This window comes from Protomyctophum bolini, assembly GCF_963924005.1.
Source record: "Protomyctophum bolini genome assembly, chromosome: 21".
In the NCBI taxonomy this organism is placed as follows: domain Eukaryota; kingdom Metazoa; phylum Chordata; class Actinopteri; order Myctophiformes; family Myctophidae; genus Protomyctophum; species Protomyctophum bolini.
In genome coordinates, this window is record NC_137882.1 from 35,025,508 (window position 1) to 35,097,596 (window position 72,089).

Sequence of the window (72,089 nt, forward strand, 5' to 3'; positions counted from 1 at the left end):
AGAAAACCGTATGGCCCACAGGCTGATCTCACTGGGGGAAAAACTGTATCAGTTCATTTGTTTAAGAAGTAACAAGTAACAGTCAATGTTAAAATACATTCTGGATGTGACACTTGCAAGCCGAAATAGCTCAGTTGGGAGAGGTTTAGACTGAAGATCTAAATGTCCCTGGTTCGATCCCGGGTTTCGGCAGGTGAAATGAGGTACAGAAAACCGTATGACTCCAAGGCTCATCTCACTAGGGGAAAAGCTGTACGGGTTTATTTGTTTAATAAGTAACAATAAATGTTAAAATACATTCTGGATGCGACTCTTGCACGCCGAAATAGCTCAGTTGGGAGAGCGTTAGACTGAAGATCTAAATGTCCCTGGTTCGATCCCGGGTTTCGGCAGGTGGACTGAGGTACAGCAAACCGTATGGCTCACAGGCTGATCTCACTGGGGGGAAAACTGTATCAGTTAATTTGTTTAAGAAGTAACAAGTAACAGTCAATGTTAAAATACATTCTGGATGCGACTCTTGCACGCCGAAATAGCTCAGTTGGGAGAGCGTTAGACTGAAGATCTAAATGTCCCTGGTTCGATCCCGGGTTTCGGCAGGTGGACTGAGGTACAGCAAACCGTATGGCTCACAGGCTGATCTCACTGGGGGAAAAACTGTATCAGTTAATTTGTTTAAGAAGTAACAAGTAACAGTCAATGTTAAAATACATTCTGGATGTGACACTTGCAAGCCGAAATAGCTCAGTTGGGAGAGCGTTAGACTGAAGATGAAAATGTCCCTGGTTCGATCCCGGGTTTCGGCAGGTTAACTGAGGTACAGAAAACCGTATGGCTCACAGGCTGATCTCACTGGGGGAAAAACTGTATCAGTTCTTTTGTTTAAGATTTAAGAAGTAACAAGTAGCAGTCAATGTTAAAATACATTCTGAATGTGACACTTGCAAGCCGAAAGAGCTCAGTTCGGAGAGCGTTAGACTGAAGATCTAAATGTCCCTGGTTCGATCCTGGGTTTAGGCAAGTGAGCTGAGGTACAGAAAACCGTATGACTACAAGGCTGATCTCACTGGGGGAAAAGCAGTATGAGTTTATTCGTTTAACAAGTAACAGTCAATGTTAAAATACATTCTGGATGTGTCACTTGCAAGCCGAAATAGCTCAGTTCGGAGAGCGTTAGACTGAAGATCTAAATGTCCCTGGTTCGATCCCGGGTTTCGGCAGGTGAAATGAGGTACAGAAAACCATATGACTCCAAGGCTGATCTCACTGGGGGAAAAGCTTTATGAGTTTATTTGTTTAACAAGTAACAATCAATGTTAAAATACATTCTGGATGTGACACTTGGAAGCCGAAATAGCTCAGTTGGGAGAGCGTTAGACTGAAGATCTAAATGTCCCTGTTTCGATCCCGGGTTTCGGCAGGTGAACTGAGGTACAGAAAACCATATGGCTCACAGGCTGATCTCACTGGGGGATAAGCTGTATGAGTTTATTTGTTTAACAAGTAACAGTCAATGTAAAAATACATTCTGGATGTGACACTTGAAAGCCGAAATAGCTCAGTTGGGAGAGCGTTACTCTCTCTCTCTCTCTCTCTCTCTCTCTCTCTCTCTCTCTCCACCCCCCTCTCCCCTCCAGATGTTGAAAAGGAGAGCCAGCATTCCAGAGGAGTGTCAGTCTCTCTACACACTCCTCCATAGAGTAGTGTACTCTGCAGTATCTCTCTCTGTGTCTTTAGTCTCTCTACACACTCCTCCATAGAGTAGTGGACTCTGCAGTATCTCACTCTGTGTCTTCAGGACCATTAGCGCCTTTCAATGGGAAGACACTCCATTCTCCTGCTGCTGTGCTTCTGTAATGGTCTCAATGCCTCCGAGGACCGAACCATCAACGGGGAGGTAAAGTATCAACACTGTGCCGTCCATTTGGTTCCTTTAGCTGCTGTGATGTCATCACAGCCTAATAATAGAGAGAGAGAGAGAGATTTTTGAAACCTGTAATTAAAACGTTCTTCTTAGTTCTAGTTATAAAATGATCTGAATATTTCGTGCTGAGAGAGAGAGTGTGTGTGTGTGCGTGCTTGTGTGTGTGTGTGTGTGTGCCTGTGTGTGTGTGTGCGTGCATGTGTGTGCGTGCGTGTGTGCGCGTGCGTGTGCCTGTGTGTGTGTGTGCCTGTGTGTGTGCGTGCATGTGTGTGCGTGCGTGGGTGTGTGCGCGTGCGTGTGCCTGTGTGTGTGCGAGGGGCCAGTGTTGAAGGTATTGAAATAGTTTGCATTGTCATGTGTTTCACAGATGTTGGTCAGAAGGACAGAATGAGAGAGAGAGAGAGACACTGAGAGAGGGAGGGAGAGAGGGAGGGAGAGAGAGAGAGACAGACAGAGAGAGAGGGAGGGAGAGGGAGGGAGGGAGAGAGAGAGAGAGAGAGAGAGGGGGGGGGGGGCAGCTTTGCAAACAGTAGCCAAGCTCTGCTCCAGATAGCTGTGCGTGTGTGCATGTATCAAGATAATGGTCACATTTAGTGTTATTTTCTGTGTGTCCCTCATGTTGTGACATGCAGTCACATACTGTGCTGCCAGATAGCAATTAAGTTTGTTTTGAGTTTTGGTTTGATTGGTCCAATGTTCCAGATATGTGTCTTTTATTAGTTTAATCATTTGGTTGACTCTAATTAGTGGTTGTGAAGCAGTGCTGGTCTGAGGTTGAGGCTGGACACAGTTGGGTGGTAGCTGATCAATAAGTCCAAAGACTAGATGGCAGAAGGGACTCTTTTGAGGTTTCATCTGGGATAGCAGGGCCTGGAATCCCAGGCTGTGTTGTGGGCTTAATTTAAGGTGCAGCCAAAAAAAAATGTTATTTTCCTAATGTTAATAATTATTGGGTAACGGCCTAATTCTGCCCTGCATGCAGCGTTGGTTGGTGTTTTTCTTTGGATGTTTGATATGGACCTACAGAATTCTGCATGCAGGGTTTCTGTGGGATGTTTGTCCCATCTAGTGTAGTCCTGGTGACTGAGAGGACCCCAAACCTCACCGTTTGTCCCATCTAGTGTAGTCCTGGTGTCTGAGAGGACCCTACACAGTACCAGGGTGGGGGGAGTGGTTGCCTGTGTGTTTTCCCTAATCCTCCGCAGGTGGACTGATTGATGATTGACACCTAGAAAAGCTGGCCCGTCTGTCAGGGAGTGATCGGCCCTGACTGGCTGTCGGTCTAGTGTGGGAGTGCTCCTGATCATGGCTCTCCCTACTCACCTACTATATGAGTCAGTCTGTTCCTTGAAGTCGGTGGGGAGACAGGCCGGAATCCTCTCTCTCCCAGCCGCCACACTGACTGTGGACTTTTGCTTATAGTTATTCCTTAGTTTGTTCCCTTCGGAAAGGAATTTGTTTGTTTTCAGTTGTAGTGCTAATTTGTGTCTGTTTGTTACGTATTTTCTTTTGAGTTTTGATCTGTATTCTGTAACACATCCGTTCTTTCATTATTTCATTCATCTTTATATAAATAAATGATCGCATTTTGAAGCTGGTGTCCTGTCGATCCATTAAATGTACACTTAATTACGCCTATATAGACTAATTGTGTCGTAACACATGCGTCAATGCATCTCAGCCAATCACAAAGTGACATCTGTAACGCTGCGCACCACCCTGACTCCACGAGTATAATAGCTGTTGTTTAAAGTTTTATAGCACAACTTGTTGACACAAATTTGCTCCCCCTTAGTGTTCCAATGGTGCTGCTTGCTCTCTGGAAATGTAAGTTGCAAGTAACTAGTAGCAGGTAGGAGCCGAGATCATTAGCTCTGCCGGGTATGCAATGGCTGCTCCAACTTTTGAACAGCTGTCGAAGCTGATGAGCGGACTGTAGTGTATTGGAGCCCAGACTTTAATAATAATACACATATAATATCGAATAAGTGGTAAAAGGCCACAGAGCCTTTGTCTATGTGAGACTGAGTGAAAGATGCCCTGGTTACCTAAAATATGTGGGGTGAAACCATTAGTGAACGCATCTGGGCTGCCTTAAGTGGGTATGCAGAAGAGACCATTACCACCCCCTGCCCTAGGCTTCTCCCCTTTGGAGAGAGAGAGAGAGCCGTTCATCTTTAGTATGTTATAATTGTTTGATCAAGTCATGAGTATACATATAGGACACCTGTATTTGCATCCACAAACACAATGTCATATGGAGTATGTGCTGCACAGGTGAGAGACTTTATATTGAGATATATGGAGTTATATTCTTATGAGCATTGAGTGATACTCAGGGACCTGAGCCAGGAGGCCTGAACATAGAGGGTCTATTATGGCCAGGGTCATACAGGTCAGAGAGCCGGAGGAGATGAGAACAAAGCCTGAGTTTGGGCGAGGTGAGTTATTGACAGTGACTCAGACAGTTAGGACCCATATATAATCGCCTTATGTCCGGACTGGGTTCAGCACCAGGGCAGGAGAGTCGTTAGGAAATAAGAGCACACACACCTCTGACACACAAGAACACCAATGTAATTCTATCCACATGCACGTACATGCACACAATTGATACAGAGAGAGGAAGAGTATATTAACTGTGCCTCGTGGTCAGAGCGGCACTTGCGAGGATGTATCCCACCTTGCATGTCATAATTTGGCTAACCTGAATAAACGATATGCTATTGGAAACTAAGGGATGTGCCTGGACTCTCAATCTGTTCTACTGAAACCTGCAAGGTATATTCTCCACCATTATCCATATTTAATATACTACAGGACTAAAAGGTTCTGATGCAGAGATTCGGTCTAAAGAGCTACAGAAGTACATTGACGGTAATCGTCCTGAGGTAAACTTCCCTGTGCTGGTGAAGTGTGTCTTTGGCAGTCTGGATGGGAAGAGTGCCGGATTGGACCTGCACCCCTGTACCAATGAGCACAAAATCGCCCTGGATTTTGTGGGCCCCAGTGGGCCAATGATGCAGCTAGTGTATAAGCTTCATGCAGAAGAGTACAAATATGAAATACCTGTCGATTATCTTCCAGGTCCAGTGAAGGCTTCCATCCAGAAAGGACACAACAAGCTCCAGTTGCCCCTGCCTGACAACCGCACACTCAATCCATTTGAATTCTACATGTTCAACTTCGCCCACAGTCTTATTACACCTAAGCAATGAGCATTGTTCTCCAGCCCAACATGGGAAGAACAGGGTTAATGCGTACTTTGTACTGGTGGACACCTACCTGAAATACTTCCTCCCTATTGAGGGAAGTGTCCCCCCTTCTTTCTCTGACTCCAGAGGCTCTATCACTGCACCTCCCCCTCTCTCTCTCCCCCTCCCCCTGTCTCTCGCACGCACGCACGCACGCACACACACACACACACACACACACACACACACACACACACACACACACACACAGAGTGCAGCCAGCCGTCGGCCTGGTGGAGACAATGAGCTGTCTATCAACTGTGAAGTGGCTGCAACAAATTAATTGAATCCATTGTCAAATCTGGGTTGCATGTGGTTTGTTGAGCTCCCTCTGGTGTTGTGAGTGTGGACTTCGTTGACATTAAGGAAGTATTTAGACAGGTACATGGGTATCTTAGTGAAGTATTTAGACAGGTACCTTAGTGAAGTATTTAAACAGGTACATGGGTATCTTAGTGAAGTATTTAGACAGGTACATGGGTATCTTAGTGAGGTATTTAGACAGGTACATGGGTATCTTAGTGAAGTATTTAGACAGGTACATGGGTATCTTAGTGAAGTATTTAGACAGGTACATGGGTATCTTAGTGAAGTATTTAGACAGGTACATGGGTATCTTAGTGAAGTATTTAGACAGGTACATGGGTATTTAGGGGAGTATTTAGACAGGTACATGGGTATCTTAGTGAAGTATTTGCGACAGATTACCTGCTCACCCACAGACAGATTACCTGCTCACCCACAGACAGATTCACAGACAGCACAATATGTACTAATGATTCCCTGTATATAAAAGTTGGTATTTGTTCCTTCAAAGTGTTTTGTTATTTCTTATTGTGGAACAAACCTTTTAATGGTGTCATGTTTGTCTTTGTGTCTCCACCAGTCATGGCTGAGACAATATGGCTACGTGGCTCCCCTGGACAGCACGGACTCATCTAACCAGGATCTGTCTGAAGCCATCAGGGATATGCAGAGATCCTACAACCTGGATGTCACTGGACTGTTGGACCAGCAAACCATCACGTATGTCTCCTACATCTACTCATGTAGCTCCTTGGTTTTGTCAACCATTCATTGAAAACTTTGCTAGAGAAATAAGCCACTCAGAGCCTCATGCTCTGAGACTCCTACAGTATATTATTATAGAACAATAAGCCACTCAGAGTCTCATGCTCTGAGACTCATACAGTATATTATTATAGAGCAATAAGCCACAGAGCCTCATGCTCTGAGACTCATACAGTATGTGTACAGGAAGTGAGGACGCTGGCGTCGACTGTTCACCGCTTCACCTCCCAATGTATGAATGAATGAACCATTGTAAAGCGCTTTGAGCACTTGGAAAAGCGCTATAAAAATGCAATTCATTATAGTATATTGCAGCTGGCAGTGCCAGCCCAGCCATCAGGCAGAGTAGGCCTAGAGGGCACCATGAGGGGAGGGGGGAATTTTAATTTGTATTATTATTTTTATTTTTCTAACTCGTATATACATATTTTGATATAATGAATTGAAAAAGCTCCCTCAAGTTTTGACAAATCTAAGGTTGGGGCATCACAAAACACCCTGACTGCACAGTGCACTGCACTACCCTGCTAACAAGACAAATAAAGTTAAGAAAGATATTCAATATTTCGTTTATTTTATAAAAAGCTAATCTTTCACTCAATAGGGACTGCTCCCGTCACTAGTTGATGATGTTGTGTAGTCCAGCCCTATGGAATGATGGTGGTGGGAACAAACATCACAGAACAACCAGGAACCATAGCAGAAGAACAAACATCACATAACAACCAGGAACAGTAGGAACCATAGAAACCATAGCAGAAGGAAGGCTTGAAGAGCATTCAGATTAGTGAGGGCCAATGTCACACCCCTCGGGAGATAAGAACGGCTATCAAACAATGCTATGATGATGATGACATCATAGTGGCGATTCCCCGATTCCCCATCGACTTCTATATGCGGGCTCGCCGGGCTTTGTGGCAGTAGTAGCATAGCAACTTATGCTACTATTTTGGTGTCACATTTAGCTTCATACTGGGTGAAAGTCTAATTAAAACAATTATTTTTTCGCTCGAAAATATTACTTACAATGACATTGAGTTGACGTGTTTTTTGTTTTAGGGTAACTGTCGCATAATCGCAATTTCGCACTCGAGTCCCATGCCCCGGCCATCTAGCTCTCTCTCTCTCGCCCGCTGACATGGCCTCAACCACAGCTAAGTTCAGCCTGCTGCGGAGCCCTGCTCACAGGTTGAGTAGCGGCACTGCACCGGGCTGAAATGCATATCAGTCTTCAAATATCCTATGTACCACAACATTGTTCAAGTACGTGTGTTTATGCTTATTCATTGTAATAATCAATATCGCTATGTTGATTTATCGCCACGCATGTAGTCTAGCCTGTCTCAGATGCCCCTTCTCACCGCCGGGGCACTGAGCCTAGTCTTCTGGTCATGCAGGCTGCAGTGCTCATAGCACACACACAGCACGCAGTGAACTGGGGATGTGTGTACACACACACACACACACACACACACGCACACGTGTGTACACACACACACACACACACACACACACACACGCACTCTTGGCCAATAAAATCAAAATGGATCCACAGGACGAAATCTTTTCGAGTTTTCACCTCCTCCATCATGCCCGAAAAGAGAGAGGCATTCTGAGGCCGCGGACAACCGGGGCTGTGTGTGTGTGTGTGTGTGTGTGTGTGTGTGTGTGTGTCAGAATTTTTTTTTGGTCAGAATTTATTGAAAGGATAGCCCCTTGAGATGCAGCATCTCATTTTAGAGGGGGTCCCGTGTACAGGGAAAAACATTACATACATTACAGTGCAGTTACACAAATAGACAGTGGGCGATAGACAATACAGACATGTACAGATACAGTTTGCTTGCTCATTCTCGCCCACCCACTCCCCCATCCCCCAACTCTTCTTGGACAAGCATATTGAGACTAGTACAGTACAGTGATTTGAAACAGGGGTCAGAGGTAAACAGCAGTATGGGCAGTGTTAGTAGCATGAAAAGATTGAACAGGTTGTTTTGAGGTGTGAATAAAGAGAAGTCCTGAAGCGGCCGGGAGAGGTCACAGATCTGAGAGAAAGGGGAAGGTTGTTCCAGTCAAATGGGGCTTTGTAATGGAATGACCTGCGTCCGGATTCAGAGAATATTCTTCTGGGAATAGAAAAGTAGGGATGTTGAGTATTTCTAAGTGGGTATGGAGATGTATATAGTACCAGTGACTGTTTCAGGTATGGAGGGCAGTTGAGGTGCACACATTTGAATAGGAATTGGTACCAGTGAAGTTGTCTTCTTGCCTTAGGCTGCAGCCAGTCAAGTGAGCTGTATAAGGAACAGTGGTGTGTTTGGTATGGGCATCTCAGTACAAATCGGCATAGTGAGTTATTTAGTACGTTTAGAGGTTTGAGAATGGTTTCTGTGGTATTCTGATAGACTATGTCAGCGTAATCTATAATGGGGAGTAGTACTTGGTTAATGATTCGTTTCCTTACTTCGAATGAAAAGCAGTTGATGGAGGGGTATAATGAACACAAACTGCCATAGGTTTTCTTTAGGGTGAGATCAATGTGGGGTTTGAAAGAGAGTTCAGGGTCGAGTGTGATACCAAGGTAATTAAATGTGTCCACTTTCTCCAGGTTAGAACCATCGTTGAATTTAATCAAAAGATCGGAGGTGTTTGCACTACTGCGTGAGTGGCCGAATAGCATACTGCAGGACTTATTTTTGTTCAGTAAAAGCATATTGTTTTGAAGCCATTTTTGGACTAGATTGAAATCGGACTGTAGGAGGTGTTGGATTTGGTGAGTGTTTTTGTCAGAAACGTAGATAACAGTGTAATCGGCATAGAGTTGGACTTGACAGTGGGAACAGATATCAGGTAGGTCATTTATAAATATAGAGAAGATGAGTGGTCCCAGTATAGACCCCTGTGGAACACCTTTTTCTACAAGTGAAAAGTCTGATTTAGAGCCTTGAAGTGCTACACATTGACGCCTGTTGTGGAGATAGGAATTGAACCATAAGAGAGCGTTTCTATTTAAACCAACAGAGAAGAGTTTGTCAAGAAGCAGGTAGTGGTCAACCATGTCGAATGCTTTGGAAAGATCAATGAATATTGCACCAGTGAGATGGCTTTTGTCAAAGGACAGAAGTACGTCGCTTGTGAATTTTAAGGTAGCTGTGGTTGTGGAGAAGTGTGGTCTGAAACCTGATTGAAGGGGGGATAAAATGTTGCCACAGTTGATGTAACCTGATAGCTGTTTGTAGATTAGTTTTTCGAGGACTTTCGCAATAGTGCAAATGTTGGAAATGGGTCTGTAGTTATTTATGTCAGTTGGGTCTCCTGTTTTGAAAATGGGGGTGACTCTTGCACTTTTCCAAATTGAAGGGATTGAGGAGGTAGATAGAGACAGATTGAACAGGTCAGCGAGGGGATACATTAATATGTGAGCAGCGAGTTTGATAAATTTAGCTTCAAGACCGTCAGGACCGGCACCACAGCTTTCTTTCAATTCACATATTGCGTAGTAGACATCGGTAGGCTGAAGTTTTTTAAAAGAGAAGGAACCATTATGGGCGTTTGTGTTTGGGGAACCAGCTGTAGCATAGGAGTCTGTGGGTTGGGAACTGCAGATTGAGGAAAAGTGGTTATTGAAAGCTTGGGAGATGAGAAGAGGGTCAGAGATAATGTCATTATTGATTTGGATCTGCTTTATGGGTTTTTTATCTGTTTTATTGAGAAAGGTGTTCAGTTTATTCCAAAATAGTTTGGGGTTGTGGAAATCATGTCTGAAGCTGTCTTTGTAGTAGTTAGATTTTGCATTTCTTGTTTGGGTCTTTGATTGATTCCTCAGGTGTCTGTAATGTTCCCAATCACCAGGGTCTCCTGTGTTCCGGTATTTTGACCAGGCTTTGTCCCTTTCTTTATAGAGCTGAATGAGTTGTGAGTTAATCCACGGTATGTCTTCCTTTGACTCGGATTGTTTTCATGGGGGCGTGGACATTGACTACCTTGGTGACTTCTGTATGGAAGAAGTCCCACGCGTCATCAATAGAAGGAATTAGCTGAAATCTGTTCCAGTTGATGCCAATTAGGTCTTGTATGTAGGAGTTTACGTTCATGTTTTTGCTTTGTCTTAAGAGTTATGTATTTTGGGGGAGAGCTGGGGATTTTGATTTTCCAGACACAAAATATGATCGAATGGTCACTAAAACAGTCGGACATGACACCAGACTTAATGATCCTCCCAGGGTTAGTGACATTAAGTATCCAGTCAAGAAGTGACGAGGACCGGTGGTCCACTCTAGTAGGTTCCTTTATCAACTGGGTCAGGTTTACACTTTTGAGTAGGTTTCTGTCGTTGGTGCAGGAATGACTGGGCCAGCTTTTATTAAAGTCACCCAGAATTATGAGTTCGTTTTGTTTGTCAAAGGAATTGATGGTAGACAAGATGGAATTTATAGAGTCAACCGGAGCAGATGGTGGCCTGTAGATATTACCAATTGTTAGGTGTTTGTTGTCGTGGAACTTGATGTTGATAAATAGACATTCAAAGTTGACGGGCTCTATGGCAGGAGTGAGACGTTCAGAGACAAGATTTGAGTCAATGTATGTGGCCAGACCACCACCGTTAGCATTCCTGTCGGCTCTGTACAGTACAAAATTATCAATTTTCATGCTCTCGTCAGAAATTAGTTCGTATAACCATGTTTCAGATATAGTGATGACGTTCGGTTTGTATAGAGTGGCCCATGTTCTGAGGGCGTCAATTTTGTATCTAATGCTCCTTATGTTAAGATGTACAACCTTTAGACCCCGGGCTGTTTCTATATCAATTGTACCTTGGAGAAAGAAAAATCAGTGGAGTTGAGAGTGGACGAGTCGGTGGAGAGTGAGGTCTGCAAGCAAGACAGAGAAACAAAAACAGAAAACAAATAAACAGAAATCGCATATGAAGAATATTAGGATCTCATAATTATACAGTGTTGCAAGGCCTTAATCAATTGTGTAAATTTACATACAGTAGACCTTTTGGTGAGCAGCTGCCTAGGGGTGTCGGTCTCCTCAGGAGTAGCTAGGAGCCTAATTCCGGTGTATGACAAAGGGGTCTGTTGACCTGAGTTGATCAAAGGACTTTGCTACTATAATATGCACCATGTCGACCCCCTTGACCAATGAAGAATGTTTAAAAGGTGGCCTACAATGCCATCACTTTAGTCAGTCGGGGCGAGAGCCTTGTGGGAGACGTTAGCCATGCACTCTGCATGGCTGGCGTGAGTCTATTGCTGTTGCTGTGTATGCTGTACTCCGTTTGAATAAACACCATGGAACTTCAGTTCGTCTGCTGCGTGCACATTTCTCCTCTGTATGGTATATTATATACATCACGGACATGCCGTGTGTCGCTGACACATAGCAGCAGAGTTACCGGGGCGCTATCCATTAATAGCGATAGCAGTAACTTTGCGGTGGGCGTTCGAGAGACTGGGTGTGTTGGTTTTATTTATGCGTCTGAATGTGGAGAGGTATAGTGTGGCGATGGGTAGAGACAGGACAAGGAAGCGTGAGTGACAAGCGGAAGCACCAATATCACCCAAGCCCCAAGCAGCACGGGAGGCCACAGCGGACAGACGGCGCATTAGAGGTACATTCGGCAAGGGACGAATCCCCCGACCCCCCACCCCTCACCCCCCTCCCCCTCGGTTTGAGGTGGCATCCGTGGGACCCATTGGGATTCTGGCGTGAGCCACTCCCAGACCCTGGGGAGGGCGTCAGCCCACCGCGTCCTCCCAACTAGGCCCCACAGTTTTGTTTGATGATGAACTTACCAGATGCAGTTCAGTTAGTTTATATTATTTTAGATTTTTAATTTGTTTTGTTTGTTTATTTGAGTATTTTTCGGTTAGGGGAGGGGGGAGAGGGGAGGAGAGAGAGAAGACCCCCCTACCAAGCCCCACACCGTCAGCCACAGCCAGGCCTCGACCATGCCACAGGAGGACCAGGAGCACTAACTGCCCGCCGGCCCCTCACGCCCAGCCCAGCCCCCAGCACCATCACCATCACCACGTCTCTTTCAAGTCAAATAGTTAAATTACATTTTAAATTACATTTAAACAAACTTTTTCCAAACCTGGAAACCATAGCGGACAAGCAACACGAATAATCAAAATCCATAGTAGTTATCACAACCACAGCAGGGCATAGATATATGTGTATATTTGTTGTTATTTTTAGATACCGGTATATATTTTTTCTTTTCTTTTTATAGCTATTTCGTGTGTGGAGCTGGTGGGGTCATTTAAGTTATTGTTCATATACTATAGTTCTGATTTGGAGTGTGTGTGTGTGTGTGTGTGTGTGTGTGTGTGTGTGTGTGTGTGTGTGTGTGTGTGTGTGTGTGTGTGTGTACACGTGTGTGTGTGTGTGTGTGTGTGTGTGTGTGTGTGTGTGAGTGAGAGAGAGAGAGAGAGAGAGAGAGAAAGAGAGAGCCCCCCTCCCCCGGAGAGGCTCATGATCTCGCCGCAAGACTATGTCTCAACTCGGCTCGGACAACCAGGCCGATAATTCATCATGGCAATATTGATTATTACAATGAATACAAACACTATAGTTCACTTGAACAATGTTGTGGTAACTAACTACGGTATTACAGTGGGTGTACAGTCAGCCTGCGGCTGAGAGGGGAAGAAAGAAAGGGAAGAGAACAGTAGTCGCGCTGCGGGGCTCAGGGCTCTACTCAGAGCGGGCAGACAGGGTTGTTGGTGACCGGGGGAATGTGGGACTCCAGTCCGAAATGTGCGCTTGTGCTGCAGTTCCCCTAAAAAAACCCACGCCATTGCATTCTAACTAAGAGTTTTTTTTTTTCAATTACATTTATCGCCAATATGACCCTAAATGTACCGTCAAAAACGCTAGCCTGACCTAGTAGCCACCTAGCGCCGTAGCCCATCGTGAACGCTTTCAAACTGTTTTCAGTCAGACCACGTAATGTACTGTACCACCCATAATTTCGGGGCATGTCATTGGACCTTTAAAGATGGAGTGCCCTAAAACATGATCATCAGGTATTATTACAATATAAGGGGGAAGAACTATTTCCAAAAAGTGTACAGTATTTGTTAAAATCATGCTTTTATGTGACACACCCACCAGTTCATTAAGTATGCCTGGTTTGCCTGGTGGGTGGTGATGGGTGGTGATCCACCTGAACTGAAGCCACACCCACAGCTTTAGTTGTATGATAAAGGGGGAGGGGTTAGGCGAGGGGCTGATAGTGTGATGTCACTATATTACTGTTTATTTCATTGGACCGTTTGACTGTCAAGGGTTCACTCTCCAGGAAGAAACCCTAAATACAAAGCTAATACACCATTGCACATAAAAACAACTCCAGGGTGTCTAATGAAGTACTGTCACCTCATAGACACATGAAAAACTGGATCAATACAAAAATTGTGGCACTCCATCTTTAAGTAGCCCACCCAATTGGTCAGCTGACTGCCACATCAGCGAATTACATGTGGGTCTTACACACACTGAATACACCCACATAGTAATGCAGCATATGAACCCCTTGAGTATAGTATGCGCCGTTGAGCACCTCGAGTATATCTGACTGAACTAACTCTGCAAGCTATACGCATCATGTAATCAGGGGCTCGAAGGAGTTATTGCTGTTGGGTGTGAGAGGCATGCAAATTTGTACGTCATCAGCGTAACAGTGGAAGGATATATCGTGTTTGGAGAGGATGGGTCCGAGGGGGAGGATATATAGCAGGAATAGTAGAGGGGCCAAAATAGAGCCCTGGAGTGTCTGTCTGTCCAAGTACGAAAATAGCGTTTGTTCACCACCAAGTGTCACTGTTGAACAGCCTAACACACAGACACACACAGGCCAGGAGGAGGGACAGCACAGCACAGCACAGCACAGCACAGCACAGTACAGTACAGTACAGTACAGTACAGTACAGTACAGCATCACTCAATTCAGACGGGTCTGATTAAAGAAGTCTGACATGGAGAGCTAAATTATAGGCTACTGAACATTATATTCTGGTATTTTCAGCTCTAATGTCTCCTTGTCCCCCCCGTCTGTCAGAGCCATGAAGAGACCCCGCTGTGGCATTCCTGACAAGACCAACGTGGGCTGGAGCAGCTACGAAGCGGTTGGAGCCAAGTGGGACAAGTATAACCTCACTTACAGGTACAAACAGTCAGTCAGTCAGTTAAAGTTCTGCAATTTGATTGGTCTTCAGGTATTTGTATTGATGTGCCAATAATCTATACATCATCATGACACCTTAGACTTTACTAATATTGACCGAGACTTGATGAATGTCAGGCCAAACCGCCCAAACCGTGCTTTGTCTTCCTGTGGGATTACTGTGGGGTTAGTTAGGGAATGTATTACTCCACTTGGACAGCTTTGCTTAGTTTGTCTCTCTTTGCCTCTTCCTCTAGTATTGAGACCTATCCACCTAGAATCCCATATCAGGACACATTAAAGGCCATCCATAGAGCCTTCAAAGTCTGGAAGGATGTCAGTCCGTTCACCTTTGAGTATATTCCCTACGGGGACATTCATAACGGCCACCGCGATGAGGCCGACGTCGACATCATGATCTCCTTCTACACGGGTCGTCACAAAGGCCATGAATTTATATCATCGGACCTGGCACATGCCTCCAGCCCCAAGCCTCAGAGGAGAGTTTACGTGCACTTCAACTCAGACATGCAATGGAGCGTCACCAACCAGCATGTGAAAGGTAAGAGATGGTGTCACTTGGACACAAAGTGAGTTTTGCGCTATAGAGACAACCGTAATTAGTTGAAGGGGCTTTTGTTCTTTTGTTACAATTAACAGGACACTTCAACTGAAATGAAGTGAGATTTAACATCAATGAGTGCTTAGTTGTTTTAAAGATGTTTTTAGTTCAGCTGTAATGCTACAGAACAGTGCATGGTGCGCAACTTACATCACTTTCATTGCATTCCTTTTGTATGGATGCAAACAAATAAAAAAACACATCATTACTTTGCAAACTAAGAATGAAAATCAGATCAACAATAAGATGACTACTCTGCAGTATTCTTCTTGGTTTATATTAACCGATTACATGCCGCCACCAGATGAGAGCAGTTGCATGAAAATGCTCCTCTTTACAGCCACACTTTAGAAGTTTAGAGCCGTAAGTGATCGTGTGATGAGTAGGCATGTAACGATGCACTCAACTCATGATCCTATTCGTTTCACGATACGATTTTTGACATTTTTCAGGATATTTTAAACAAAGAATATTACCGCTTTTTTTTTTTTTTATTATTATTATTATTTATCTTCCCCTGAGCTTTTTTCACATTTTCTATTTAACTACATTGCAAAAGAAGTAGCATTACTTTTGACAGTGCAGAAACATAATTGCCTTCCTTGATGTATTAATGAGCATCACCTGGGCACAGTCACAGACACACAGCTCCCCTCTACAGTGCTCTACTACTGAAAGTAGTGTCATTTCTCTCCAAAACACTTGAATATGATGGAATATGATTAAAGCTCACATTTCAAATCACACACACCATAATTCAAATACAAAACAAATGCAATAAATATATTTGTATCGTCAGGATTAATATCGATATATATCGATATACGATATATCGTTACATGCCTATTCAGATTTTCAGATTCAGATACCTTTATTAGCCATTGTGTAAAACACATAGGAATTTGCTTTGACATTTGACATGTGTGCATTTCTTATTCTTTTTTCACATAAAACGAAAAAACAACAACAACACAAAATACAACACCATGCAGGAAGTATAAATATAAAGTGCAGAGTTTATGGATAGTGCAAAACATGTCCGGTGACACTCCCTAGGGGGCAGGGGTGGGAGGGAAACCAGAGTCATTTAGCAGCCTAGTGATGAGTCATAGCTAGACTCATATTATTAAGCTCTAAATGTGGCCTTTCATCTGGACTAGCGCTGGCCTACACGCTATGGCTGCTTCGACATGTATCGCATCGTGATCGAGACGAGGACCGCAGCGCGAAGCTGTGTTCAGTGCGAGACATGAGCCAGCCAGCGTGGAGGCTGACCCAAGTCCAGTCCAGCCCATGGAACCTCTCCCTGAAGCTGCTACATTAGAGAGCCGGAGTGAGCTCCTTTAGTGGGGCTAATGTTATAGTCCCGAGTCCCGACGTGACTGAACAAGCCATGTGAACCATGGCTAGTATAGTTACCAGCTAGCGCCCCTCAAAAACAACTAGAGGCAAAAACAGAAGCTAGTGGCTAGCACCCAGCCGCCCCTCAAAAACAATGTTGTATTGCTTAATCTTTTGTAGTCACTATTCATTGATTCACTGGCATACCTTTGAAAAAAAAAATCTCACTGTTCTATTGAAATTAAAATGTGATTTATTGAAATTAATTAATTATAAGGCCTCTAATTAGATTAACATTTTTAATCGAGCAGCCTTATTATTTAGTTTTTTATTTATTTAGTTACTTAGTAGAGCTTAACAATGTCATCTATCTCATCATCTTAAAGAAACTTCTAAAAATTATGTGAGGACATAAAACCCAAGGTTTATATTGTTGATGCTATTCAGTGCAGTACTGTACTGTACTGTACTGTACTGTACTGTACTGTACTGTACTGTACTGTACTGTACTGTACTTTGGAGTACAGTACAGTGGAGTACAGTACAGTACAGTGGTGTACAGTACAGTACAGTGGAGTACAGTACTGTACTGTACTGTTTTCCACTGTACAGTACAGTACAGTACAGTACAGTACAGTGGTGTACAGTACAGTGGTGTACAGTACAGTACTGTACTGTACTGTACTGTACTGTACTGTACTGTACTGTACTGTTTTCCACAGTACAGTACAGTACAGTACAGTACAGTACAGTACAGTACAGTACAGTACAGTGGAGTACAGTCCAGTATGGAACAGTACAGTAACGTACAATACTGTAGGAGAAGAGAGCAGACCAGAGGAGTAGAGTAGAGTGGAGTGGAGTGGAGTACAGTAGAGTGGAGTACAGTCCAGTAGTGTACAGCACAGTGGAAAGTTGAATTTAATCGTGGATTAGGCGAATCGTGACAGCCCTAGTATTTTACTGTCTGTTAGCTGTTTACATTAGCATCCACGTTGGCCTCCGGTGGCTCCCATGGTGTGACGTCATCCGATATCCAAAACCTCCTCGTACGCGCTGCGCACGCACTGCACACGCACTGCGTACGCACTGCGTACGCACTGCATATGCACTGCGTATGCACTGCGCACGCTGTTACACCTCATATGTCTAGGGGTAAGATGATAATAATAATAATAATAATGAATTTTATTTATAATGCACTTTTCATTCACAAGGAATCTAATATATCATAAAAGGTTAAAAACAGGTTTAACAAAAAACAGTGCAAAAACAGTTCAGCATAAAAAGGCCTTCCGGAACAGGAAGGTTTTCAGGCCTTTTTTAAAACATTCCACAGTCTGTGGCACTCTCAGGTCTATGGGGAGGCCATTCCACAAACGTGGTGCTGCTGAGAAAAAGGCCCGGTCCCCCATGGTGCGCAGCTTGGTATCGGGAACATGGAGTAGGAGTTTGTTTGCAGATCTGAGGGTGCGGGTGGAGGATGTTTTTGGAGGGGTGATTAGTTCCTGTAGGTATGGAGGGGCATGTCCGTTTATGCAGTTGTAAGTGATCAGCAGGACCTTGTAGTGGATCCTGGCTGTAACGGGGAGCCAGTGCAATGTGAGGAGGATGGGTGTGATATGGTCATGCTTGCGGACTTTCATCAGGACCCTGGCAGCGCTGTTCTGAATGTATTGCAGCTTCTGTATATGTTTGCCAGGAATCCCGATGAAGAGGGCGTTGCAGTAGTCCAGTCTAGAGGAGATAAAGGCATGGACGAGCTTCTCTGCATCTGACTGGGTTAGAAGGGGGCGGAGTTTGGAGATGTTTTTGAGATGGTAGAATGCGGTTCTGCATAGAAGTTTTATGTGGGCACTGAATGTCAGGTGAGGGTCAAACCTGACACCCAGGTTTGTGACTGAGGAGGAGAAGGGGATAACCTGGCCGTCGAAGGTGAGATGGGACATGGGGCATGAAAGAATCTGGTGTGGTGTGCCAACAAGAAGGGCTTCAGTTTTGCTACTGTTTAACTGAAGGAAGTTGTTGCTCATCCATGCCTTTATCTCCCCAAGACCGGTGGTGAGACATGATATGGCTGCAGAGGGGTTGGGGGCAGTCTTAATATACAGCTGGGTGTCATCAGCGTAACAGTGGAAGGAAAGTCCATGTCCGCTGATGACACGACCAAGGGGCAGCATATAAATGATAAATAAGAGCGGACCAAGAACCGAACCCTGCGGAACACCACACATGACGGGGAGCAGCTTGGACTTGCACCCACCCAGTGAAACATATTCAGTCCTATCAGACAGGTAGGACTGAAACCACTTGTGCAGTGCCTGACAGTCCAGTGGCAGAATGTTGAGCGAATGTTGTTGACCTTGGATCTAAAAGAGTCAATAAAATTATTACATTGCTCCTCAGTTGCCTCAGTTAATGAAGATGATTGTGGCTTCAGAAGATTGTCTATTGTGGAAAAAAAGTGTTTAGAGTTGCCAGGGTTTTTATTTATTAGGTCGGAGTAGAACTGAGACGAGCATCTTTAAGGGATTTGGAATATGCCTTTTGATGCTCATGGAAAATCTGCTTATGCACAGTGAGCCCAGAGTGCTTGAAGCGTCGTTCCAGAACCCGCCCAGTTCTTTTCATTTTCCGCAGTTCCTCTGTGAACCAAGGGGCGGAGCGTGAAAATCTGACCTCACGTGTCTTGACAGGGGCATGGAGGTCAAAAACACTGCTCAAGGATGTGTTATAGTGCTCTACTATTTCATCCATTGATGCAGAGACTGGGAGGGAGATGTTCTGAAGATCCATGGTCATGGTGGCTGGGTCAATATTTTTCCAGTTTCGGAAAACCATTTTCCGCTTCGGTCTGGTAGGGGGCAGCAGAAATGTCAAGGTTATTGAGACCACCATGTGGTCAGACACACCCAGACTGTAGACCTGCAGGTTGTTAATGGGGGCAGAGTCAGTGATGACTAAGTCAAGGGTGTGCCCCTTGTTGTGAGTAGGAACCCCAACATGTTGCTGCAGACCAAGACACTCAAGTGCACTCAAGAACTCTGCTGCAAAACGACAGGAGGGATTGTCCACATGAATATTCAGATCACCAATAATCACAGTGTTTGATGACACAGTGCAGAGTGAGTAAATCATGTATTTCAGGGAGAAAAGATGGGTTAGGTTTGGGAGGTCGGTAAATCAGAAGAACTGTCATGGAGTTTGGAGGTTTGCTTTTGAATGCAAGGCATTCCATGGAAGAAAAGCCAGGCATCGGCAGGGGAGACAGTTTCAGTTCAGCCCGGTGTATGATGGCCAAGCCACCACCACGGGTGGTGCGGGCTTTTTCCATGTAAGTGTAGCCAGGGGGGCAGGCTTTATTAAGCTCTGAATAATCCCCTGGATTGTGGAAGGTTTCAACTAGGCACATGAAATCAAGTTCTTTCTCCAAGATATGATTATGTATGAGGGAGGATTTATTGGTAATAGATTGTGCATTCCACAATTCCATGGTGACACTGGCAGGAGACAGAGCTGATGGTAGAAGTCTCTGCAACCTCCGCAGCACACGGCGATCCACTCCACGTTTTCCATCCCGCCTAGTATTGGGCAATCTCGCGACGTTACCGAAGATGACCCCACCACGTCGAGGTTTGTTTTGATGAGCAGGCAGATGCAGATGAGCAGGCAACATACAGTAAGGAGGAGGAACAGGAAATCAAAATGCGAATCAAATGCGAGATTTTATTATAATAGTATATATAATAAACCATAATCAAAAGATATTTACAATAATGGCTCTTAAACAATAAAAAAAAATACAATAAAGAAACAACGCCGTTTCGGAAACAAATGGATTAAACAATATAAGGTAGTTTTCACAGTTAGTAGTCACACAGAGTAACGGGTCGGAGGAAGACCATAGTGATGTTCCCTCCGACGAGCTGTCAGGCACAGACTGACTATGTTGGTAACGGTGCACCCATTGGCCACTGGGTGACACGTGACCGGCAACCAATAAGGGAGGAGGCGTTGATCAGACGCCTGGCTATACTATACTAATTCATTCTAGATGAATAGACATTAATGAAACCAGAGATTTCTCGGGTTGGCACACGAGGTTGCAAGCAAGAAAGCAGAGACACTGCGGGTCTGGCATATAGGCCTATTGTGATATTGCGGAAATTTGCACTAATTTATCTTCTGTTCTGCAGTCCATCCGTCCGTCCGTCCCCCGCCCCTCAAATAATCTCTCAAGAGAAGAATCTGCCTGCACCACTTCCCTAAACATGTAGGAGGAGGTGGTGCCCCCAGACGCAAAAACAAATGGATAACAAAAACTTATTTCTTCTTCCATCCATCCAGGTTCCTACAATGTGTTTCTGGTAGCGGTCCATCAGCTGGGCCACAGCCTGGGTTTGGGTCACTCCAACGACACATCGTCCATCATGCACAAAGTCTACAAATGGATGGAGACTGATGAATTCCAGCTGCCAGCAGATGACCGCCAGGGGATTCAAGACATCTACGGATGTGAGTGAAAATGTTTAAACAACAACTTGATATATAATATAATACTTCACTGCAGTTGAAGCCAGATCAACTTGGATTATAGCTTTGCAGCTGCAGTTGAATCCAGATCAACTTGGATTGTAGCTTTGCAGCTGCAATTGAATCCAGATCAACTTGGATTGTAGCTTTGCAGCTGCAGTTGAATCCAGATCAACTTGGATTGTAGCTTTGCAGCTGCAGTTGAATCCAGATCAACTTGGATTGTAGTTTTGCAGCTGCAGTTGAATCCAGATCAACGTGATGTGAATAGTGTGCGTTTTGCGTTTCACTTGCACTTTATAGTTTTGGGCCGCGATACACCAACAACCTCTGCGTCCATGGGATGCACTACTGTACTCCGCATACACAGTAATAATAATCCACGTGAAAAAAAAAAGAAATCGCGGGGAAAGAAATGCGGTAAAACAATAATCTACGGACAACATAATTTGGCATGCCTGCATCCGACCTCATCCTATGTTACAAAAAATACACACACACACAGAGAGAGAGAGAGAGAGAGAGAGAGAGAGAGAGAGAGAGAGAGAGAGAGAGAGAGATCGTCAGTCAAGTGGCTCTGTGGCTGCGATGCGCTCAGCAAAAACAGCTGATCTGCGATCAACAGGTTGCAATATGCCCCCAACAGGTCCCAAAACATGGTATTTGTGAGCACCACCACTGTCCATATTTGTTTGTCTTATGACAAAAAATGCTGAATATGTCTGAATATGTGAGCTTGCAGGCTGGCTACGACGAGCACTAGCAGTGCAGCTTGCTCGTTAGCTCCTCAAATGTGTTCCACCTGTGTAATCTCAGCAGTGCATTGAAGTGGGCATAGGGGAAAAGCAGAACCTCCGTGAATGTTTTGCTATAACAATGATCTATTCAGTGCTGTTTAACTTTGGCAATATGTGATACTAACTAGAGCCTATACCCTAGAGAACATGCTAATATGGCTGCTAAATAGTAGCATGCTACTTGTAACTTGTGTGCATACTGCACTACACTGTGTGCAGGGGCGGCCTTAAGGATCGGGAGGCCCCGTCCATGACGTCATCATTTTAATAATGAATAATTATATTATTATTATTATTTTTTTTATCTGTCTAATGTCATGTCGAACTGTTGGAGTAAAAAGACGGTATTTCGGACAATGGTCCGACACTGTCGGACCATTGTCCCGTTGGCTATTTGTATGTCGGAAAAAAGACCTGCATCACACCAAATAATGGTATTTGAACTGGGGACCCCTCCAAATAATGGTATTTGAACTGGGGACCCCTCCAAATAATGGTATTTGAACTGGGGACCCCCACAAATAATGTTATTTGAACTGGGGACCCCTCCAAATAATGGTATTTGAACTGGGGACCCCCCCAAATAATGGTATTTGAACTGGAGACAATTGTTTAATACAATTTATTTTATTAAGAGACAGAAGTAGAAAATATACATTATTGTACTTTGAGTAAACTGTAAACATGTGTTGTAGAAAACACCATTGATGTAATAAAGTCATAACTTTCCACTACATCTCTGAATACTATTATTGATGTTTTTAGTCAAGTCGTGTCCCGGTGGATGGAAGACGTTTGGAGACGGATGTTACTACTTAACTACTGGAGGGAATTCATGGCAGGAAGCTAGAGATTACTGTCAGAGTCAAGGAGCTGATCTGGTGGTCATTAACAGTCCAGCAGAACAGGTTAGTGTGTGTGTGTGTGTGTGTGTGTGTGTGTGTGTGTGTGTGTGTGTGTGTGTGCCTACTGTACTTCCACTCCACCACATCTCAGAGGCAACATTTTTACTTTTACTCCACTACAATTATTTCTGAACTGTAGTTACTTTGTATGTTTTGATTATTATTACAAACATACAATTTACAATTTAGGCATTTATCAGACACTTTTCGCCACAGTGATTTACAGTAAGCAAGAACAACACATGGTATTACATCAAAGACATAAAAATAGTCATCATGAATCATATGTAAACTACAAACCTAACATCTGTTTAACAGTAGAATATATAATGAAACTATGCGTATACCCTATGAGACACAGACAGAAAAATAATTGTGCTATTTTTATCATGATTATTAGCAAGGTCCAATTATATGAAGATAGGTTAAAAAGTGGTGAAGTGGTCCTTTAACCTCAGCCATATATACATGTTGCCCATTTGAAAATAGCAGATCTACAAGCTCACAACGCGCCCTGATGCGACGCATAGTGAGAATAGATCTACAAGCTCACAATTCGTCCTGATGCGACGCATTGTGAGAATAGATCTACAAGCTCACAACGCGTCCTGATGTGACGCATAGTGAGAATAGATCTACAAGCTCACAATGTGTCACGGAATAGATCTACAAGCTCACAACGCGTCCTGATGCGACGCATAGTGAGAATAGATCTACAAGCCCACAACGAGTCACGATGCAACTCTTACTTTTAGTACTTAAAGGACATTTTGATGCCAATACTTTTGTACTTTGACTTGAGTACATTTTGAATACGGGACTTCTACTTCTAACAGTAAATCTGCACTGCAGTATTAGTGTATGTGTGTGTGTGTGTGTGTGTGTGTGTGTCCGTGCATGCATCTTTGCGTGTCTGTGCGTGCGTGCACATAGTTGCATGTGATTTACTTCCATGATTAAAGTGAAAAAGTGAATGTATTGGATCAAATTAATGATGTTTTCAATCATGTACAAATGATCAGGCATTCATCAGAGGATTGAACCCTGGGGGAAACTACTCATGGATTGGTCTGAAAAGGAGCGGAGGCAGATCGTCCTGGACGTGGACGTGGGTGGATGGAACACCACTGACAACAACGTGAGACATTTTACATGTTTTTATATATTGTAATTCTATCAAAGTAACTGTAAGTAGTTCAATACATTGTGTTTATCGGGCAGGTACCGGTACTGTATGTGAGTGACTGAGTGTATGTGGGTCAATACATTGTGTTTATCGGGCAGGTACCGGTACTGTATGTGAGTGACTGAGTGGATGTGGGTCAATACATTGTGTTTACTGTGCAGGTACCGGTACTGTATGTGAGTGTCTGAGTGGATGTGGGTCAATACATTGTGTTTATTGTGCAGGTACCGGTACTGTATGTGAGTGACTGAGTGGATGTGGGTCAATACATTGTGTTTATTGTGCAGGTTCCGGTACTGTATGTGAGTGACTGAGTGGATGTGGGTCAATACATTGTGTTTATCGGGCAGGTACCGGTACTGTATGTGAGTGACTGAGTGGATGTGGGTCAATACATTGTGTTTACTGTGCAGGTACCGGTACTGTATGTGAGTGTCTGAGTGGATGTGGGTCAATACATTGTGTTTATTGTGCAGGTACCGGTACTGTATGTGAGTGACTGAGTGGATGTGGGTCAATACATTGTCTTTATCGGGCAGGTACCGGTACTGTATGTGAGTGACTGAGTGGATGTGGGTCAATACATTGTGTTTACTGTGCAGGTACCGGTACTGTATGTGAGTGTCTGAGTGGATGTGGGTCAATACATTGTGTTTATTGTGCAGGTACCGGTACTGTATGTGAGTGACTGAGTGGATGTGGGTCAATACATTGTGTTTATTGTGCAGGTTCCGGTACTGTATGTGAGTGTCTGAGTGGATGTGGGTCAATACATTGTGTTTATTGTGCAGGTACCGGTACTGTATGTGAGTGTCTGAGTGGATGTGGGTCAATACATTGTGTTTATTGTGCAGGTTCCGGTACTGTATGTGAGTGACTGAGTGGATGTGGGTCAATACATTGTGTTTATTGTGCAGGTGCCGGTACTGTATGTGAGTGACTGAGTGGATGTGGGTCAATACATTGTGTTTATTGTGCAGGTGCCGGTACTGTATGTGAGTGACTGAGTGGATGTGGGTCAATACATTGTGTTTATTGTGCAGGTTCCGGTACTGTATGTGAGTGACTGAGTGGATGTGGGTCAATACATTGTGTTTATTGTGCAGGTACCGGTACTGTATGTGAGTGACTGAGTGCATGTGGTTCAATACATTGTGTTTATTGTGCAGGTTCCGGTACTGTATGTGAGTGACTGAGTGCATGTGGTTCAATACATTGTGTTTATTGTGCAGGTACCGGTACTGTATGTGAGTGACTGAGTGGATGTGGGTCAATACATTGTGTTTATTGTGCAGGTACCGGTACTGTATGTGAGTGACTGAGTGGATGTGGTTCAATACATTGTGTTTATTGTGCAGGTTCCGGTACTGTATGTGAGTGACTGAGTGCATGTGGTTCAATACATTGTGTTTATTGTGCAGGTACTGGTATCCTGGAGATCCTGATAACAATGAAGACAGTGACTGTACATACTACCATCACCGTACTGACCCTGGAACATGGAGTAATTGGCCGTGTTCAACTCCACTGCACGCAATCTGTGAAAAATGAGTGTTGATTGATGAAACTGCACGTCAGTGTTCTGCTGCGGGCGGTGGAAGAAGTACTCACATTTTATACTCAAGTAATAACCACATACCACATTGTAAGAAAACACTCCAAAAAGTAAAGTCCTGGATTCAAAATGCATTTGAGTAAAATTGAGTACAAAAAGTATTTGAATGTACTGAATTACATTTCAAGTATAAAAATGCATTTGAAAATAGCAGATCTGCAAGCTCACATAGCTTGTAGATCTGCTATGTTCAAACGGCCTAAGAAGACACAATGTATAGTGCTGAAGGGGTTAATGCATGTTTTGTAATAATAATCCAAATCTAAAGTAACTAAAGTCTTCAAATACTTGTAGTCAGTGGTGGAAAATAACAAAGTACATTTACTTGTACTTTACTTGAGTGCCTACAATTTGCAATATTGTACTTTTACTCCACTACATCTCAGAGCCAAAATGTGTACTTTTACTCCACTACTTCTTGGAGCCAAAATGTGTACTTTTACTCCACTACTTCTTGGAGCCAAAATGTGTACTTTTACTCAACTACAAGCAGTGGTGGAAAGTAAGCACATGTCCTCAAATACTGTACTTAAGTACACAGTTGAGGAATGTTTTGCTTTACTGGAGTATTTACCTTTGTCAGTACTTTTAGTTACTGTTACTCAGTGGTGGATAAGTAACTAAGTACATTAGTAGTAATTAGTAGTGAAAATAATACAAACATGTTATTGTACAGAAGTAGAAACTGTTCCATAACCACTTTAATACAAACCACCAACTATGATGCTTTATAGCATGTTATTAATTTAGTCTCCAACCCTAGTGACCCTATGTTCTGGGGACCAACATTCTGCCAAACATAGTAGATCTACAAGCTCACAGCGCGTCCACGACACCATGCACTGTGAGCTTGTAGATGAGCTATTTTCACAGTGAAGAGGGACATGCGCTAGTGCAGAGGTTCTCAAAGTGGGGTTCGGGGACCCCTAGGGCTCATTGAGGGGGTTCCCGTGGGTCACCAGAAAAGGTGATTTATAGAAAAATATAATTATATATCTCTCTCTCTCTCTCCTCTCTCTCTCTCTCTCTCTCTCTCTCTCTCATGGTGGTCCTTATTTTTAGATAGAAGTTTGCAGCCTAATATATAATCTCAATGTGGGGGTCCTTGACATGAAAATGTTTGAGAACCACTGTTAGAGGATCTAGTATAGAACCGGAACACGTTATTCCAACCAGTTCCTTTCCCCTCCATCAGGCGCCCCGGCTGGCCAGGCAGTTTAGAGACCAGGATTACTGCATGTTTTTGTGAGGGTACCTACCCTAGGGGACACAGGGAGAACATGCAAACTCCTCACTGTTGTTGATCTTGACAGCAAATTTTCATTTAGTTTTAGTCATAGCCTTTTGAGTAAACATGCATTAAGTTTTAGTCATATTTTGATCATCTGAAATGTTTTAGTCTTAGTCTAGTTTTAGTTGACTAAATAGTGTAAGATTTTAGTCGACTACAATGTATTTTGGCTTCGTAATGGCTGATTGTACACTTGGTTGCATGCTGAAAATAGCAGATCTACAATCAACGCCTCACAGTGCGACACGTTGTGAGATTGTAGATCGGCAGAGCACAACCAAACATAAAATGCCTTGTCTTTTAGTTCTACTGGATCTCTTCTCCACATTTTAGTCTAGTTTTCATTTACGGTATTGATGACATTTTCAATATATTTAGTCCTTGTTTTAGTCATGATAGCTTAGTTTTTTGTATGTTATTTCTGTCGACGAACATTTTTCATCATAGTTTCTGTCAACGAAATCAACACTATCATCACACACACACACACACACACACACACACACACACACACACACACAGCAGGTGTATTATTGTATTGTAATGATTCATTCATAAATGACTGCATTGTAATGATTCATTCATAAATGACTGCATTGTAATGATTTATTGATAACATACTGTATTGTAAGCCATCTTTTTAATCACCTTATACTGTATACTGCGCAGTGGAAGCATTTAATAAAACTTTAATTGGCAATAGTATTGTTCCAGTCTATCAATTAACAATTCTGCTGACCTGTGGGAAAATAATGTATGTGTACCAGATGATACATGATCATATTCTGATGATACTAGTATTTAAGGTTTGGAGGAGGAGGCTGCAGTTAGCACTGGATTTGCTCACTATGATGTTCTCCATTCATTGTCAATGGGAATTTAATGTTTGTGTAAGACAAAAATCACACCTGTGTGAAGTGAGGGGCGCTAATATATTAGGTTTAGGTATAGAGTTAGGTTTAGGCATAGTTTTACTGGGGTTAAGTTTAGGTATAGGGTTAGGTTTAGGCATAGTTTTACTGGGGTTGAGTTTAGGTATAGGGTTAGGTTTAGGCATAGTTTTACTGGGATTAAGTTTAGGTATAGGATTAGGTTTAGGCATAGTTTTACTGGGGTTAAGTTTAGGTGTAGGGTTAGGTTTAGGCATAGTTTTACTGGGGTTGAGTTTAGGTATAGGATTAGGTTTAGGCATAGTTTTACTGGGATTAAGTTTAGGTATAGGATTAGGTTTAGGCATAGTTTTACTGGGGTTAAGTTTAGGTATAGGATTAGGTTTAGGCATAGTTTTACTGGGGTTTAGTTTAGTTATAGGGTTAGGTTTAGGCATAGTTTTACTGGGGTTAAGTTTAGGTATAGGGTTAGGTTTAGGCATAGTTTTACTGGGGTTAAGTTTAGGTATAGGGTTAGGTTTAGGCATAGTTTTACTGAGGTTGAGTTTAGGTATAGGGTTAGGTTTAGGCATAGTTTTACTGGGGTTTAGTTTAGTTATAGGGTTAGGTTTAACCGTTTAAACATAATTTATTTAGACTACTTTAGGAATACCAGGCAGTGCAGTTCCACCAGCTATACGCCCAGGTGAGTTGGTAAAGGGGCAAGTTGGTAAAAGGGTGAGTTGTTTTGTATTCGCTTTTCCATACTGGCAACATGATTTTATTTTAACCCATTTAGGCCTAACGCCGATTCTACAAAATGTCTTCTAAATCCTGACACATGTTTCTATGTCATTGGTGCTAAACCTTTTTCATTATAAGGAGCCCCAGAATTATATGTATTTTGCCGTGATCTCAAAATATGTTGTTCCAGGGACCCCCATCTGAAAATATGTTGTTCCAGGGACCCCCATCTGATAATATGTTGTTCCAGGGACCCCCCCCCCCCCCAGAATCAAAGATTTGAGTTAAAAACGTTCACTCTGAAAGAATATATATCCCCAATTTGTGCCACATTTGACAATAATAGCAGATCTACAAGCTTGCAGCGTGCCACTCGGTGAGCGGCAGTCATAGTTTTCGTTGTATTATTTAGTTGGTTGTAAGTTAGGGGAGGGGGGAGACAGCTTCGATGTCCCTATAGGGGGTGCCCCCCCCCCCCCCCCCCCCGTCATTCTCCTGTTTTGGCCGGCATCTCCAGGTCTCCTTTTGTTCTTCTAAGTTGGTAAAGTACCACTGAAATGTGTTTTGTTTGATATTTCCGTTGCTCACACCCAGTGATTTAATACCTCTGTGGGGAAGTTGGTTAATAAAAACCGTTAAACTTGTGATTTTGTGATCCAATTCGAGCCCCTTGTTGTTCTTACTCTGTTTGGAGACCGCAACATAAACATTATGAAGACAGAAAATGGAAAACGGAAAATGGAAAATCCAAAGCGCTTCACATAGATTGACGGTGACGGTTCCTTTACTGTGGTGGATGTGAAGGTGACGGTTCCTTTTAGAGCAGTTTTGACTAAAAAAAAACAAGAAAAACAAGTTTTTTGTAGTTTTTCTTAATTTTTCGAGTGGTGCAATCACTCCCTTATGGAACTATGTATGTGTGTGTGTTATGAAAACAATATGGTTGTTTTTCACCACCTGTGCGCAACCTAACGCACACACAAACACACACGCACATTATTAACTGTATATATGATGCTTTTGGGTGTGCCAGTACAGTACAGTGACAGTAGAGGGTAGAGAGACTGCCGCACGGTAACTCTGTCATTTCTCAACCATTTGGGACGCGGGGCGGCACGCCGGAACCAGCCCGGCCCCTGGACGCGTTCCTGGGGGTCTGGAACTCTCCCCACCACTCACTTCACACAGGTGTGCTTTTTTTTAGGTTTTCTGAGATCAGTTGCACCCACAAAAACTGAGCTTTCAACATTCAGTATATTGTCGGTGGTCTGTGGTTTTCTGGCTCAAACAAGTGCTCTGATGTTCCTGCTGTTTGTGATGTCACAGCCTGCAAATCCCATTATATGTCAATGGGATTTGCCAGCAGAGGTCACTGTTTTCACAGTTTCGCCTGTTTACGCCATTGCAGCTCAAAAGGCTTCCAAACCCCAGAGAAAACTCCAAACCACAGAAAATCCACTTAATGTTCAAGGTTCTGGTTTGTTTTGGGTGTGATTGAGGTCATAAAACGAAAAATAAAAATAAATAAAATACATTTTATGAAACCTTTACAACTATATTAGTTGAGCGGAGCGCCCCAGGGCTCTGTACCTGGTTAGGTCCAGGGCTGGCCCGGTTCGGGGCGAGCCTTCACTGTCAGGTTAGAACTCTAAGAATGTCTCGTTTTCTCTCAGTTGGCTGACATGTTGTTCTTTGACGATGTTTTGGTCATGGCTGCCAGTTCCCACCTGATGTCGTGTGTGAGTTCTGATTGGTCCAGAGCATACTGAATAACTTCTAGCTTACATAACGTCTTAAGACTAGGACTCAAGTCTAAGATGAACAGCTCATCAAAGATAGTGTTATCTCTTTTACTTCCTCCAAAGAGGATGATACGATCTCCCACAATGCAACAGCACATACCACGCATTGGACCTGGTCCTTTCCCCTTGGGCTCAACCTTCTTCCAGGAGAAGGTCTCTGGACGGAATTTCCACACATCGTTTAGGTTCTTGTTACCGTTCTAGCCACCAAATATGTACAGCTCTCCATTGTAGGTAAATGCTAAATGATGGTAGCGTCCTTCTGGAAGCGGCTGTGCAGAAGGTGTGCTTAGCCAGTGGTCGGTCTCTGTGTCAAACACTCTAATGGTGTTGCAGTACTGACCCCACATGTAGCCCCCAAATACAAACATCTTTGTCCCGATGATGGTAGCAGAGTGATGGTGTGAAGCAGGAGGTGTTAAGGAGTTCCTTTGGTGTTAATTAAAGACCAGACCATCGTGCTGGTGTCCAACTTGTACATGTCATTAGTGGATATATTCAGCTTGGTGTATCCTCCATGGATAAACATGACCTTCTCCAACACAGAGGCTGAGTGATAATACCTCTCCTCTGGAACAGTCCCAGAAACCCTGGGTTTGAACCATATGTTGACGTCAAGATCAAATGCATAAAGCACATTGTAGTACTTCCCTCTACAGTATCCTCCCCAGATGTAGACTGTATCTTCAACCAACACAGCTGTGTGGGCGTAGCGCCTGCATGGAACCTCAAGGTCAACGTCTCGTTTTCCAGGTTCCCCGGGAGGTAACTTCTTCCAGCATAAAGACACTGTGTTGAAGACATGGACATCAATCTGTTCCATGTTGTTGAAGGTCCCTCCATCACAGTAGCCTTCAAAGGAATACAGTTTGTTCCTCACTGCTACAGCAGCTTGATGGAATCCCTTTGATCCTCCTGCTTTGGAAATGGTCCAAGACAACATCACTGTCTGTCTGTCTGTCTGTCTGTCTGTCTGTCTGTCTGTGTGTCTGTCTGTCTGACTGACTTTCTTCTTTCTCTCGACGTCTACAGTCATTTTCAACACAGTGCATCATCTAATATCTAATATCTAATAGACTTGGAAGGTCTCAGCTGTCACAGTGCCAGTATCTCGTTCATTCGAGTCCGTGGTTATACAACTAAATGGACCCACTCCAACTGTTTTAGTCAATATATACCGCCCACCCAAACCAAACAAGGATTTCACTGATGAATTCACTACACTTCTCACTCACATTTGTTCACTCTCATCTAATATATTTTTGGTAGGTGATGCAAATATTCACATGGACAATAATAATCATGCTCTCACTAAAGACTTCATTTCATGCCTGGACAGTTTTGGTCTCCAACAACACATTAATTTCCCTACACACTCCAAAGGTCATATTCTGGACATTGTCTGTTTTTCTGGTGTCACTCCTCTCAACTGTTCTGCTGTCTGTCTCCCCATCTCTGACCACATGCTTGTTTCATTTCACTTAAATCTGACACTGTCCAAAACCAAACTGTCTCGCACCATGTCCTTCCGCAATATCAGAAACATTAATCAAACCGACCTCACCACTGGTATTGACCGTTTTCCCACCATCACCCCCCCATGCACCCCAGAACAACTGGTTTCCTCCTACAATGATGGTCTCCAGACTCTGCTAAATTCACTTGCCCCCCTCAAAACCCGGACTGTGTCATTCCCCAACTCTTCCCCCTGGTTCTCCCCCCACCTACGTCAGCTGAAAGCAGAAGGTCGCCAGCTGGAGCGGCTTTCCAGCAAAACTGGTCTCACTGTCCACAAACAGATGTACCACTCCCATATCCTTCTCTACAAAGATGCCCTCTCCTCAGCCAAATCTCAATATTTCACGGACAAAATCACTGCTGGTGCTGGTAACACCAGGGCCCTGTTTTCAGTGGTAAATAACTAACTCCGCCCCCCGGATTCCCTCCCCCCACATTTCTACTCCACTGACCACTGCAACTCCCTGATGTCATTTTTTAATACAAAAATAGCCACTATTCATCAGCAACTGACCCCTCACATGTCCAGTTGTCCACCTCCTTTTGTTCCCCACCCCCCCCTCTCTCTACCTCTCTCCTGCTTCGAACTCCCCTCTGCCACTGATATAGCTAAACTCATCCAGACATCCAAGCTTTCCACCTGCCAACTTGACCCCCTGCCATCCTCCCTGGTTATAGCCTCCCTCCCCTCTCTGCTGCCCCTGATAACTGCCATCATTCACTCCTCCCTCACCTCTGGTTCTGTCCCTCCATCTCTCAAAACTGCTGCAGTCACACCTTTATTAAAGAAACCTGGTCTAGACCCCAACATCTTCAATAACCTACGCCCCATCTCCAACCTGCCATTCCTTGCAAAAATCCTGGAAAAAACAGTTGCTTCACAGATCCAAGCTCACCTCACCAACAATAACCTCTATGAACAGTTCCAGTCCGGTTTTCGCCCCCGTCACAGCACAGAAACAGCCCTCCTCAAAATCACCAATGACCTCCTGATTGCTGCTGACTCTGGACTAGTATCCATCCTCATCCTCCTGGATCTGAGCGCAGCTTTTGACACCATCTCACACTCCACCCTCCTCGAGCGACTAGCCTCCATTGGTATATCCGACACACCCCTAGACTGGTTTCACTCATACCTCTCTGGCCGTACTCAGTTCATTCAGCTCAAATCTTTCACTTCCCATCCCTCCCCCATCTCCTCCGGTGTCCCCCAGGGCTCTGTACTTGGCCCTATCCTATTTATCATTTATCTCCTCCCCCTTGGACAGATTTTCCGCAAATACAACATCCTTTTCCACTGTTACGCGGACGACACCCAGCTCTACGTCTCCTCCAAACCTTCTTCCACCTTCCCACCCTCCTCCCTCTGTACCTGTTTGCAGGAAATCAAGTCCTGGTTCACCTCCAATTTCCTCAAACTCAACAGTGATAAAACCGAGGTAGTCCTCATTGGTTCTAAATCCACACTCACCAAGCAACCCAGTTTCACTCTCACCATTGACAACTCCTCGGTTTCCCCCTCCCCTCAGGTTAAGAGTCTGGGTGTCGTCCTCGACAGTACCCTTTCATTCCACACCCACATCAACACCACCATCCGATCCGCCTACTTCCACATCAGAAACATCAACCGCCTCCGCCCCTCACTCACTCCCCACAGTGCCGCAATCCTGGTTCACTCTCTTGTCACTTCCCGCCTGGACTACTGTAATTCCCTTCTCTTTGGTCTCCCCCACAAACTCCTCCATAAACTGCAACTAGTCCAGAATGCTGCTGCCCGTATCATCACCAGAACCCCTGCCATCAGTCACATCACCCCTGTTTTACACCAACTCCACTGGCTCCCCATCAAATACCGTATCGACTTCAAAATCCTTCTCCACACATTCAAGGCCATCCATAACCTCGCCCCCCCCATACCTGTCTGACCTTGTCCACATCAACATCCCCACCCGGTCTCTCAGGTCTGCCTCCTCCCTCACCCTGAAAGTCCTCCCAGCCCGTCTCTCCACCATGGGCTCAAGAGCCTTCAGCCGCTCTGCCCCTCACCTCTGGAACTCCCTCCCCCCTGACATCAGAAACATGGACTCTATCACTATATTCCAAACTCACCTCAAAACCCACCTGTTTAGGCAGGCCTATAACTCTGTGTGACCTCTAGTGTCTTCTGCTGCAAGCTGTGCCCTAGTTTTATTATTTTCCTGCTTTTAACTTTGTTCTTGTACTGCTCTTAAACTGTACGGCGACCTTGAGTGCCTTGAAAGGCGCCTTATAAATAAAATGTATTATTATTATTATTATTATATATCTTCTGCTGTGAAATAACGCGCAATACAGTGTAAACTGTTGGTATATTCCAGTTTAAAACCCTGTTCATTCACACTTAGTGTAAACTGTTGGTATATTCCAGTTTAAACCCTGTTCATTCACACTTAGTGTAAACTGTTGGTATATTCCAGTTTAAAACCCTGTTCATTCACACTTAGTGTAAACTGTTGGTATATTCCAGTTTAAAACCCTGTTCATTCACACTTAGTGTAAACTGTTGGTATATTCCAGTTTAAACCCTGTTCATTCACACTTAGTGTAAACTGTTGGTATATTCCAGTTTAAACCCTGTTCATTCACACTTAGTGTAAACTGTTGGTATATTCCAGTTTAAAATCCTGTTCACTCACATGCAGGGCTCTACCGTGCCTTACCCTTTAAAGAAGACGTTTGCAAGGTGTTGTACCTGTTTCCACTGCTGGCCACTGCTGGCGGTGGAGGTCTCTGCTGTCGAACGTCCCCGGAGGAGGCAGTGGGGTGCATACCTTCTGTGTCAGGATGATAGCTGGCGACAAGAGAAAGGGATGCTCTGGGTCTGAAGAGACGGGAGTAAGTGGCCTGGCATTAATGATCGCTGTCACTTCTGCCATTAAGGTAGACAGCATGAGTAAGATGTGAGGGACTAATTTGCTGAAACATGGCGTCGAGTATCCTCCTGGAGACTCCGATCATCCTCTCTCAGACACCTCCCATGTGTGAGGAGTGGGGGCGGATTAAATATCCATGTGCAGCCCTCTTCGCCTAAATACTTTCTGACATTAGGCTCTTCAGGATCCGTGAGAAGTATATCCAATTCCTTACAGGCGCCTGTGAAGTTGGTACCACAGTCTGAACGGATTTGTTTCACAGGGCCTCGTAGTGCAAAGAAACGGCGTAGAGAGTGAAAACTTGAAGCGTCCATTGACTCAATGAGTTCTATGTGAACTGCACATGTGCTCAAACGGGTACACAGAACAGCCCACCTTTTGCTATTGGCCTGTCCTCCACGAGTTCTTCTTGTGACGATAGACCAAGGACCAAACACGTCAAGTCCTATGTAGCTGAAAGGTGGCTCTGTGCTCACCCGGTCAGGGGGTAGATCGGCCATTTTCTGATCTGAAGCTCTGCCACGAAGTTTTTTGCAGGTCACACATCGACGGAGGATGCTGTTGATACATTTCTTTCCTCCGACGATCCAGTATCCTGCTGCGCGGACTGAACCTTCCGTGAACATACGGCCCTGGTGTTTGACCTTCTCGTGGTAGTGTTGTACAATGAGTGAGCTGATGTGGCAGCCGCCTGGGATGATTAGAGGGAAAGTGCTGCATGCTTGAGCCTACCTCCTATTCTCGGAAGGCCATCTTTGTCGACATATGGGTCAAGTTTCCTCAGGGAACTATGTTTTGGAATGTCTTTTTCAGTAGTTAAGCAAGCAAACTCTTCACTGTATTTCTCTCTTTGGACACACCTGATGATGAGAGCTTGTGCCTGTGAAAGTCCATCTGCTGTTCGAGGCAGGTCCTGTGAGCCATGTTGTGCTGGCCAGTTCACCTGCAGGCACTGAACGACTGTCATGATCTGCTGGATTCTGAGTGGTGCAGACGTAACGCCACTGCTCAGGTCTGGAGAATGTCTTGATACGTTGCACTCTGTTACAGACGTACACATGAAAGCGCCTGGTTTGGTTATATATGTACCCTAAGACGACTTTACTGTGTGTGGAACTCCATTGCGTCCACAGTGATGTCCAAGTCGCTCTCCAACAGTTCAGCCATTTCCACTGCTAACACAGCGGCGCTCAACTCCAGTCTCGGGGTGGTGAGTGCAGCTAGAGGTGCGAGCTACGCCTTTCCTAGGACGAATCCAACATGACACTCTCCGTCATAGTCGATTACCTTAAGGTAGGCAAAAGCAGCAACTGCTTTCACAGAAGCATCAGAGAAGATGTGGAGTTCCTTCCGTTTTGCCGTGGAGAGAGTAGTGGGGGTGTAAGCCCTAGGGACCCTGAGTTCTCTCAGGTCTTGTAGAGAGTCTTTCCAAGCCCTCCATTCACTAGGGAGAGGGCTGTCCCAGTCGAGGGCCTCTGTGCTGGTGAACTCTCTTAGAAATAATTTCCCTTGAATGGTGATGGGTGAGACGAGCCCCAGAGGGTCGAAGATACTGTTCACTATGGACAGAACGCCTCTGTGAGTGAAAGGTTTATCCGTTTCCACCACATTGTAAGTGAAAAAATCACGTCTGCGTTCCCAGGTGAGCCCCAAGCTTCGTTGAATGAGGGCTGAATTGTCGTCAAAGTCCAGATTCATCATACCTTTGGCATGATCTTCTACAGGGAAGGCCTCGAGAACCTCGCGGCTGTTTAATGCGATTTTATGGAGCCTTAAGTTGGAGTTCGCAAGCATCTCTTGTGCAGGCAGTTGGACAGCTTCTGTGACTGAGGGCAATGACAAGAGCACTCACCCCCATAATGATGAAGTGCTTTGAGAGGCTAGTGAAGGCTCACATAGTTTCCAGACTCCCTCCCACATTCGACCCGTTCCAGTTTGCCTACCGTGCTAAGCTCTCCACAGAAGATGCTATTGCCTCGGTTCTACATCGGAGCCTGGCCCATCTAGAGGGTAAGAACACCAGTGTGCGCATGCTGTTTCTGGATTTCAGTTCAGCATTTAACACTATTATACCCCAGAAACTGGTCGACAAACTGTTCCCCCTGGGTCTGGGCACTCCCCTGTGTAACTGGCTGCTGGACTTCCTAACGAACAGACCTCAATCTGTCCGAGTCGGAAATAACAACTCCAGCGTCATCTCCCTGAGCACTGGTTCTCCCCAGGGCTGTGTCCTGAGTCCACTGCTGTTCACCTTGATGACCCATGACTGCTGTGCCAAGTTCAGTACCAATCATATGGTGAAGTACGCGGACGACACCACACTTGTGGGCCTCATCAAGGACGACAACGAGATGGCCTACAGGGAAGAAGTGAGACAGCTAGTGGGCTGGTGCAACACACACAACCTGGTCCTGAATGTCAACAAGACAAAAGAGGTCATTGTTGACTTCAGAAAGAACCAGCGCAGCCACTCACCACTTCTCATAGAGGACACTGCAGTGGATGTAGTGAGCAGCACTAAGTTCCTGGGGGTACAGATCACAGACAGTCTGTCATGGTCCTCAAACACGTCCTCTCCAGAAACGGCTGTTCTTTCTGCGCCGGATGAGAAGAGCCCAACTCCCCCCTCCCATCCTCACTTTTTTCTACAGGGGAACTATAGAGAGCATCCTGACAAACTGCATCTCTGTCTGGTCTGGAAGCTGCAATGAAACAGACTGGAAAACAGTTCAGAGAGTAGTGAGGACAGCGGAGAAAATCATTGGGACATCACTGCCTTCCATCAAGGACATTGCACACAACCGCTGTCTGTCTAGGGCCAACAACATCAGGAATGACCCCACCCACCCACACCAGGGACTGTTCACTCTGTTGCCTTCTGGCAGAAGGTATCGAAGCATTGGAAGTAAAACAGCAAGATTTTCCAAGAGCTTTTTCCCCCAAGCCATCAGACTTTTGAACAATTGCAATATCCCCTAACCTTTAACCCCCTATATGCTGCTATAAGGACTCCTGTTGTGCAATATCTGTCTCTCAATGAACTAATGGTGCTTTTTAATTTATTTTAATTTATTAGTTTTTAAGTGGATTTTAGATTTTAATAGTATTTTAGCTCTTTTAACTAGCATACTAAAAGCCAGTGAAACGATATTTCGTTCTCTTATGCATTTTATGTATCTGCTGAATGACAATAAAGCTATCTATCTATCATCGACGTAAACGTTGCGTGCTATGAAGTGTACGGCATCCACGCCATATTCATCCACTTCATGTAGTGCTGCGCGATGAAGGTGGTGACGGGCTGTTGCCGAACACGTGCACCTTCTTCCGATACTCGATGATGTCTTGGCTGGGGTCGTTCTCCCTGAACCATAAGAACCGGAGGAAGTCTCTGTTGTCTTCTCTGACCACAATATCTGCTATGATGGCTACTGGTTCTCTTCGGAAGCGTAGCAGGACGCCGAGCAGACTGTTGTTCAAATCCGGGCCAGTGAGTAGTACATCGTTTAGGGAGACGCCGTGATGTTGAGCGCTGGAATCGAAAACACCTCTAATTTTGCCAGACTTTTGAGGGTGATAGACACCAAAAAACGGTAAGTACCAGCACTCGTCTTCTTCCTGCAGTGGTGGAGCAACTTCAGTGTGGTCTCGATTGAAGATCTCTTGCATAAAGGCCAGGAAGTGAGCCTTCATCTCGGGCTTCCTCTCCAGAGTACGGCAGAGAGAGGTGAGACGGCTCAGTGCCTGAGCTCTGTTGTTGGGGAGTCTGCGTCGAGGGGACCGGAATAGAAGTGGTGCCACACAGCTAACTGCTGTCGATCCCCAGGTCTAATCTTTGGGCGTAGGGGGCATTGTGAGGGCCGTTGCGTAGCTCTCGCACTTTGTGCACCTGAAGGACATCACGTCCCAGAAGGAGGAGAATCTGGGCTTCTGGATCCAGGTGTGGGATTTTGTGTGCAATCGATTTTAAGTGAGCGTGATGTTGCGCGGCTTCTGGGGTTGGAATCTCAGAACGGTCATCCGGCATGTGATTACACTCAATGAGTGTGGGAAGCATCACACTCACCTCTCCGTCCAAGGATTCCACAATGAACCCTGTAGCTCTTCTCCCGGATATCTCCGTAATTCCAGAGCATGTGCGAAGATTGTATGGAGAGTCTGACCCAGTGAGTTCAAAGAGATCGAATAATTCTGACCTGGCCATTGACCTATTGCTCTGGTCATCCAGAATAACGTACACTGTGGAGACTGTGGGTGATGGCGGCGCACACAGACGCTGCGGCTTTGAGCTCTCCTTTTCAGTGCTTTTTGTTAGTGTTGTTATGGTTGTCAGTCACTGTTGGCCGTGCAAATCCTGTTCATAGTCGACAAGACCTTTTAGGCATTGGACTGCGGACTGATCAATCTGAAAAATCTGTAAACAATGACTATATTCACTCGCACGACATACCGCTGGACATAGCCCGCAGACCGGGCTCTACGTGGATCATCATACCGGCAAGCAGGAGGAGGCGACGCAGGGAGAGGAAGCAGAAGCGGGGCTGCCGAGATGGCGTCCTCGCGCAGCTAAAAAGACGGCCACACAAACCACCGCTTCCCCAGCATCTTCCTCTCAAACGTCAGATCCATCGCAAACAAAATCGACGACCTGAGACTGCAGGAAATAGGCGCATCCAGGATTGCTGTGTCACGGTGATAACTGAGACCTGGCTTCACCCTTCCATTCCAGATACGGCTATTGAGCTAGCAGATCGGACAGCACACCGAATGGCCAGAAACCGCGACTCCGGTAAGGTAAGGAGTTTGGATTTATGTAAACAACAGCTGGTGCACAAATACTACTACTATTGACAGCCACTGCTCTCCAGAGGTAGAGTATGTGACAGTCAAGTGCAGACCGACATACCTCCCACGGGAATTTACTGTTGTCATGGTAACTGCTGTGTACATACCACCAGATGCTAATGCTAACATAGCCCTTAGTCCAGGGTTCCCCTGCCTTTTTTTAATGGCATTAAATTGGGATCAGTAGCCTCTGCATGTCAAACTGGGGGTCCTTTTCAAATGGGGTCTTGCCCTGAAATTTTATTTCAGGGAAAGACCTCGACCTCGCACGTGCTGACTCGGCCCCCAGCCTGGTACCGTAGTCAAAATATGGCCCTTGAGGAAAATTAATTGGGGAACCCTAAGGCTTAGTCACTTGTATGATGCTATTAGTCTTCAGCAAAACAGCCACCCTGAGGGTGTACATGTCATAGCAGGTGATTTTAGCCATGCTAATTTGAAAGCAGTGCTCCTCAAGTTCCATCAGCACATACAATGTGCCACTAGAGGTGCAAATACTCTAGATAAAGTCTACTCCAATATTAAGCATGGTTACAAGGCTATACAGCTGCCACACCTAGCCTCCTCTGACCATATGTCCCTGCAGCAACGACACAAGGCAGATGTGGCAAGGTGTCCAACACATCACCAACTATAAGACCAGCAACCGCGCTGCAGCCAGCGGTGACACCTCATCAGCGGAGGAGTTAAACCATTTCTTCGCTCGTTTTGAGGTTGACACACCGGAGGCTTCATTACATCTACCAGCGCACAGCAGCAACCTCCTCACAGTACAGACCAACTGGCGGGTGTCATCACCAAGATATTCAACCAGTCCCTACAACAGGGCTTGATTCCACCCTGCCTGAAGTCCTCCACAATAATTCCCCTCCCAAAAAAGGCAAATGTCAGCAGCCTAAATGACTACCGGCCAGTGGCAGACTATCATCATGAAGTGTTTTGAGAAACTGGTCCGGAGTCATATTACAGCTAGTCTACCATCCACACTTGACCCCCACCAGTTTGCATACAGAGCCAACAGGTCTACAGAAGATGCCATAGCGACAGCTCTCCATTCCACACTCACACATCTGGAAAAGCAAAGGAGCTACGCCAGGCTACTCTTCATAGACTTCAGCTCTGCGTTTAATACCATCGTGCCGGGCAGACTAATCCCCAAGTTAATGGAGTTGGGACTCTCTCAGCACATCTGCCTCTGGATAAAATACTTTCTGACAGACCGCCCTCAAAGAGTGAGAGTAGGACCCCATCTATCCTCAGCACTCAGCGTCAGCACTGGTGCTCCACAGGGCTGTGTGCTGAGCCCCCTACTCTACACTCTCTACACCCACCACTGGATGCCATCATCACATTTGTGGATGACACCACAGTGGTGGGACTCATTGCAGAAGGGGAAGAGGTGCAAGTGCTGTCAGAATGGTGTGAGAAGAACAACCTCATTCTCAACACCTCCAAGACCAAGGAGCTGATAGTGGACTTCAGGAGGAAGAATATTCAGCCTATCCAGCCTATCCACATCAATAGGGAGGAGGTGGAAATGGTCTCAGACTTCAGGTTCCTGGGTATGAACATCTCGGACAACATGACCTGGAAAATTAACACCACTGCGCTCCAGAATAAAAAGGTCAACAGCGACCTAATGGAGAGTGTGCTCCTGTCCTTCCACCGATGTTGCCATTGAGTCGGTACTGATCTACGGCATCTCCCTGTGGTTTTGCAGCTGCACGGCGGCAGAAAGAAAGTCCCTTCAGGGGGTCATAAACACTGCCCAGAGGCTCATGGCATGTCCCCTTCCATCTCTGGAGGACCTCTACAAGAGACATTGTAGCAGGAGAGCCAACAGTATCCTCAAGGACCCATCCCACCCAGGTCACCACCTGCTGCAACTCATGCCCTCAGGGAGGCGCTATAGGGTCATCAAGGCAAGGACGAACAGACTGAAGGACAGTTTCTACCCCAGAGCAGTCATAGCTCTAAACACTGACACTTGGACAAGGACTTACTGTGCAATATGACATAAATGTTTGTATTTTATGTATTATGTCTTTTGTTTTAAATGCACTGAGCTGGATTGCAAATCAATTTTGTTGTCCTGTACAATGACAATAAAGATATTCAGATTCTGACACCTTCGCTGCTTTGTCTGGGTGAGCTTTTGCGTAAACCTTTACCAGGCAAATCTTGGAACACGACCTGGGGCTCTGGCCTCCGCTGCATTTTGAGGTGACTGACAGCTGACTTGACTCACCTTCATCCTCCCCGCCATGCTCTGCAGAGGTGGCTGTGCTCCAAGGGGGTGGCCCATTATGAAGTGCTGCCACATGTCTGTCGCTGTCGCATTCCCTGCATTTCACCTCTGCTTTGCAGTCTTTAGCCAGGTGTGTAGTAGAGGCAGTTTAACACTTAAAGCAGACACCATTCTCCTTCAAGTACTTGGTACGGTCTCCATGGGCCATGCTTCGGAAACCCCTACATTTTTTGGGTGGGTGGGGCTTCTTGTGTATGGGGCATTGTCTATTTATGTGACCGGGTGCTGCTTCACCCAGTGGCCGAAGAGCAGAGTCGTTTGTAGCAACCTCTGTCTTGTGAATGGACACATGACCTTTTACATTTCCTGATGATTGCACTGCTTCTGGCCTTGATGAACCTGTAGAGCTGCTTGGACCTGCAGAGGCACTTGAGAGGGTGAAAGTAGGGTCGTTTCTTCTGCGTGCCTCGCTACAGACAAAGTTAGTGAAATATGCAAATAGGGGAAATTGGACATGGTGCATCTCCTTATACTGTGAGCCTTGGCTCATCCACTTGTCCTGAAGATTGTAGGGCAATTTCTCAACGATGGGTTGGATGCCCCTGGCAGAGTCCAGAACTGCAAGTCCTGTAAGGTAGCCATCCCTTTTGGCAGAATTCAGCTCCATCAGTAAATCTCCCAGTTCCCTGAGCTTTTGAGGATCCTTTTGATTGATTTTAGGCATCTTCTCCAATCTATCAAAGAGGGCCCTTTCAATGACTTCAGAGGCGCCGTAACACTCTTCAAGACGATCCCAGGCATTTTTTCGAACCCAGCTGCAGCGTCGTTGACATGCACAGCGCGGATCCTCATGACTTGTTCAGAAGATTGGTTTCCCAGCAATTTAGTTAAAAGATCAAGCTCCTCACTCGCTGTCAAGTTCAGTCCTCCTGTGGTGTTCATGAATGAGGACTTCCACGCCCAAAAGTTATCTGGGCGATCATTGAACTTGATGAGCCCTGTGTTCACAAGCTCATGACGTACCAAGTACCTTGCCATGTCACTCATCCCAGACCTATCCACTGGTAGGGGAGTCATGTGAATTAGGAGATGGGGTCCGAGGAGCAGATGGATGATTTTGAGTATAATGAAACGGGTCCGCGTCAATATGCCGACGGTCCATTGGATCGACAACCTACCTCAAACCCTCACCATAACCCTAACCTCCCCCGGGGCAGACACCTAAACCTAACCCCAACCCTCTCCCGACCCCCAGTGCACCTCGGACCAATGCTCCTTCGGAGCAATGGTCCGATCATAGGGTGCTTCCCATATGAAACCTCTAGACTGCTGTACACCCTTGGGTGCGTGATATGTGTGATGTGAGGCGCGAGGACCAGGGAAGGTGGGCGTTGCAAACGAGGGACGGCCTGCATGCCGCCCCACATCTGGGTGGGCGTTGCTCGCGGTGGCCTGTTGGTGATCTGCGGGTGGTGGCACGCTCAGCTGCTGTGCCGCACCTCAGCCTCTGCTTCAGCTGCTGCAGCGTCTCGTTCAAACTGTAGTCGACATGGTGAATGTCTCTCGAGGGAGGTTGTTAGACGGCGTAGGTCAGAGTGATGCTGTAGTATCCTGTTTGTCTTTGCAGTCGTGCCCGCCGTGAAGACGTCTTTTTTACTGTGTGGGTTCAATGTACGAGGCGATGTCGATCTGGTCGGGCAGCTCAGTGATGTTCACTTCGAAGCGCTGCTGCACACTGTGGAGTGTGCGGACGTCGGTCTCGTCATTGAAGCGTCTTCCGTGGAAGCGGTTTGAAGCGGCACTTCCCCTTTCAATTGTGTTGCGCTTAGTGGGCGGGGCTTCAACCTGGGGCACGTCGTCATCAGCAAGACTCTTCATTTTTGGGTTTGTTGTGCAGGGGTGCAGTTACTGGGTCACAGTCCGACATGTCAGAAGAGTCTGGTTCTGCTTCGTCTGAACTTGATCCGATGAGGATCACATCGGGATCAATGAAATGCTTTCTTCTGCCATTTGCAGTTACTGGGTCACAGTCCGACATGTCAGAAGAGTCTGGTTCTGCTTCGTCTGAACTTCTGGATCAATGAAATGCTTTCTTCTGCCATTCTGAATATTGAAATTGTCCAGAACTGCTAGGAGCTCTTCTTTTTTGGATGATATAATGTGATCAGATTGGCTTTTCAGTTCACTTTGTAGATTCTTGCCCCCCTCACGCGTGATCTTCAGAGCTACAGTGATTTACGAACCATAGACTTCTGGCCTGTAAGCATCCCTCCCTTTATTGCGCCTGGTGACTGAAACATCAGCTGAACTTTATCCTTCTTTCACAAAACCCTTAAGGGAGGACCCTCTGTTTGTGGCCTGTGCATTCCCCCCCAGGGCCACTATGAGAGCTGTCAGAACAGCACTCCACTCCACTTCCATTGTTGCCAACATTCTCTGTCTTAACACATCACTTTCTGTAGACGTGCATGTCAGATTACTAAGTATTGTATTAATTAATTTGGGAATTGAGGTGAGGCGAGGTGTACTTCCTGTTGGTCATGTGATCTAGTCACATGACCAACAGGAAGTACAAAAGCATTGTTCCTCCTAGTAGAGAGCCATTTTGACTCTGCTGCAGGACCTGGTGTTTCCTTCTCACAGAGTGAAGCATTGTAGGCCAAAGCAGTTTGTTGCGGCTAACACTGCTAATGGCATTTGTTTGGTAGAGCACATGCCACGTTTGGCCATTGTTTTAGCACTTTAGTCTGTATCACTATTGTTTTATTTGACCATATTTAAATGTATTTATTTGTTTATTCCAGTCTTCAAATGACTTCTTCAATACACTGTGAAGTGACGTGATCTGCTGCTGTGTTTAAAGACATTGAGAGTCTGGTAAAACAGTATATATATTCTACGCACTGCATGTATTTGTGTAGTTAAATGCAGCTCTTTAATATCACTTCACTGTCTTCTCTTATAGCTGTGAGGCTGTTGATGGCCCCCCTGCCCTTGCCCTTACATTGATTGCACTGTTCACTGCAAATCAAAGTAGGTTTTAATGTTTGTTCTTTTAATAATTATTTGAATAGTGTTTCTAGGGCTGGCACTAATATGTTTTTATGTTTCCTTAAAGGGACCAGTCCAGCCACTGTTGTTTTATCCGTTTGTTTTGTTTATTTGAGTTGATTTGGGCATTTTAGGCATATTTGATTTACTTTTTACTGGCTTGTTTTAATTGTTTCTCTCTATTTATGTTACAGAGTAACCTTGTTAAAGGCCGGGTCTGCCTGCTGCACACGGCACTTTTCTCTTCTGTTGGGACTGCACTGTGGGACATTTGGGTTTTATTGGCGTGCCACTGAGATCCTTGGCAAACTCCGCCCAAAGAAGAAACCTTGGGTCACCAATTAACTGCTAGAGCTATGTGACAAGCGAAGAGCTCTGAAGAAGAGTAAGACCACACCTCAACAAGAGCGTCAAGAAAGGCATGCAGTCAGCAAAACAGAACTGGATTGAGGGAAAGTGCCAAGAAATTGAAGACAGCCTGAATGCAACAACGACACCAAGAAGGCATATGAAATTGTTAAGGAGCTAACAAAACCAAAACAGACCAGAGTCTCTGCAATCCAGAGCAAGACCGGTGAATGTCCCTTGAACGGAAGAACAGAACATCTTGGATAGGTGGACAGAATACTGCTCTGACCTCTACAACCACACGGCAACTGGAGATCCAACAGTCCTGACATGTCCTCAATCCACGGAGGAAGAAGACAAGCTCCCCATCCTCCGTGAAGAAGTTGAGGCAGCAGTCCGAGCACTGAAAAAAGGAAAAACAGCCGGACTGGATAACATCACAGCAGAGCTTGTACAAGCAGGAGGAGAATCCATGATCGACACCCTCACCATCCTGTGCAACAAAATCTGGCAGAGTGGTGAATGGCCCACATCATGGACACAGTCACTCATCATCACACTTCCGAAAAAAGGCAATCTTCAACTGTGCCAAAACTACCGCACCATCAGTCTCATCAGCCATCCCAGCAAAGTCCTTCTGAAAATAATACTGAATAGGTTAAAACCTCAAGCTGAACTGATCATAGCGGAAGAACAGGCTGGATTTAGGGCAGGGCACCACAGAACAGATCTTCAACTTGAGGATTATCTGCGAGAGATATCTGCAGCATCAACAACACCTCTACCATGTGTTCATAGACTTCAAGAAAGCCTTTGACCGGTTATGGCATGCTGCGCTGTGGGCGACCATGAAGAAGTATAACATCAGCCCTAACCTTGTCACTGTCATACAACAACTGTACAACAAAGCTACCAGTGCTGTTATCTACAACGGAGCTATCGGAGACTGGTTCAGGACAACAATTTGAGTGCGCCAAGGATGTCTTCTCTCACCCATTCTCTTTAAAAAAATTCTGGAGCGTATCATGACGGATGCCCTGGCAGACCATGAAGGAACTGTCAGCATAGGAGGCGGACCAATCACCAACCTCCGTTTTGCGGACGACATTGATGGGCTAGCTGGGGAAGAAAAAGAACTTAGCCAGCCTAGTGGAAAGGCTTGACATCACTTCCCGAGCCTATGGAATGGAAATCCATGCAGACAAAACCAAAATGATGACCAACAACAACAGTGGCATCCGCTCAGACATCCAAGTAAACGGACAGGCACTGGACACGGTGTCCAGCTTCAAATACCTTGGAGCAATCGTGTCCGATGATGGTTCCAAACGGGAAGTCCTTGTCAGAATTGCACAGACAACTGCTGCCCTGGCAAAACTCAAGCCCATATGGAAAGATAATAACATCAGTCTGAAATCAAAGGTGAGACTACTGCGTTCACTCGTCATGTCAATCCTTCTCTATGCCTGTGAAACTTGGACTCTTACAGCTGAGCTACAGAAGAGAATACAGAGTATGGAAATGAGATGCTACAGAAGACTCATGGGTATCTCCTACACCCAACACGTCACAAACGAGGAAGTACGGCAAAAGATCAGCCAAGCCATCGGCCCACATGATGACCTTCTGACCACTGTCATAAAGCGTAAACTGAGGTGGTACGGACACATCACCAGATCCTCAGGCCTTGCAAAGACGATCCTGCAAGGCATAGTACGAGGTGGCAGGAGAAGAGGGAGATAGAAGAAAATATGGGAAGATAACATCGGAGAATGGACACACTTGAAACTCAGCGAGGCAATGAGAGCTGCCAAGGACAGAGAGGGATGGAGAGAGCTGGTCAGCAGATCGTCTGTGGTTCCCCAACGACCCTCCGGGGTTACGGGATAGGTGAAGGTGAAGGTGAAGGTGTGTATTTGTTAACCCCCTGCACTGCATGTTTTGTTTTTTGTTTTTTTGCTGAGTGGAAAACAGTGGCTGGACTGGTCCCTTTAAGGAAACATAAAAACATATTAGTGCCAGCCCAACGAGAGTAATCCGAAGTCCTAGAAGTTTTCACCAGCTCCCGCCTTTCGAATGGGAGGGGCGAGAGAGAAAAACGCGTGAGGGAGAAAAAAACCCTCAGACTTCTGGTAGCAATGTAGCATACTTTTTAATTAATAGCGCTCCGGTGTCAAACCTTGCTCAGTATGAAGAAAGTGGCCAGTGATGTGGATAGCGGAGAAGAGGGGCTGAGACAGACACAGCGATTGGAGCTGCTGTAGTCCGTGAGAATCTGTTCAGTGTGGATGTTGAGAAATACCAAGTGAAAGCAATAGAGGGGTATCATTAGCCAAAATTCGACTGAATTCAGAAAAGCTGTAGTAAAACATGTATAAAACCCCGGACTATTTTATGATCAAAATTGGATTACCCTTCCTTGGACTCAAAATAATGTTAATTCAAGTATTGTGCAACTGCTCTGTCAAAAGCAGGCTCCTACTACGTACTCTTACTTCAAAGCAGATTCGACAGATCACGTGATCAAATCACACCAGGATAACCGTTGATTTTAACAACCCGGACACGGGCATCAAGCACACCTTTGACTCAACTGGAGAGAAGCTACCCTGGCTGAATAAGAAGTGTTTTGTAACCCTGAAACCGAATAAAACTGCCTACAAGATTGATTTGCTGGACTCCATTACCAGTGGTTTCTACTGGGAGGATCCTTTGAGGAAAAATCATAGATATATAAGGTTGAAAAATATCTACGAAGCAAACCAGTGCAGCGCCTTCCTAATTGCCATGTACATGAATAGCAAGGAGACCCAAGGGCTACGGCAGGTGCAGTGGAAGTTCGAGACCAACATCGAAGTGACCTATGGCCGGAAAAAGCAAAACTGAGCAAATGCCAGTTCTTCGGGACAGAGGTACAGTACAAGAGAAGGAGTAGCGACGTATCCAGAGAAGGTCTCTGAAGTGGCGAACTGGAGGCGGCCCTAGGATGTCTCAGAGGTTCGTTCATTCCTTGGCTTCTGTAGCTATTATCGACGTTTTGTAAAGGGCTTTGCCCAGTTAGCTGCCCCCTTGTACGAACTGGTGGCTGATGTCATCAGAGTAGCTAAGGAAAGCAGAAAGAGGCCAGCCGCGGTCCTGCCCAATATGTGGACCGAGGCATGTGAGCGAAGCTTCAGTGACCTGAAAAAGATGTTCACGAGTACACCCATTTTAGCTTTTGCTGATTTCACTAAGCCCTTTGTCTTGGAGGTGGATGCTAGTCATCAGGGCTTAGGAGCTGTCCTTTCACAAGAGCCTCAGGGCAAGTTAAAGCCAGTGGCTTATGCTAGTCGGTCACTACGGGGTTCTGAGCATAACATGGAGAATTATAGCTCTATGAAATTGGAGTTCCTAGCATTGAAGTGGGCCTTGTCCGATAAATTCAGAGACTATTTGCTGGGTAGTAAGTGCAAAGTGTACACTGACAATAACCCTCTAAGTCACTTCCAGACTCTCAAGCTGGGCGCCGTCGAACAACGGTGGGTAGCCCAACTTGCCGCTTTTGATTTCACTGTGCACTACCGACCAGGAAAGAACAATGGAAATGCTGACGCTCTCTCCCGATGTATAAAACCCCGGACTATTTTATGATCAAAATTGGATTACCCTTCCTTGGACTCAAAATAATGTTAATTCAAGTCTTGTGCAATTGCTCTGTCAAAAGCAGGCTCCTACTACTCCTACTTCAAAGCAGATTCGACAGATCACGTGATCACATCACACCAGGATAACCGTTGATTTTAACAACCCTGACACCGGCATCAAGCACACCTTTGACTCAACTGGAGAAAAGCTACCCTGGCTGAATAAGAAGTGTTTTGTAACCCTGAAACCGAATAAAACTGCCTACAAGATTGATTTGCTGGACTCCATTACCAGTGGTTTCTACTGGGAGGATCCTTTGAGGAAAAATCATAGATCTATATGGTTGAAAAATATCTACGAAGCAAACCAGTGCAGCGCCTTCCTAATTGCCATGGACATGAATAGCAAGGAGACCCAAGGACCCAAGGGGGAGGGGAGGGGAAGCGCTCACCCTATCCTGCAGCATGACATACAGTATAAACAAGGATGAGAGGGATATGGTAACTGTGCTCCTTGTGGTGTTGTTCGCATCGGGGTGCATACCCCGTTGCGATACCCCGTGCATACCCCGTGCATACCCCGTTGGTTAGACATACACTAACAGTCCGACAGGCATTCCGACAGCGCGTCGCTCCCGACATGCGTGACCGGTTACAACTAACCCGTGGCAGGTTAGAACTAACCTGTGGCTCCCGAAATGCGTGGCAGGTTAAAACTAGCCTGTGGCAACACATGCACCCGTCTGCATTCTGCATCTATGACAATGTGTGTGTGTGTGTGTGTGTGTGTGTGTGCGTGCGTGCGTGCGTGTGTGTGTGTGTGTGTACTGTGTTTGTGTGTGTGTGTGTGTGTGTGTGTGTGTGTGTGTGTGTGCCTGCATGTTATCGTTGCTGTCGGGCAGAAACCCGTAGGGGTGTTTTGGTATATATCCATTTTCTAGATGCATTGTTATTGAGCGTTATTTAATTGTGTTCTGTGCTCAGTCAGAAGCCTTCCAGAGATCCTAGCTAGCAGCACATTGTCACCCCATAGAAAAAAAGAAAAAGAAAATCCACAATGAACATTGAAGGTGAAGCCTCTGCAGGACACCGTGTGAAAATTATACTTGAAAGGCTACAATATAATATCCCTCGCCAGAGTGGAATATTATAATAATCATAGCCTTGAGCAAAGTGGCGCTTTCGCTGTGATATGTAGGTTATTTTTCATCAGGCAGTCAGTCAGGGAGAATGAGATGAAGGGGCATATAGGAAACCTTCTAAACACTATACAATGATGCACGTTTCTTTAAGCACAGGATGCAGAAGGTTGCTGCTGCTTTTACATTTGTGTACATTGTGTACGTCTGGCGGCCCTAACAAGTCTATAAACGGTGTAAACACGTCCTTCAGTCGCTGGTGAAAATTGTAGGCCGAGCCAGCTTGGCCTTGGCCTCAGCGAACACTATTCAGCAAGAGGAGTGGGCAGCCGTCCTGCACCAAGAAAAAGAATATTCACTCTGTCAAGAGTTTCCCTTAATGTACACTGGCATGAGAAGGGGATAATGTTGTGCATATAATTGCTATACGAAGACAAGCTGCATGTAGTCTAGGACCTGACTAAGGTATGTATGCACTTCATTTAGGAGAGAATATCTCAACTGTTCTTGACTAATATGACCCCCGCGAACAACCTGGGAACTGTGAACAAATCTCTATCCGGGGCGAAATACCCGGAAATGACCACGCCCTTTTCAAAATGACCACAATCCGACCACTACTTCAAACGTAGCTATATTTTCTAAACCGTTTGTGCGACAGATTTCCTGAGGTGCTCAAAATGTTCAGAATACTTATGTCTAGAGGTACATATAAATGTGTAAAATTTCTAAATTGACTTTTTATGAGAAATCGGCCAAAATAGCAAAAAACTGTCCACTTTCTAAATAAAACGACCTACATACAGCAACTGCTATATAGTTATGAACATAAACTTTACATATATAGAATAAATGTATTCCTTTATGTAATGCACTGTACATTAACTGATCATTTGGATTTTTTTGATTTTTATTCACAGTTTGTATAAAAGGTAGAGTTCAAACAAAAGTACAGGTCAATTAAAAAAAAGCTGCTACGAGGATAAAACGAGAAAACTGGTTTACATCAGGGTCCTCCATTTCTTTTACACACAAAGCCCTTTACCGCTCAAAAGTAAAAGTGGAAGATAAATTGCACAACAGACACATAGTAATAAAACTGTAACCACCATATAAATTGTCTTTAATGTCACAAACATCTATTTGTTCATAGTGTTTTTGCAACAATCACCTCCTTTGCATTTGCAGTACGCAACAAGGGATCCCAGCTACCCGACACGGACACCCATTCTTGCGTGCACACTTGCCACATGTGCACGGATCTGGCAGGCCTTCGGGTTTTGAGGTCACCATCTCGGGGACTAATACACTGTCCCTTCTCATAAATCCATAAGACTCTGCATTGAGTATGCTGGTAGCATCTCTAAATGGTGCATGTACCCACAACTGTTGCTGATAATATGCCCTTAGTATGTGTTTCCTTGCATTATTTGAGGTGCAAGGAGTTCTTTCAAAGTCCATTTTGAGTGCACTGCTCGTAAATGCGTCGAAACGCAGGTCATCAAATTTCTCCAAGTCTCCTTTCTTCAGGCACTTGACCAAAAATGTTTCGGCCATCTCTATAGATCTTTCTTCGAGTTGTGGGCAGTCAAAATCTTCGATCAAGGCTGAATAGTCTGCTTTGCGGACAGTGTTGAGGGCGGCAAGTTTGGTGGATACCTTGCTTGTAGTATCACACCCAGTCAGTGCATGGAGTGCTGGGAGACACTTTGTGAGCTTATCTCCCAGCGCTTTGCATATAGCATGGAGTGGCAGTACTGACCTTTTCACCCCTGTGTTGCGGATCAGCCAGAGCTCTTGTAGACCAAGTTTTCTCCAGTTCACTGTGATATGATACAGCAGACAAATAAAGACATCTGTGTCACCTGATGACAGTGTCAGGGATGTAGGTCCTGTCCGGTGGCTAACAATGTCCTGCACATGGAACATCATTCGGTCATCAGCTTCCTCGTGTGTGCAGTTGAGCCGAGGGAATGGAGAAGCACACCCCTCCGACACAATCCATGCCTGTGGTGATATACCAAGGTACAGAGGTTTGGTGTCTTGGTAATTGATGGTCAGCCACTCAACATAGAATGCCTGGAATGCACGTTTGCTGATTGAAGACGACCAAAACCTCTCCAATACCACCGGCACATTGTGATTTGGGGCGATCACATCAATGACAATCATGTCTTTTGACTTTGCTCTTCGCTCCCTCTCTCCATTCTTGATGCTATCCTCTCTGTAATTGTCAAAAACAATGTGGATCTCATTACAGTTGGAGCCAGCTTTGGTGACCATAGACGTTAATGCAAGAGCAAAGTCATGGAAGGTCTTGACGGGTGGATTGAGCTTCCTTAAGGGGATCTTTCTCACTAAGGCCATGAAGTCTATGATGACTGTGGGGAGGTTTCTGGCCCTTTAGGATCAATTAATGGGCACAACTTCAGCAACTCAGTCCCCAGTTGCGATTTGGCACTCTTTCTCAAATAACCATCTTTGTCAACCAAGAAAAATGGTGAGTTGGTGATCTCATGCTGGAGTAGCTCCTCAACAGTAAACCCCCGGTGACAGCCATACTCGATAAACCTGACAGCTTTGATTGTCTCATCTTTGATGTCTGATTTGGAAGGCACATTCAAGGTGGGCTTAGGGGACGTAAGCTTGATTTTACTTATTGTTGAGTGTATCGATGTTGATCTATTTATCAGTCGATCATGGACAAATTTAGCATGCGCAGCACTGCCCTCCTTCAAACAGCACAACAACTTGTCTGCGTTGGTCACAATTTCTCCAGTGAGAACATTCTTCAGTGCTACCTGGTCTTGTAGAGGACTGCATACCTTGAGGAGATATTCTTTGATATCTTGCACCATCATAACGACCTTCGTTGCAGTACTCGGGTTGAAGTCATGGTGAAGTGAGAGTTCTCCCTCATCATCCTTCATCTTCAGGAGGTCAACATACTGGTCTTTTTTATGCTTGATAATTCCCCACAGAGCTACTGCTTCCTTCTTCCTGGTAACCCCAATTATGCCCCCACTCACTTTGGCAGGCCGGTTGTAGCACTGCTCTAGTGCCTGGTCAAAGGGCACTCCACTCCCTTTCTTGGTGGTGTTCATCACAAAGCCACCCTTCATATAGGAGTCGTAGAGGAGCGGGAACTTCTCCTTAAGTTGATTGCAGTCCTGCAGGAATAATGGTGTCCATCGACTGTAGTTTGTTCTCCCAAAAAAGAAGAACAATGAAGTTGCCCTTTCTATAGCACTGAGGTACAGATTCCAGTCTCCAGCGCGCAGAGAATTGGTCAGATCCCTGAGTATTGGGAACAGGTCGGAAACATATGTGTTCCAATAATCAAAGGACTGGGACTGTGATGCCATATCCTTAAGGTAGACTTGAAAGGCTGATTGGATGGTGTTAGCACGCTCCTTTGTGGTGTTCCATTCTTTCGATTGGCAGAGTCACTAACAGGACACATGGGTTAAATTGATTGGCACTCACTCACTTAAGGTAGCAGGACTATAGATAAATTCCCACACACCTACATTCTACATAATCTAACATATCTGCTACTAATCTGACATATCTGCTACTATATTCTTTCTGAAAATTTTGAGCACCTCAGGAAATCAAATCAAATTAGATCAAATGCTCGGTTTCTTTATATAAAAAACCTCTAATATGTTTCAAATTCCAAATTACCATTCATGATGTATAGAAGACATAAAGGAATACATTTATTCTATATATGTAAAGTTTATGTTCATAACTATATAGCAGTTGCTGTATGTAGGTCATTTTATGTAAAAAGTGGATAGTTTTTTGCTATTTTGGCCGATTTGTCATAAAAGGCCAATTTAGAAATTTTTCACATTTATATGTACCTCTAGACATGAGTATTCTGAACATTTTGAGCACCTCAGGAAATCTGTCGCACAAACGGTTTAGAACATATAGCTACGTTTGAAGTAGTGGTCAGATTGTGGTCATTTCGAAAAGGGCGTGGTCATTTTCGGGTATTTCGCCCCGGATAGAGATTTGTTCACAGTTCCCAGGTTGTTCGCGGGGGTCATATTAGTCAAGAACAGTTGAGATATTCTCTCCTAAATGAAGTGCATACATATCTTAGTCAGGTCCTATACTAATGTTTAATCTTTTTGGAAGCATTACAACGTATATATTTGTTTTCCGTTTTCTTTTTCTGGGACACATGAAGCATTAAAAAGTCTGCCTGGCCCTGGCCAGCCGGGGCGCCTGATGGAAGGGAAAGGAACTGGTTGGAATAACGTGTTCCTTCCACGCGCTACGACGTCCAACCAGGGAAACTCCCCCCTGTCAGGTGTAAAGGAGCAACTTATTGGACACTCATGCATGAAGGAAGCATGAGTTCAAGTCCGTTGCTCTCCCCTTGTCCCCCATATATGGGGACTAGGTTGGCGGAGGGTGTGTAGAGCCCAGGATCACATTAGATGATTGACACAGGGGTGAAAAATGGGTTACAAAAATCGTGGGATAAAGAATATATAATAAAAAAGACAGAATGGTCCCTTGGTACCCAGCCGATTTGTTCAGACACATATTATGACGTAAACTCTCCATCCATTGTCAATGGAATTTAATGTCTGTGTTCAGACAGGATCCACACTATAGCTGTTTATAGCCCCTCAATAATAGCAACATTGGATCCATTGGAAGTAAGCCAGTACTTACATTGCCTGAAAAGTAACAGTAATGGACATACGAGTGCTCTCTCTCTCTCTCTCTCTCTCTCTCTCTCTCTCTCTCTCTCTCTCTGTCTGTCTGTTTATTCAATATATTTCTTCACTTAAAGGACAGAAGTAAAAAGAAAAAAGGAAATAAAAAGGAAAAAATAAAAACAATAGTACAGAGTTCTGATACCATGGAAACAATGTCAACACACACACACACGCACGCACGCACACACAAACACACACGTGATGATGCTCTCTCCAGCTGTTCCAGATGTTAAAGACAGCTTCCATCCATCCTTCATACCCTTCATCATCATCTTCTCATCTTCCTCTCCGCTTTCCATCTATCCATCCATCGGTCCATCCATCAGTCCATCCATCCATCCATCCATCCATCCATCCATCCATCAGTCCATCCATCCATCAGTCCATCCATCCATCCATCCATCCATCCATCCATCGGTCCATCCATCCATCAGTCCATCCATCCATCCATCCATCCATCGGTCCATCCATCCATCCATCGGTCCATCCATCCATCCATCCATCCATCCATCAGTCCATCCATCCATCCATCAGTCCATCCATTCATCCATCCATCCATCGGTCCATCCATCCATCCATCCATCCATCAGTCCATCCATCCATCCATCCATCCATCAGTCCATCCATCCATCCATCAGTCCATCCATCCATCCATCCATCCATCGGTCCATCCATCCATCCATCCATCCATCCATCCATCCATCGGTCCATCCATCCATCCATCCATCCATCCATCCATCCATCGGTCCATCCATCCATCCATCAGTCCATCCATCCATCCATCCATCAGTCCATCCATCCATCCATCCATCGGTCCATCCATCCATCGGTCCATCCATCAGTCCATCCATCCATCCATCCATCCATCCATCGGTCCATCCATCCATCCATCCATCCATCGGTCCATCCATCCATCCATCCATCCATCCATCCATCCATCAGTCCATCCATCCATCCATCCATCGGTCCATCCATCCATCGGTCCATCCATCAGTCCATCCATCCATCCATCCATCCATCGGTCCATCCATCCATCCATCCATCCATCCATCGGTCCATCCATCCATCCATCCATCCATCAGTCCATCCATCCATCCATCCATCGGTCCATCCATCCATCGGTCCATCCATCAGTCCATCCATCCATCCATCCATCCATCGGTCCATCCATCCATCCATCGGTCCATCCATCCATCCATCAGTCCATCCATCCATCCATCCATCGGTCCATCCATCCATCGGTCCATCCATCCATCCATCGGTCCATCCATCCATCCATCCATCCATCAGTCCATCCATCCATCCATCAGTCCATCCATCCATCCATCCATCCATCCATCCATCCATCGGTCCATCCATCCATCCATCCATCCATCCATCCATCCATCCATCGGTCCATCCATCCATCCATCCATCCATCAGTCCATCCATCCATCCATCGGTCCATCCATCCATCAGTCCATCCATCCATCCATCCATCGGTCCATCCATCCATCAGTCCATCCATCCATCCATCCATCCATCGGTCCATCCATCCATCCATCGGTCCATCCATCCATCCATCCATCCATCAGTCCATCCATCCATCCATCAGTCCATCCATCCATCCATCCATCCTGTGTCTGTCTGTTCTCCAATGAGGGGGTTTCCACTGCCACGCACGTCACAGGGACTCCCCACACACTGTGTGTGTGTGTGTGTGTGTGTGTGTGTTAGGCATGTGGAAAATAATCGATACGTATCGATACATCGATTATGACGTGCGCGGTGCGAGTGAATCGGTTCATTCACTGTGTGTCGGTAGAATTGACGGGTGAAATCTCGATGGATCGTTCGCGGAGTGCTTGTATCGGTAAAATCCGTGGTTGCACTGTTTTTTCATGGTAAATTTCACCCTATCCTGTGTTTCCGAGGCGCATTCGAGTACCATCAGAAAGGAAGAAAAAAAAAGGTCTCTCGCGAGTCGCAGCGCAGACACAGGGCGCGTTCGGAAATAGCGCACTGAGCCCACTGTGCAATGCAAACTAATAGGAGAGTGTGCTCCGGTGTGGTATTTCCGAACGCGCCCACAGTCAGTGAACAGAAGCTACCGTACGACGGTGCAGAGGGTGCTTCCCGCAGAGGAGACACGTTGAGAACAGACAGACTCAGACTATAATAGCACCCGCGACTAACAGAAGTGAGCCCCACGCATTAAACAAGAAGCACCACCTTTACTCTTTAGCTTTATAAAATAGCTGTCCGAGTAGCTTTGTCCGTCGATCAGTTGACTTTTCACTGTAGCGCTGCGTGCTGGACTGCTGGTAATGAGCCACACTCCACAGCTGTGCTTGCTGATTATCCGACGCAAATCTGCGTCGCGATCATTATCAATTTGTAATTAAAGAAAGCTTCTGCAGTCTGCACACACGTGTACAACAACAACAACGCCACAGCAACTTTCCACTGTCCAGCTTTCCCCTGCTGTTCTCTGCGATAGAAGCCTTATTTATATTCTGCAGCAAGACGGTGTCGCACGCCTAAAATTGCAGATCCACAAGCTCACAGCGGGGCGTGGATGAGACGCGTTGTGAGCTTGTACATCTGCTATGTATTTATAACGTTAATAATACATGCAGGCCAGGGTCTTCAATGTTTTTCAGGTCAAGCCAAGGACCACTTAGCTGAGAGTGAGAGATCAAGTAGGGACCCCCATATAGGCAATTATTATAAAACTGTTGCAGATTAAACTAGACATAGACTTGTTTGACAGCACTACAAGTGTGACCTGTAATTTTTGTTTTGTTTATTTGTTTCTTTTCTAGTTATATGTTGGTAACATTAATTGATGAACGATAGGCTATTACATTTTAATCTCTTGAAACCTCTATACTCAAAACCTCAAATTGACCTTTGAGATATAATAATTATACTATAGCCTATGATTATTAGTAATCTAACAATTCCACAATAACCAGCAGAGAGCAGACCCTTTGTTTACTTACAGAATTCTATAAGTTGGGTTGTTTGAGATGCAGAGCTATAATACTAACCTACAGTAAAACAATAAATTGCTTTGAATTTAAATGTAATGCATTTTTACATGTTTTGGGAAATTAATAGAGCTTTAATATAAATCCTTTCTATTGTGATGAATCGCCATCAAATCGTATCGGTAGAGGGGTGAATCGCATCGTATCGCATTGATTTGAACTAAATGGTTATCGCATCGCATCGCATCGGGAAGAGGGAGAATCGTATCGCATCGTATCGCCAGGGGATTCCATGTATCTCTAATGTATCGTATCGCTGGCAGTGCATCGAGATGCGTATCGAATCGTGAGATGAGACGAGATTCACATGCCTAGTGTGTGTGTGTGTGTGTGTGAGTGTGTCCGTCTGTGTACAGCTAATCCCCAGCACCGTTAACCTGGTCGATGCCAAATTTTGCGCACACACTCCGTGGATGCCAACGATGAACCTCTGCCCCACATTTTCCAGAACGGCCTGTTATAGCGCCACCAGGAGGCCGACTTTTGGAGAAAATGTTTTACATTACTCCTCCGGATTCTGTCCAAAAATCCCGCAAATCGTTACACACTATCTCCATGATCATGTGTTCAAGACTGATCTGTCCGATATTTTATATTCATCCTAATTGGCTTTCAAAGTTTGCAGGATTGGCCCGTTTTGAACAAAAAGCCTCAAATCATGAACACAGTGTGCAATTTACGTGAAATCTTTCACAGACTACTAGGCTGAGGAATATATCCCACCCTTTCCACATTGGCCTGTTATAGTGTTTTGCAAAACACTTTTTTGGAACCAAATGCCTCAAATCATCCAATTGCCATCCAAAGCAATTTTCACATTGGCCTATTATAGCGCCACCAGGAGGCCACAACCAGAACTGTGCCCCGAGGGGCACTTTTTCTAGTTTCATCTGTTTGCATCAGGTGTCTTCAGCCTTTTCAGGCCAAGGACCCCTATAGCTCAAAGGAAGAAAACAGCGCCCTCTGCTGTTTGTTGCCTCTGGTGGAGCCGCCCAATAGAACGTGGATAACAGGATGTTGACCCACTTGGTCCGCCCTCAGCCTTCCTCTTCCGGTGGGGCGCTTACAGTTTGTTTTCATTCCACTAATCCCCAATGTACACATGGTCTGAATGACAGATTCAGTTGCGCAGCTGGGAATCTGTCCTTGAGAGATTGCATTTATAGTGACTAATTTTCACAGATAAATATCGTGAAAATGAGCGAACAGGCTCTATTAGCTCAATGGTAACTAAAACTAGTCAGCTCCTAAAGTTAAAACAAAAGCTAGGCTATTTATATCCTATATATACCTGAAAACTGAAACCTAAACACTAGCCGACTACCTCTGGTGTGTGTCATGTTTTGAAGTGTAATTTCCTCCGTTACTTTCCTCCGCTAAGTACTGTAGCCTACTGCCCCGGGATATGTCATTGGTTCGACCTCCCGTTAGATCGACCATTACTATCTCTTACTCTAACCTAAACATAACCGCAAGCACGGGAGCAACGCATCCCTCACCAACCTTAATCTGGTCGAACTAACGGAGGGTCGAACCTTAAGGGCAGCCCCCACTGCCCCAAGGTAGGGGTAGGGGTGGTGGTGGTGATGGCGGCGGGGGTTCTTTTTCCCAAGTAAACAACTTATTTTGTTATTATTGTTATCCCTCCAGATTGTTGGAGCCATTTCTGAACGGTCCTGGAGAAGAGACAGACTGTCATGTAAAAGAGCTGAAATGGAGACTAGCTGTTACTGAACACTCTACTGACGCAAGCTTCCCAATGCATTTCCAATGGAAGTCACATGGTTTGACACAACATTTTTGTTGTACGGCTTTCGGCTGTGTTTCGACTGCCCACCTCCCCCTCATACACAGGGCAACTGTGGCTCAGGAGGTATAGAGCACGTCGTCCAATGATCCATGGGTCGGCGGTTCGAATCCCGGCTCCTCCTGTCTACATGTCGAAGTGTCCTTGGGCAAGACACTGAACCCCAAATTGCTCCCGATGTGCTGGTTGGTACCTTGCATGGCTTCCGCCCGCAATCGGTGTATGAATGTGTGTGTGAATGGGTGAATGTAATGCACAATCTATGTAAAGCGCCTTGCATAAAGGCGCTATATAAATGCACCATTTACCATTTATACAACAAAAATGTTGTGTCAAACCATGTGACTTCCATTGGAAATGCATTGGGAGCTTGCATCAGTCAATAAGTCTCATGCATCAGCTATACATCAATCTGTTGTGAAGGTGTGAGGCCTGGCTCTAACGGTCGAAAGCCGTACAACAAAAATGTTGTGTCAAACCATGTGACTTCCATTGGAAATGCACTGGGGCAAGATGTAAACAAACCCTTTCTTGCATCTAGCATGCATCAATGTTGCATGCTAGATCGAAAGGTGTGAGTGAAGCCTAAACTTGCACAAAAAAGAAAAAGCACTTACCCTACCTTTAATGTTTTATTTGATACATAATAAAAATAATAATAATAATAATAATAATTCCCTAGAGGGGCTTCTTGTGAAAACAATTAGGTTAAAAACCGTAAGGTATAGTGATATAAAACAATGAATGAGTTTCATGTGTTGTTTTACTGGATGCCTGAGTGGGTCAAAATCTAATCATACAGAAGTATACTTCCACCATCTAGTGGTGTAATACATGTACAACAGACAGATGACACTGTGTGTGTGTGTGTGTGTGTGTGTGTGTGTGTGTGTGTGTGTGTGTAAAAAAAGAGAAAAAAGGGACTGCACACTCCAGGGAACAGAGACGGAAAACTTACTGCATCAAACTTATTTATTAGCACGACGCGTTTCGCCGTGAGCTTCGTCAGGTGCTATACAGAGGTGTGAATGTGCTTGACTATATATATATATATATATATATATATATATATATATATATATTATAGGGACAGTCATTATACAAAACCACCCCCCGGGTGTGGCATCAATGATTCAATAAATATTCATATATGGGAGGGGCAGACTAGACACATGAACAAACAGATAAAAAATAAATACATCTCTTTAATTTCTCTTTGATTAATAAATAGGGCGGAGTAGTAATTACACATTTATAACCACGTTTATAAAAATGGGCTGAGGTCTAAGCTCCCATTTAAACCATTGGGTTCCATTGTGTTAATAGTGAAAATCCAGTGTGCCTCTTTCTGTAAGAGCAGTTTTACCATGTTACCACCTCTAGGTGGCAGGTCAACCTTCTCTATACCAATACATTTGAGTGTGGCTGCTGACCCATGCCCCCTTTCTTTATAATGACGGGCAATAGCATAGTCCATTCCCATTTCGGATTGCAGCTTTATGTTCGGCTATTCTTACTTTCAGATTTCGTTTCATTTGACCAACATATACCATCCCGCACGGGCATTTTAACATATACAACATGACTTGTGTTACAATGAATGAAGCCCTTTATTTTATGTTCCTGACCAGTCTGTGGATGATAAAAGACCTTGGTGGTACTTGTGTTTGAGCAGCGGGTACATTTACCACAAGGGTGGTTCATGCCACATAATTCAGTGTTTAGCCAATTAGTCCCAGTGGCCTTGGGTGATTTGTACATGGAAGTGACAACAAAATCCTTTATATTTTTGCCTCTCTTAAAACAAAACCTGGGTGGTACTGTTGAAATGTTTTTTAAGTTGGGATCGCATCTCAATATGTTCCAATGTTTGTGGATAATATTTTTAATTGCATGAGATGAGGTACTAAATTCCGAAACAAATGTGACTTTATTGTCTGAATTATCTCTGTTGACAGGTTGCAGGAGGGTTTCTCTTTGTACATCTTTAATTTTATTGTCTGCCGTATGTATGGTCAATGTCTTGTAACCCCTCTCTTTGAACCTGTTATGCATTTCATTTGCCTTTATTTTGAAGTCAGCAGAATCGCTGCAAATCCGTTTGAGGCGCAAAAACTGTCCATATGGAATGTTTTCCACTAGGCCCCTGGGATGATGGCTATGTGCATGTAAAATACTGTTCCGGTCTGTGCGTTTGCGAAAAATTGTAGTCTTAAGAAGGCCCTCTGGGTCTACTGAAATGCGTAGGTCTAAGAAGTCGATCAGGTCTTTACTGTGTTCCATTGTAAATTTTAAAGTAGGGTGTGTACCGTTAATATAGTCCTTGAACACCAATAACTCATTTTCTTCACCAGTAAATATCATTAGGATGTCATCTATAAACCTTTTCCAATATATGACTTTATTTAGGAGTAGAGAAGCTGCCTTGTTGTGAATAAAGCGAGATTCCCAATGACCCATAAACAGATTTGCATAATTGGGAGCAAATGTAGATCCCATGGCAGTACCCTGGGTTTGTATAAAGAACTTATTATCAAACATAAAGTAATTCGATTTCAAAACAAAATTAAACAAAAAGTCTTCTCGTGTACCCAAAAAATAAGACATTTCCGCCAGGCCGTCATCATGGGGTATATTGGTATATAGGCCCCATGTGGGATAGTTATGTGATGTCTAATGATTTAATTACATCCCTGGTGTCCGCTACATATGAAGGCAGTGCTTTGACAGTGTCTTTGATGAAGAAATCTACGAATTGGCTGAATGGCTCTGATAGTGAATTATTCCCTGAGACGATGGGTCTACCTGGCGGATTTGTCAAACCTTTATGAATTTTGGGTAATAAATAAAACACAGGAGTAACTGGAAAATTTACCTTGAGAAACTCATATTGTTTTTGTGTTATACTATTCTCCCGGAGGGCAGTATCCAGAATCTCATCCCTGTCATCCATCAGTTGTTCGATAGGGTTTTGGGGGAGCCGTTTATGAAACGATGTGTTACCGAGCTGTCGCATAGCTTCAGCAATATAATCTTTGGTATTTTGAACAACAATGGACCCGCCCTTATCAGCAGACTTAATAATGATTGATTTCATAATTTTTACTAAGTTCTTCTAGAGCTTTACGCTCCAATGCTGTGATATTTTGGCGTTTAGTTACTTTGTTTACTTTTAGTTTACTTTATACTATAGTATACTCATTTGAGCATCTCACCTTCAAACTGTCTGGTCCCAAACCCCTGGTCACAGCAGTCATATACCGCCCGCCCAAACCCAACCCTGCATTTCCCTCCCAATTATCTGAATACCTCACACAGCTTACTGCCATCTCTCCATCCATTCTGCTGACTGGAGATTTTAATTTTCACGTGGACTCACCTGAATGCCAACGTGCCATTGAATTCCTGGACATTTAAAAAAAAATCAATTTCACCCAACATGTACATTTTCCCACCCACAAAAATGGACACACTTTGGATCTGATCTGCACCACTAGAATAACCACCAATAACCTCATCAGCACAGACCTTGGCTCCACCATATCTGACCACCTGGCTCTTACTATGGACATTGATACCCCCACCCCCCTCATTAAGCAAAAACGCTCCATATCATTCCGGAACCTCAAATCAATTGATCCCTCCTCTCTCTCCTCCTTACTGTCTGACACCATATCAGACTCCACCTCCAACACCCCCCCAACTGAACTTGTCAACAACTACAACAATGCACTCTCCTCCTGCCTCAATCAACTTGCCCCCACAAAAACCAAACCTGTTTCCTACACCCAATCTGCCCCCTGGTATAATGATCATCTCCACCAACTCAACTCAAAAAACAGGGCCGCCAACTGGAACGGCTCATGAAGAAAACAGGTCTCACTGTTCACTCCCAGGCTTACATACTCCATCAGGAGCAATACAAAAACGCCTTAAATAGTGCACGTACCTCCCACTACTCATCCGTCATTCAATCCGGCAGCAATAATCCAAAGTCACTATTCTCCACCATCAACAAACTCCTCAAGCCTATGGACACCATCACCACCTCATTCACTGCCACTAAATGTGAAACATTTTTGTCATATTTTCAGTCAAAGGTTGACGCCATACACACAGACCCGGCCGCCTCTCCCACCTCCACACCTGATTTTGAACCTGCCTCCCCTCTTTTCCCCAGCCACTCACTCACTTCCTTTACTGAAATAACTGCAGCCAAACTCTCCTCCATAACCTCCGGCATGAAAACCTCCACCTGCATTCTCGATCCTATCCCCTCCACCTTAGTTATTGCCTGTCTCCCTGTTCTCTCGCCACTCATCACCACCATAATAAACACCTCCCTGTCCACTGGTCACGTTCCCCCTGCTCTCAAACTTGCTGCCATCACCCCAATACTAAAAAAGCCTGGACTTGACCCCGACTCCCCCAGCAACTACCGGCCCATTTCTAACCTCCCCTTCCTCTCCAAAATCCTGGAACGCACTGTTGCATCTCAGCTCAAATCACACATGGACTCCAATAACCTTTACGAATCATTTCAATCCGGTTTCCGTTCACTTCACAGTACTGAAACTGCACTCACAAAAGTCACCAACGACATCCTCCTGTCTGCCGACTCGGTCACCTCTCCATCCTCATCCTCCTCGACCTCAGCGCTGCCTTTGACACCATCAGCCACTCCATCCTCATCACCCGTCTCCAGTTTTCCCTCGGTTTAACCGGCACTGCCCTTTCCTGGTTGGCATCCTACCTCTCCGATCGACAACAATTCATCTCCATCAATAACTGCAACTCTTCCACTGCCCCAGTTACCCACGGTGTCCCCCAGGGCTCAGTACTTGGTCCCCTCCTCTTCATCATATACATCCTCCCTCTAGGTCAGATCCTCCGTCACCATGGACTTCAGTTCCACTCCTACGCCGATGACACACAGCTGTACCTTTCCACCAAAGCCATCACCCCAACCACCCACTCCACTCTCACTGCCTGCCTCACAGATATTAAAACGTGGATGCAAAATAACTTTCTCAAACTAAATTGCAATAAATCGGAAATCATCATCATCGGTCCCAACTCCCTCACCAATTCCACCCAAGGTTTTTCACTGAACATTGATGGATCCACTGTTACACCCTCCACCCGCATCCGCAACCTTGGTATAATTTTTGACCCCACCCTTTCATTCCTCCCCCATGTTAACCAAGTCACCAAAACCGCCTTCTTTCACCTCAAGAACATTGCCCGTCTCCGACCCTCTCTGTCATTTTCCGCAGCCGAAACACTCATCCATGCCTTCATCTCATCCCGCCTTGATTATTGCAACAGTATCCTCTACGGCACCACCTCCAAAGTCCTCAATAAACTGCAATATGTCCAGAATTCAGCTGCCCGCCTGTTCACCAGTACCCATTCCAGAGACCATATTACACCTGTCCTCCGTGACCTTCACTGGCTACCGGTTAAACAAAGAATCCACTTCAAAACACTCCTGACCACCTACAAAGCACTAAACAACCTGGCTCCCCCATACCTCTGTGACCTCCTCAAACGCCATGCCCCCTCTCGCTCCCTCAGGTCTGGTGATGCAAACCTCCTCGCCGTCCCCAAAACCAAATGCCGTACGTGGGGGGACAGAGCTTTCGCCTTTGCTGCCCCAACCCTGTGGAATGCCCTCCCTAAGGCACTCAGAGATGCCCCCACCCTTCAAACCTTCAAATCCACCCTCAAAACCCATCTCTTCAAAATTGCCTTCCCTAGCTAACCCTTTTCAATGTCTTTTAATGTTTTTTAGCTTTTAGTGTTATTTTTCCTTTTTCTATTAAAGTTGTTTTTAATTTGTTGTTACCTCTGTAAAGCCCCCCCATGTAAAGCGTCTGATCGATAATTTTGATTTGTTGTTTGGTGGAGGAGATGTCATTTGGTCATCGATATGATAAATCGGCATAGTCTCACTGTAATTATATGCCCTGCCACCCATAGCTGGTAAATAACCCCATACTGTAAGCGTTGTTATGAGTTAAGACCTCGGCCTAGGAATTTGGCCTTCGTAACCTAGATTGTGGTCATGGCAACGCCAGCAGCAGAGCTGTCTCTCATGACAAGCCTCTGAGTTGTCACAATTGAGTTAAAAGAGACTACAGATCATTCTTAGACTACATATCCCATATTGATTTATTACCACGGCAGTCCATTGTGCCACGTACCCTGTACACCATTTTGAGTAAACCAGTATATATACTCTCGTCCATCTTGGGGCGAGGGAGAGAGAACCATTTAGGACAGGTCCCGAGGGATCTCGGGACCGGTCCGATCTAATTGTAAATAATAATTATTGCGGCATGTTAATCTAATTTCTTGTCTCTCCGATCAAACAAATGAAATGACTAAAACCACATCAGCTCTGGACATTACTTTCTTTCTGGTGGAACTTCTTTTAATCTTGGCATTCATCTAAGGTAACATTTTGGTATTTAACAGGTTATACTCTTAAAGTAACATTGTCCACAATTACATTTCACTTGGAAAGTATTCTGTCTAAGCTCCGGTAGATATTGTAATTAGAGTACTTTCCGAATAAGTATTTAGACGGCTCCGGTATTACCACCGGAGTCCTCCGGAGCCCCACAGCCCAAGCTATCGAAATCAGTCTACAGTAATCATACAGTCCTGGTCTTCGAGCCGTTCTTTTTTTAAAGAGTTTAAGTCTAATTTATGATAGCTGCTCTGAAAAACAAAAAAGCTGCACCATGCGATCTATTTTTAGCTAGCGTCTCCTCCACCGGAGTCGCCACGATTTATTAGCTTCTAGTTCGGAGGTTATCTGAAGTTGTAAGCAGCGTAGTCAGTCTGCACCTCCAAACATTAAGAGCCCATAAGGCTATTAGACATTAATTAATTACATTGTCTATTTTGGGGGACAAACCCTCACAATTATTTATCAATAAAGTTCCACTCGGACCGGGGTCTGGTCGTCGTCATTTGTTTGATTCAAAGATCTCGGATTATGTCCTTTTGGAGACATGCCAGCTTCAAGTCTGTGGATACGAGAAGCCTCGTCTGGCCTTTCGCCTCCACGGACATCAAAGGATCTGCTCTGCACTGTCTGCTGCCTGGTCGAAGCGACCCTGTCTTCTGCTCTTTCCCTAAAGTTAAGTAATTCCTCGATTCATCAATCTTGTTTAATCTGTTAATAATTGGATCTGTAATTCATGTCTAGGGCTTAACTCTGGTTCATGTCTCATCACATTGTTTTAAGTTACAAAGAGTAGGAGATCGCCAGAGGAGTCCCTGATACCTGCAGGCGTTCATTCTATTTCTTTGATTTCTTTTCACCACAAAAGGTCTCATTTCTTTTTCATTTCGGCCACTATCAGAAGTTTGAGGGTTCTTATCTGTGGAATGTGTGAGGAGTCTAGCTCTGTCTGTCTGGGTGTGAAAGGGGAGGGGGGGGCGAATGCCTTCTCCTCTCAGCCTCTGTCTCCTTCTCTCTCTGTTTTGGTGTGTGTGTATGCGGGAGTCTGTACGTCTGTGTGTATTTCCCCCCACCACCCCACCCTCCCAGTCCCTGAGTGTGTGTGTGTGTGTGTGTGTGTGTGTGTGTGCGCTGTACCCAAGAGGATCTATTCCTCTCTGTCTCTGTCCGCGAAGTCGCTTGATATGAGGTTTCCATTGTGGAACGTCTGCGTATGTGTGTCTGAGTGTTTGGAATATTAGAATTAAATTAGTTAGTATTGTTTTCTATTATGTTCATAATAGAGGTCGCATTTCTGATATCTTGCCCGCATTTTTACTAGAACATAGCTTTTTTGAAGTGTGTGAGTAGAAAGCAATAAATGTATCATTTTACGGCCTTTTCAAGAACGCTTTTCTTCCTTGACTCGAGACGAGGATAGAAGGGAATTGTTGAGCATGAACATTGCTAGTCAGCATATCCGGTTAAGACAAGAGCGTGACGACCAATTTTTTTTTTTGAGTCAGCCTCCATTCTTCATGTCTTCATATTATTATAATTTGACATTCCCCTTTTGACATCATGGTATCATGACAATGTACTTTCCCCGGAGACTTCCGCGAATGTTCGCGTGGGGGGCTCTGAGGAGATAATACGACGGTTAGTTCTGGATTAACGACCCAGAATTCACAGTCTGCTCTGGTGAAATCTTCACCGTTCTGAATTTGTACAACAAGTTTCTAGACTTATGCGGACATGACTGCCGTAGTTTGTTGTAAAGTGATTCGTTTGTGTGCAGGATTCTCCCTGGCACTAGTCACGCCAGAGGAGCACACGGAATCACCGTAATATGGAGAGATACAGCGAGCTGATTTAGCGATACAGCAGCCATCTTTTGCAGTGGTGTTAGATCAATTAAGGAATATCTCTTCATGTAACATGTGTGTTTTAGTTAAACGGTCAACAGCCCCCCTCTGTCTTACTCTCTCTCTCTCTCTCTAAACCTGTTTTTTTGAACCCACAAGACTTAAGGGAGGGATAGACTCACTGTTGCTGGGTAAAATAGATCTTCCTGATAAGGGGAGTCTACCGTCGATATAGTTATCTCTAGATCCTTAGCTCTTTGTGTACTATAAAAAGAAGACAACTCTCTCTAACTCTCTGTACCATGTGTTATAGGCTCAGGTCGTAAGTTTAACACATGTCTGTTGAAGTTGAATCTGAAATATGCATACTTTTTCTCCCTCTATCCCTTTCATGATAACTATGTTTACTATTTTTGATTGGAACCAATCTGTTCACTGACCAGTCTCCTGCTACTCGCTCGAAGATAAAGTTGTGCAAATACGTATTAAGGTCAACACCTGTTGACCTGAAGATACTCTCCCTCCAATAAAATTCGATGATATAGATTGTGGCAGGTTAAGACTGAATATGAATAGATATATAATTTGGTTTCATTTCACTCACCAGAGATCTTGTTTGTTTTTTTCTCTTTGATCTCCAGATACGGACTTCTGTGTGGGGATCGTGGTCGGGAGCAAGCCGACAGAATTTCAAATTCCACAATACGGGGGAGATGGAGTTTGTTGTTTGTGGACTTGGAAATTCCATTCTTGCAAAAGGTTTTACACTTGATCGCGATCCCAGCTCAGAACAGATTAGATTAGGCCCAATAACTCATAGTCTTCCAGATGGAACAAAGTTATTCCACACACATTTGACCAGACATTTTTTGTTTTCATGTTTTCATGTTGTAGTTTGTTTGCTAATTGCTGCTTACCAAGCCATGTTTAATCATCTCCAATTAAGTAATTGCAAATATTACATTACTTTTGATTTCATTTGTTTTATAAAAAATATAAAAAAGGTTTTAGCCATTCCATTTCATAATAAGATCTGCCCATTACATAAATTGTTTAAACTGAATTATCCTATTTTTGGACAATCTAAATTTCATTCCATTATGATTGATTTTCCGATCTCATCATATTTGGATTATTTTAAATTTTATATTTGAATCATATTTTTCCTAATTTGGAATATTCCTCCCTTAAAACAGTTCACCACTTTCATTTTAAATTGTTTAATATAGGAACATTTTATTATTTTGGTTTTACCATCATGTTGATTGAATTAGGCATTCAATCTCACCAGAATCCACTTGATTCTATATTTGACCTTTATATGGTACGAAGGGACATCCCCAAAGACATTGTTGAACATCGCGCAGGAGCGCCCCACCATCACAGTACCCCATTACCCCCTCTCCAAGAACTATGATATATAGGACACCCAGCCAGTTTTCTCCCGTTATCTGTACATTGAGAAACTAAGTTCATGTCGGGTCACCTATACAGGGGGGGGAGGGGCGAAGAATCGGCTCCGACCACGAGCCAAGAAGAACTAAAGCATGCAGTCCGCTCTGACCATGAGCTGATTGACTGTCCAAAGAACTCTCGCAGCAGTTCCGACCACGAGCTGATTGTGAGAATGAACATTTGTTGCTGGGTTCGGTTGCCGGACGAAGACGAGCTCTAACGAACACTGTTGCCGGCCTGGAGGCTGCACCGGTTGCTGGGTATCGAACCCCGAAGACATCATCAAGAGAGAAAAATAATCTCTCTCTTGCCCACCGTACCATCTGAATAAGGATTTTGTGCCTAGCCCAGTCAATTATTGTGTTTTTTATTTTCATTGTTCCTGTTGACATTCTGTTCCATTTCGGCCCATAGTAATAAGTAAGTTTTTCCCCTGAGATTTGATATTATCGTGTCCCATGACCCTTCCGCCACCAATTGGGATGGAGTTGATCGATAATTTTGATTTGTTGTTTGGTGGAGGAGATGTCATTTGGTCATCGATATGATAAATCGGCATAGTCTCACTGTAATTATATGCCCTGCCACCCATAGCTGGTAAATAACCCCATACTGTAAGCGTTGTTATGAGTTAAGACCTCGGCCTAGGAATTTGGCCTTCGTAACCTAGATTGTTGTCATGGCAACGCCAGCAGCAGAGCTGTCTCTCATGACAAGCCTCTGAGTTGTCACAATTGAGTTAAAAGAGACTACAGATCATTCTTAGACTACATATCCCATATTGATTTATTACCACGGCAGTCCATTGTGCCACGTACCCTGTACACCATTTTGAGTAAACCAGTATATATACTCTCGTCCATCTTGGGGCGAGGGAGAGAGAACCATTTAGGACAGGTCCCGAGGGATCTCGGGACCGGTCCGATCTAATTGTAAATAATAATTATTGCGGCATGTTAATCTAATTTCTTGTCTCTCCGATCAAACAAATGAAATGACTAAAACCACATCAGCTCTGGACATTACTTTCTTTCTGGTGGAACTTCTTTTAATCTTGGCATTCATCTAAGGTAACATTTTGGTATTTAACAGGTTATACTCTTAAAGTAACATTGTCCACAATTACATTTCACTTGGAAAGTATTCTGTCTAAGCTCCGGTAGATATTGTAATTAGAGTACTTTCCGAATAAGTATTTAGACGGCTCCGGTATTACCACCGGAGTCCTCCGGAGCCCCACAGCCCGAGCTATCGAAGTCTTATCAGTCTACAGTAATCATACAGTCCTTGTCAGTCTCCACATATATATTTTACAGAAATATATCTATCAGCGTCTTTGGGTACTCAGAAATGCGCTATATAAGTTTGAGATATTATTATTATTATTATTATGTCCTCATCTCTGAGCCAGGTTTATGGTTTAAGGATGCTAAACAGGTGATGTTGATCGATGACAGGTGCTTTTGTCAGTCTTTGATTGATTGATTGATTAGTTGATTAGACAGAAATGTATAAACAGCAACAGAGTACAGTTAAAAGTGTTTGTTTCCATTTAGGCCATATGCAATCAATTCATAGACATGACATGAACAATAACAACAAAATTAAATATCCATCCATCTTCAACCGCTTATCCGTACTCGGTTCGCGGGGGCAAGAGCTCCACCATAGAGCTCCAGACTTCCCTCTCCAGAGCAACATTAGTAACTTCCTCCTGGGGGATCCCGAGACGTTCCAAGGCCAGTGAGTCGATGTAATCCCTCCATCTGCGCCTTGGTCTGCCCTGGGGTCTCCTCCCAGTGGGACGTGCATCAAGGACCTCCCTAGGGAGACGCCCAAGAGGCATCCTAACCAGATGCCCATAACTGGCTAAGCTGGCTCCTTTCCAGGCGAAGGAGCAGCGGCTCTACTCCGAGTCTCTCCCGCGTGACTGAACTTCTCACCTTATCTCTAAGGGAGATGCCAGCCACCCGTTAGAGAAAACTCATTTTGGCCACTTGTATTCGCGACCTTATTCTTTTCGGTCATGACCCACACTTCATGACCATAGGTGAGAGTAGGAACGAAGATTGCTCGGTATAGACAGAGAGAAATAAAACAAAATACAATGACGGGGGGGTGATCATTTCCTCAAGGCATTCCATGCTTGGGTGGCGGTGCATGTAGAAGGAGAATTTACCCATATTTGTTTTGAAAGTGGGTGGTACCAGATCATTGTTCTCGCTCCCTCTAGTATTGTGACTGTGGGTGTCGCTCACTTTTTTGAAGTAGTTAGTCAGGTATGTGGGTACTGAGGGCATTGAGGGCAAGGCTGCATTTACAATTTTGAATGTCAATCCCATTTTAAATTGCTTAACTCTGTCTTCTACCCGGAGCCAGTTTGGACTAGCAAAATGGGTTGGAAAGAGGTGGGTCATGGGCCTGTTTAAAGTGTCCGCAACCATAAGAACTTCCCTCACCACTTCTTGTAACACTAAATCCAAAGAATGATTTCTGCATTGCACATGAAATGCATCTAAGCACTGCTCTTTGAGTTTAGCTTGGACCACTTTGATGCGCCCGGACATATTAGCAGCACCATCAAAACCAAATCCCTTTAAACGCTCCAGTGGTAGGTTCAAGTGCAAGGAAAACATCTGTAATGCAGGGGAAAGAATTGTGTCCCTAGAATCTGGTGCATTGCAAAATCCTAGTTTTGCCTCCAGTTGTGAATTGACATACTGTAGACTACAGGAAAACTGATCTAATGACGAATATCGGTGGTCGCGTCTGCATCTGCAGTTAACCCATAGGAAGGACTCTCTCTTGCGTCTTTCACGATTTGTCTTTGCACTGCATGAGCGAAGATTCCCAGGATCTCATTCTGGATTGTGTCAGACATCCAGTTGTCTCGTCTCTGCAGCCACTCACGACCTCTTGG

At 44.7% G+C, this 72,089-nt stretch overlaps 1 protein-coding gene across 1 annotated transcript; it reads left to right on the forward strand.

Moving 5' to 3' along the window:
* Positions 1-1,687: 1,687 nt before the first annotated feature.
* LOC308336549 (matrix metalloproteinase-14-like) lies at positions 1,688-27,415 on the forward strand. The gene is made up of 8 exons (XM_080793944.1): positions 1,688-1,897; positions 6,065-6,204; positions 14,321-14,425; positions 14,683-14,987; positions 20,736-20,903; positions 22,484-22,626; positions 23,646-23,761; positions 25,231-27,415. The coding sequence occupies exons 1-8, from the start codon at positions 1,817-1,819 to the stop codon at positions 25,358-25,360; spliced, it is 1,188 nt and encodes a 395-aa protein (XP_080650070.1). The 5' UTR covers positions 1,688-1,816; the 3' UTR covers positions 25,361-27,415.
* Positions 27,416-72,089: the final 44,674 nt, after the last annotated feature.

Coding starts and splice junctions, on each gene's coding strand:
- LOC308336549 (XM_080793944.1), top strand. CDS start 1,817: ATGGGAAGACACTCCATTCTCCTGCTGCTGTGCTTCTGTAATGGTCTC. Junction 1,898..6,064: donor ACCGAACCATCAACGGGGAG/GTAAAGTATCAA, acceptor TGTCTCCACCAG/TCATGGCTGAGACAATATGG. Junction 6,205..14,320: donor TTGGACCAGCAAACCATCAC/GTATGTCTCCTA, acceptor CCCGTCTGTCAG/AGCCATGAAGAGACCCCGCT.